This window comes from Mauremys reevesii, linkage group 1 (assembly GCF_016161935.1).
Source record: "Mauremys reevesii isolate NIE-2019 linkage group 1, ASM1616193v1, whole genome shotgun sequence".
In the NCBI taxonomy this organism is placed as follows: domain Eukaryota; kingdom Metazoa; phylum Chordata; order Testudines; family Geoemydidae; genus Mauremys; species Mauremys reevesii.
Window position 1 is genome coordinate 323,787,176 of NC_052623.1, and position 72,089 is coordinate 323,859,264.

At 41.1% G+C, this 72,089-nt stretch overlaps 1 pseudogene; it reads right to left on the bottom strand.

Annotated features, from left to right (window-relative positions):
- Nucleotides 1–18,044: 18,044 nt before the first annotated feature.
- Nucleotides 18,045–19,463, bottom strand: LOC120395177 (annotated as a pseudogene).
- Nucleotides 19,464–72,089: the final 52,626 nt, after the last annotated feature.

Genomic DNA, 72,089 nt, shown 5'->3' on the forward strand with positions numbered 1-72,089 from the left:
TAAGTGTAACTGAATCATTAAAAAGGTCATAACATTGACACCATCCTTAAATACAAATACAACCGCTGCAACCTGTAATAACTAGTTTATATTCTGCCTCTTGAATATCCCATATAGGCGCTTCTATCTTCATAAGGGGACATGTAAAAAGAAAAATCTCACACTATTCCCTTCTGTTTCAAATTTTGTCTTCTGGAACCTCAGTGGAAAATCCTTTCCACCAAACATCAGCCAACTCAGTAGTGAGTGACTACCTCATCAAAACTACACTATACTTAAGATCATTTTTATGTCACTTTTTATCTAAAGAAGCATCAGCTCCTTATATTTACTATAACCTGACTTTAATCTGGGAGACTAAGTGCTTCTTCTACGTTTTCCATTAGCAAAAAGTTCACTGCTGTTTGCAGGTCATAATCATATGTAGTGCTGTAATGGAAAAATTATTCCCAAATCTCAGCACCCTCTTTAAAATGAAGAATCTAGGCCAGCCAATTTGAGTCTGACTTTTGGTCAAATAGCTATCTTTTTTTTTTTTTATGATGATGATGATGAGTGCAACTTAATTGTCTGGGGTAAATCAACTGACTGTTTGCTACCCTTAACTTTTATTATTGTCACTGAAAGCCCTCCAACTAGATTGTGGACCATATATAATAGAATAATAACAATCATCTAATGCATTTACTCAGCACTGATCATTCCAAAGGCTCACAAAGCCCTTTGATTAATTTGCAAAGGCCCTGATCCTACACACACTTATGCAGATGGTTGACTTTAGGCTCACATGCAAAATGAAGGACATGTTTGCAAGACCAGGGCTAGTATATAAACAGTACTATATAAAGATCACTGTTAGGTGAAATGTGTCTAACGGTGCTGAGAAATAGCTTTCTAGGGCAGAAAAGGAAAATGCCCTACCATAGCCAAATGAATACATTGGGGAAATATGGCCAGGCAAAATGTAACTAGTATCTACTCATATATCAATTTGGTCAGGGCATGGTGGTGAATACACCTGTTCTGTTAAAAGTACTGTATGATTTTTAATTACCACAAGTAATCAAAACCTTGGGTTTCTATCTCACTTGAACTCCTTCAGCATTATGATGTCTCCTTATACAATCCTTGGATCTAGGCCCAATACGTATTCAGAAGAGTGCCTAGCATCATCATCACCACTTCCTGCAAACCTGTGTGCTGTCCTTGGAGAGTCCCCAGTCAACTATTGATCCTGCTTAGCTTTTGAGAGCTGAAAGGATCATAGAACAAAAAGGGGATGAACTAGCAGAGCTGGGTCAAGCAACTTTGGAGACCTCTGAAAAGCCACTTTAAAACGCCTCTCATAGCTGTGCAAGGATAACAGTAGTAAAATCTTCATTTAGTCACAAGGAGATCTTTCAGTTGACTTGGGATCAGGGCCTTTCAATAGGCTTGGGATAAATGCCTAAACAGACAGATATGACTGCATACAACAGTGCAATAGAGCTGTCGAATAAGGTTTGATCTACACACAGGATGAGTTCTGATTTATAAATGAATTTAGTTAAATCTGTATAATCCGCCTGGTGTAGACACTCTTATTTTGGGGTAAGAGTGCTCCATTTTGATTTTCCTTATACTCATTTCTTGTCACCTTATGCAAAAATCAAAATAGGATACTCTTTGCCTGAAATAAGTGTCCACAACCAGAGGGTTACACCAATTTAACTCAGTATATTTAAACTGATTTAGTTAAATATGTACTCAAACTGTGTGTAAACAAGGCCTCTGAAGGTGTCATATTAACAGTCACTTTTTTTCTAGCACTAGATCAGACTATATATTCATAACATGATTTTGCATGAGGAATGATTGTGTAAAACTCTAAAATAACTCATTTTACTTTCTATAAAATTTGTGTTGAGAAAGGGGAAAAAATAATATCACTGTGCTATTTGTCTTGTTCTTAGTGTCTGTAAAGATCTTTGCCAATGCATGGAAAACAATCACATCTGAAACACAATGGGTATCTCTGAATTTTGCTAAAAACATAGTATTTTCTGTAAAGCTGGAGGCACTTCAGAAGTGTTGGAGATTCAGTTCAGTTATGCAGTCAAGTCTGAATGTTTTTTCATACTATACTCAAAATACATTGGTCTGTAAAACTGAGCTGTAAACTCACAAGAACAGGTTTCTGGTGGGATTTATGGCACATTCTCTTTCTGATTCTGGCCTGATATAGGATGTACAGAGACTCACTGCCTACAACCAGTCTTTCATTATGTGCAATCACTTCTAAACATTTTTCTTAAACATACCTCAGTCAGCTATTACAGTCACTACCTCAGACTGGTGATATTTAGGGGCATCTCATTTATGTTATTATAACAAACCATTTTTGGTCCACTAAAAATATAGCTTTAGAAATGTTTAATTTTCTTTGGACCTCTCCATTTTCATTAGCATGCTTATTACTGTGCATGTATCCTAGGCCATTCTGAAGAGAAAACAGGAGATAACCTGGTCAGGTTTTCATGACCTCAAAGAAGTGATGCTGCTTGCTGCAATAAGCAAGTGGCACACTCCAAAGCCCCCTCCCTCAGGGAGTCCCTTGGGAAGGCAGATCAGCATTGTATATTGCTAAAGCTGTTGCTAGCATAGCAAAGATTTTTGGGGAGGGTCAAAGGTATGTGAGTGGGGAGTGGAAGTTTCCTTTGCAGGTACGAGAGGCCAAAGCGGGGGAAAGAGAAAGAAGCAAGCAGAGAACGGGTTAATTCAACACTGCAGCTAGCAAGCTCAGTCTGAAGATAAGAAGTGAACTCCAGCCCAAGGCCAGCTGCTACCTGCCAAGACAGAATGGGGGAAGTCCACCCCCCTCCCTCGACCAGCCGTGAGAAAGGAGAGTTGCTGACCAAAATACAGGGTCCGGGAAAAGGAGACAGATGGTGAAGGCCAGCCAGGAATGAACAGAACTGTCTCACGGCCCTGAAACTGAGTGTTTTGGGAAAGCTGAAGAAACCATGGAAAGCTGGTTTGGACTGGCACACAGGGCACCAGGATCAGAGGTCCCCAAACGGAGCACCATCCCCCAACCCCCGCCCTGAGGAGCCAGGACTTAAAACCCTCTGAGAGCTGGAGCAATTTGGAGAGCACAGCAGATTCTTGGATGGCCTAGGCCCAGGACAGCACTCCCATCCACCTTCCCCCACCCCCCTTCTTCTGACGTTACACCCAGACTTGGCCAATATGAAAGTGTGTAAGGGCTTGGAGCATTAACACTTTCTTTCTTTCCCTGAGAGATGTGGGAGCGTTCCCAGCACTCTCTGCTGTTATTTTATTATTTTAGCTTTAAAATTTAGACACGTGGTGTGCTTCGTCATCTCCTCCCCAAAAAAGATCCTCTTGCCCAAGCCTGATCAACTGTGGCCCAGGCAGATTGGTAACGAAAATCTGTCACACAAGCATGGCATTAAAATATCAACAACTCAGCACGATTGTGAGCTGCCCCTGCTGAAATGGAGATGCAAGCAGGAATCTTCCTCTGTCCCATCCTTGGGTGTCTCTTGTCATAGTATTCCTCTCCTCCTTTGCACTAGCCCATAGAATCAGGCCAGTTCCCCAGGGAGAGCGTCATTTCTCTGGTGCTCCTCCTGGGGTGGTGCACCTTTGCTTAAAAGCCACAATCTGGCCTTTAAAGATTAATTCAAAGTGAGATTGTTTAACCCATAAGCCTCCAGCTATACAAAAACACTTAAACCAGCTGTCGGTGGTGAAAAATGTTTGCTTACTTGTAATCCTCATGGCCAGTCTTGTGCACTACAGAATCACCAACCTGGTTGAAATGCTGCAAGTGAAGACTGCAATAAATTTGCAGAAGAAATAGTAATATCTCATAGTTATACAACACTGCTAACAGATCCCTCCATGTTTTACAACTGTATACACTCAGCCTCACTGATATGCAATTATGGATTGAGTGGACAGTTAACCAATCAACACACAGCACAATAGTGAGGGGAAAGGACATTTCAACCAAAGGCTCCAGGGAAAACCTCCGCCTGCATGAAAGTCACCAGGGGATGACTTTGTTTTTTGGGGTTCTGGTGTGAAAGATTGCACTTACAGTATCTTAGAAGGATCAGGGGCTAGCCTGAGTCCAGGATTTGAACCCTAGTAGCAGCAATTCTTGGTGTTTCGAACCTGAGGCACACACTATTAAATCACAACCCAGAATTTGGCAGAGTAGGTTATGCTTATGCCGTTCAATGTTGTCAGGTGCTGAGCACTTTGAGGTTGACAGGACTACTCACATGCTTAAAGTTAAGGATGGGCGTAGTGTGCTGGATCTGAGCCAGACTGTCAGGCACATATCTTGCAAAATCCAGTTCCTACACAGCTTTTCTTGTCACACACAAAAGGATCTCATGAGTGAAGAAGGCTGTGGTGAGAGTTATCACACAGGTGTGTTTTAGGAGTAAAAGTGGATATTCTTGCAGAGGTCCCTGAAGACTTGTACTCTACTAGATAGAGTTTACAACACCTCCTTAGTTGCAAAAGTGCAAGTCTTGTGTACTTTAAGGCGTCTAGAAAGTATGTCTGACACCACAGAAGAGATCCTTCTAGAAGTTGCACCCATGACAAAGCTAAAAACAATAAAATGTTTGTGAAACAAGCCACACAATTAGAAATGAATGAAATTTTACATTTGCAGTTCCATTCTGTGAGCCTAATTTAACACTGTTAAATGCTTGATTTTACTCCACTGATATTAATTAAGCTCATCGTGTGCTCATAGAGCTGACAAATTAAGGTGTTTTTTTTAAAGAGCTCACCCAGCTTTAATTACAGCTTACTGTACATCACACAGAAAATGCTGTGTTCCCAACTATTGCTTTCAAACCTCATCTGATATATTAAAATTAATTGCTGGCTCTAATTTAAAATGATTAATGAAGAAACAGAGATAAGAAATAGGATAACTTAAATGACTGCATGTCCAGCTACTGAGAATGAGATAATCATTGTCTCACAAAACTCAAAGAAGAGAGAGGAAAAAAATGACTACATTCATGTGGCATAAGCGAATTTTGTATTTACACACTATCACAAATGATCCTCTTTGTAAGTCTGACAAAGCCTAATGAGCAAGATCTTGGCCCTGATTTAGGAAAGCATCCCTATTCACAAAGGGCACTTAAGCTCCTGCTTAAGTCTCACAGAGCAGAGCATTTTTCGCCCTTTGGTTTGTACGTCTGGTTCTTTAAGGCCCCGTTTCAAGAAAATGCTTAAGTATGTACTCGAGTTAATCTATTTCAGAAAAGCACTTAAGCATGTGCTTTAGTCCTATTGACTTCAGTGCTTAAAGTTAAGCATACACTTAAGTGCTTTTTTAAAAAAAGTATGCTTTCCTGAATCAGAGCCTAAATGACATTAGCTGAGGTCTCATTCAAATCTTGTACAAAACTAGGAGCTAGAAATGCAGTCTGGGATTCAATTACCTTCCTAGGTGATTTTTAACCAGACAATAACAAAGACTAGAATATCTGAATATATACAAGAAGCTTCATTGTTTCTAAAGTGGCGCAAAGTTAGCTTAGAATAAATGCAGACATCTTCATAAACAACTCAAATCTTTATTTATAGAACAAAGCAAGAACACTCTTTCCCACTGCACTGTGCCTATGAGCATATAACATTTAAGGGTGCGGAGGAAATCAGAGTTGTTAGTAATGGGGGAGCCTGACAATAACACTTAAATGTCTCAAACGCAAAAATCCAATTTAAAAGCAACTAGTAGTGGAGAGACTAATCCTCAGAGGAGACATCTTCATAGTTAGTGGAAAATGAAGGGAGCTTTGTTCTTGTTTCGCTTCTGACCTGGACCTTTGGTGAAGGGAGATCTGTTCTTGCAAGAGAGAAAAAGAAAAAGGTTGATGTTTACTCAACTAAGCAGGAAAAGGAATTAGAAGTGCACATATGCAAAGGGTGGAAAAGATGAGAAATATGTATATATATTACAGCAGAATGGCAGTTCTGCTATAGTTAAGGTTGACAGCTGCTTACTAAATTAAACAATGACTATTCCAGGTGTTCTAAAATCCTCATGCTGACTTGGATTATCTTGAAATTTGCTGTGCCTCAAAGGGTTTCAGGGTAGGTTAGTGGCCAAAATATGAGGTCATTTGAACAAGGAGTTCCCAAGATAAAGAGCCCCATAAAAATCATGTTTGGTACTTATATTATTTTGCCAATCAGACTGTCACTCTGATCCTCCCCAAACTGATATCACCTCTCAGGGTTTATCTCAGCTAGTGTATGGCATCTGCTGTCCCTTTGGAGAAGCAGTAGTGAAAATGTTATTAAGGGTACAGTTTAGAACTCCAGGTTGGGAGAAGCCTGGCTGACTCACCAGAGAGATTGAAGTGTGCAAGTGCAGCAAGATGAGCATGCTGTTCAGTGCCTGGCACAGGCCTCAGATACTGAAACCCCAAGAGGAAGGGATGAGAGCTATTTGATTTCACACTCTCTGCCTGAAACAACAGCTCTGTATTCATCTCCATGGGGTGTTCTCTTTCAGCTGAAAACAGCTCTTTGAGATGAATGGGCTACTTCACACCTCTCTGAGCCTCCTATGCTGCTGATGGATGTGGAGACTAGGCCCAGATCTGAGGTAGGGACTATACATATCCAGTCTCCTCCCCCTTCTTATCTCCCCCTGGTACAGGAAAATTTCAATGCTCCATCACCTTCCCACCGCATCACGAGTCTTCCAAGCTTACCAGAGACATGGAGTGCCAAGGAAGAGGGTGGATCATGTCTGGGTGGGGAGGAGAGGCTCAAAGCAGTAAGTAATGGGGGGCCTTGGAGCAGTACAGGCATGGGGTGGTCATAACTAGAGGGAAGGTTGGAGGAGATGGAACAGTGTCTAGGTAGTGGTGCAGTTGGCTAAGATAATCATTGCTATGGACACAAAGGCAATGGAGGGGGAGAACTGAGCTGTGATATATGGTTAAGGTTACCCAGTGGTGCCTTGGGCCCTTCCAGATCATTTAGCTCAGCTACACTGAAACCTCTGAAAACCAGGAAATGAAAATTAAAAGTACATGCCACCTTAACTCTGCCCTTTTTGAACGATGCTCCAACACATCAATAACACACATACCTATCTTAGGTACTTATATGACATATATTAGCATAGTATCTGAGTGCCTCACAATATTTCATGCATTTATTCTTACAACACACCTGTGAAGTAGTAAAGTGCTATTATCCCCATTTTACAAATGGGGAATTGGAGCAGAGAAGCTAAGGCTATGTCTACACTTAAAAGGCTACAGGGGCATGGCTGCAGTGCTACAGCTGTGCCACTGTAGCACTTCAGTGTAGACACTCACTACAGCAAAGGGAGGGATTCTCCCGTCACTGTAGTTAATCTTTGGGAGGCACTAGCTAGGTTGACAGAATAATTCTGTCAACCTAGCGCGCTCTATACCAAGGGTTAGGATGTTGCATACTGCTGAGACATAGCTATGCTGATATAAGTTTTCAGTATAGACTGCACTAAGTGACCTGTGCTATGTTACATAGGTAGTTGTGGTGGAAAAGGGACTTGAGCCCACGTCTCCCAAGTCCTAACCAAGTGCTTTAGCCATTGGATCTTCCTTCCTAGCACCCTAACCTGTACATGATCTATACTAAAAAGTTAGGTCGACCCAACTACATCACTCAAAGATGTGAAAAATCTACACCCCTGAGTGACATAGTTAAGCCAACCTAATCCCCAGTGTAGGCAGTGCTAGGTCAATGGAAGAATTCTTATATCAACCTGGCTACCAACTCTCAGGAAGGTTGATTATGTATACCAATGGAAGAACCCCCCGCCCCCACCACCCGCCATTGGCGTAGGTAGTGTCTACCCTGATGCGCTGCAGCTCTGCTGCAGTAGCATTTTAAGTGTAGACAAGTCCTTAGAGATGCTACTGAACATTCTGGGGATAGAGCAGTGTAAGACAAAATCTAATGCCTTCGCTTTGCTAAGACAAAACTTATGTTTAGGTCAGGTGTAGTATGCCTGCCACATACTCAACTACCGAGCCTACTCTTCACAAACCACCTCAGTCTTGTAAATGCTATGACACCATCACTCGTCCTGAGGATTTCTTCTGAGATATTGCCTCCACTTACCCCTTACTAAGCCCTGGAGACCACTGTCACATGTATCCTACACATGATTATCAATACATGACGTGCCCCATCTAATGCACTAAATGCTCCAATAACAAAACAATCATTATGATCTAGAATGAACTCACACTGAAAAATGATAAATGACAAAAACACCATATCACCTGTGGGTGAACACTTTTCACAAAGTTATCACTCCATATCTGACTTCTAAGTCCTCATCCTCAAAGCAAATCTGCATCATACCTTCAAAAGACAAGCCTGAGAGCTTAAATTCATAACTTTGCTAGACAGTAAATATCATGGGCTTAATAAAGACACTGGATTTATGGCTTATTATAACAATCTGTAACCCATTAACCCCCTAACCCACCCTTGTCCCTGACTTTTTTGATCCTATGACTACAGAGGTATTAACTGGCCATTTCACCTTGAATGGTCTCTTACAATGTGTGTTAACTACAGTACTTATGCCAAAAAATCTGTTCCATCTTGGATTTAGCTGTGACACTCTGAGGATCTTTCCTGGACCTGAAGAAGAACTCTGTGTAAACTCAAAAGATTGTCTCTCTCACCAACAAAAATTGGTCCAAAGAGATATCAATTCACCCACCTTGTCTTTCTAATCCCCAGAGCATGAAGACCTCTTTGTGCACCGTTTCTGATGCAAAGTATGCCTCACCACTGAAACGAGGCATACTTAATCCTTCAGAGTATACATGCACATATTCATATCACAATCCCAGTTCTGCCAAGCTACTACAACTCATCCCTGCTCCATTCGATACATTTATACCTAGCACAGTGAATACAACTGGAGGTCATGCAGATAAATGCTGGTATTCAAATCTGTGAAACACAACATAAAGCACGTTCTTAGTCCTTCATGTCTACTTATTATGGCACCAGCCTTACTGACCCATTCTCAGTGGTTATTGCCAACTACAGGTGAATATTGATACCATCTTTAATATCATCTACAGGACAGTCAACCAGGGGTTTCCTCTCTCTCTAAGACTACTTAGCTAAAGAGAAAGGGAATAAGGAATATTGTTAAACTGAAAGACTTGCTTAGTATGTCACATTTCAAATGTTTTAACCATTTTTTTTTGGTATCTTTAATAAAAAGTTTGAGAGATTTTTAAATAGTGGTTGTTAGAATGGGAGTTATCCAGGAGCCATCAGGAAGTCAGACTAAGAAGGCTGACTGAAGCCTGACCTCTGAAAAGATAGCAAAGAAATCTACTTCCATTGATCCCTTAAACCTATTAAAGCTTCCAAGAAAGCAAAGCACAACATTGCAGAGGATGGACCCTCCCAAAAAAATCTGATTTTTTAAAACACCTCATTAAGAAGAGTATTAAGCTTGCAGCATGGGAGATCTCTCTGACAGCAAGTTTAAAAATGGCAGCTAAATCAAGCAAGAATGACCGGGCCAAAGAAAATAAATTGGCCACCAAGGTGGACATCAGGGACTTGATCTCTGAGTTTAAGGCCCTGGAGAATGATCTGATATCCAAGATTCTAACAGTAAAGAACGAAGTTACTGACTTGGAAGATCAAATCACTCTGCTAGAAACTGGCCGGGGAAACAAGCGTAAAAGCAGAGAGACTACAAGAGATGGAGAATTTACCCTTCCCTTGGTAGTTTCTAAACCTTTGTTCCACTCTCACTGAACCATTTCCAGTGGCTATTGCCAGCTCTGAGGGGCAGGGTTAAGGTTTTGGTGTGAGGGTAATGCACTTTAACTGTATTCCCTGGTTTTCAGAGGTTTAAGTTTATCCACTCTCAACATTCTGGAAGGGAAAAAGGAATTATAGGACAGCTTACCACTGTTTTAACAAAGTTTTGAGGCACTTTGTGTACATGTGTGTATACACAAACATACACGGCTAGCTGCAAGTAGTTGTCTACTTTCCAAATGCTTTCTTGTCTTCATTCACAAACATTACAGTGTTCATCTAATTTTGTGTGCACATAACCTGTCAATTTGATGCCTAGTGGTGCATCATCTAGGCACATAACATCAAGCAAAGGAGATTGTGTCATTCTGAGATTAAATATTGCTCTCCCAACCACCTCGATCAAGGCACAATGCTCTTGTGTTTTGTTTTGTTTTGTTTTTTTGGCGCAAACCAGTATGTAGCTATTTATAAAACTGGTGTTTTGTTTCCAAAACAAGTGAGAAAAAAGAATGTGAAATAGAGAGATATTATTAACAGGCCTGATTCTCCGCTCACTTTCTCCTCTCATGTATGAGAGGAGAATCAGGCCTATTGTATTGTTTCATTTTTGAGTGCTGCTATGTAACAAAACAAATCTACATTTGTAAATCGCACTTTCATGATAAAGAGATTGCACTACAGTATTTGTATGAGTTGAATTAAAAAATACTATTTCTTTTATCATTTTTACAGTGCAAATATTTGTAATAAAATATGTAGTAAGCGCAGTACACTTTGTATTCTGTGTTGTAATTGAAATTGATATATTTGAAAAATGTAGAAAAACATCCAAAATATTTAATAAATTTCAGTTGGTATTCTGTTGTTTAAAGTGCAATTAATCATGATTAATTTTTTAAATCGCAATTAATTTTTTGAGTTAATCGTGTGAGTTAACTGCAATTAATTGACAGCCCTATGTGTAACTAAAACAATGGAGGTTGAGAGTTTCAGAAGCTTTAGGCAGTCTTACAACTGAAAAAAGAAATGTGTTACTCTTCAGAATAAAATGTTACAGGCCACTAATTCATAATGTGGATTTCTGCCTTTTGGGTATTTTGAGAAAAAGAAGTGTGTTATTTCATTAGAAATATGAGAAAATGCTACTGTCCATGCTCTATAACCTCTTATCATCAAAATGTCGTAATGGATTTCAGTAAAGAGTAAATCGGTGCATGTAGCGCAGCTGTCCAGACATAACAGATCATAGTGGGTACAAGAAACATTGAGCTGTGGACTCAAAAAGTCTTGGATTAGATCTTGGCATAATGACCTTAGTAGCTTCCATTGGGTTAACTATCTATGCACAGTAGTGGTGAGTGCTCAAGTAGACCTTCATTCTGAGAGAATTATAAAGGAATTTGTCATTATTCAGGTCAACCATACAGTTTTCATAGAAACAGAGAAATGTTTCTAGACAACTTTATACTGTCTGTACATTTTATCATTTCTGCAGGTGGCATACATATTTTGACAAGTAAAAGAGCCCATTGTGTTCCACTGAAGCAACTCTCCTGCACTTCCATCAGGGATTTTTCTTTTTCTTCTCAAACAAATAATAAATAAATATATTTTAATTCTATATCGCTCATCAAAGCATAAACAAAACCTACCACTAAAATAAATAAAAAGCAAATGGACAGAGCCTGATTCTCTGGACAGCCAAGTTCACTTTCCACTTAAGCAAGGTGAATGAAAGTGGACAGAAATTACCTCTGAAGAATTCCTCCTGAGTCAGAAGCTACCCTCCCAGCCCAAGGGGAGGCAGGGGAGAGAATGTCAGGGCTGGGAAGAGGTGTGGCCAATTGTTCTTAACCCATTCTGTCATGCAGAGTTTAGGTCATGTATTGTTGTTATATGCTGCCTGTACTACAATATCAACAGATTCCGTTGCAGTAATTTAACTTTTTATTAACTGCTGTTGCTTCCTCATAGGTCTCCTAAGAAGGGGAGTTAAGGATTCACAAAACTGACCCCTTATCCTGAACATTTGGCAAATATATATGTTTAGTAGACTGAGTTAATATCTAAATATCCTATTTTGCTGCATGCTGTAACTACACATAGACTCTTTGCTGAATGGAATAGGAACAGAAGACACCTGTTTAGCATTATTATGCCATTTAAAGAACTGGAAAAACCACAGAAGATTGATTTAGGGAAGTCTGAAGGAACAGATAGTATATTACCTGTCACAGCATGTTAAAAGTGTTTTAAACAAAGCTTCGCCAAAAAAATCAGGAATTTGGTATAGTTTTTTTGCAAGTTTCACATTTTCTTTCTACAGCTTTTTAGACCCAGCGTGATAGGTTGCAAAGTGTGTCTTCATGAAAATAGTATCTTAGCAGTTACCTATTGTATATGGTTTGAGATTACAAAAATGGCACATCTTCCAGTTCAACAGTGTCTGGTCCCACCCTTGAAAAACTTGAGCAATACCACTTTAAAATGCAATAGGGAAACGTCAATGAAAGCAATATATAGTGTTTGCCATAAAAATCACCATTTACCAACAGATACCATACAGTCATTTCATATGCTAAGCACAGGGAAAACTATGCTATCTGATGGCTCTGGCCCTTAAGTCAGTGGAAAGACTCTCAATGATTTTGATGAGTTTTGGATCAGGCTATTAGATATTATTATGTGGTAATTATGAAATGCTGACTTGTTTAGTTAAACAATTGTGCATGCAGTAAAGCTGACTTCCATGTTGTGGACTCTGTAAATGATGAAGGTCCATGTAGCTAACATTTACAGTGATGGCTCCTTGATTTTGGTTCACTCATTGACTACCATCCCCTCAATGATCAGATGGATGTAGACAGCCCAGGCTGCCTTTGAATGATGGGTTCTTTATAAATCCCCTCTTCAGAATGGTAGCATTACATTCTTGTCTTAACAGTGCTAGATTAGTGCAGGGAAAGTAACAGATAGATCATTTTCAATTTACTTATGAATTGCATTCTTCCTGGAAGTCCTCTGTTCAAGACCAAAAATTCCCACGATGATGAGGTAATGGTTTCCTGTTTTGCCTCCAACAAATGTTCTTCATGGGATTTTTTTTTAAACAGTGTCTTTTTTTTGTGTGCTGCTTATGATATTTCTTAAGTGAAGAACTAGCTCATAGTTAAATCTGAGTTTGCTACAGGTGGTTGGCAAAAAACAAAAGCAATTTCTATGGGAATGTTTGGAAATGTTATACTAGATTTTCAAAATTTTAACAAATTTTATAAATGGTCTAAAAATGTCAATCAGCTTTATAGCTGGTCAAAAAAGCCCAAACAATTTTATAAAATAGGGTATTGATTTTTTTTGATGGGGGTTAAAAATAGAATTTTTGATGAAAAGTTTCCTTGAAAAAATACAGAACATTTTGACCAAATTTTGATCTAGATTTAGGCTTGAAGTTGAAAATTGGTTACTTGCTTATTGATTGGAGGAAGTGGGACAGGTAAACTCCAGAGTCCCACTTTGGTAACAAGAAACTCATAGGTCCCTATTTTAGAGGTTAAAATTAATTTCTGCAAATATCTATCTATCCTTCCACTTTTGTCTAGCATTGTCATCACCACTGTTAGAAGGCTGTCCCTGTAATTTCATTTTGAGAAATAAAAACAAATGTGTCTTTTCAGACTTTACATGCAAAATTCCTGCTTTGCTGATTTTCCTATTACTCCAAATATGTCAGAAGAGATGTGACTCCAGCTTTAAAAGCATTAATGTTACTTTGGCGTATACACTTTATCTTTATTTATTTATTTTAAAGAAACATATAATTTGAGTAAATGAAACTATGCACTTGGGAAGGAGAAAAGTGTTCTTTGCCGCTATTGTTTATTACTTGCGTAGGGAGGTAATTTTACATAAGTATTTGCCTCTATTGCCATTTCAAGCTTAACAACATGGGAACTGTGCAGCTATGCTAACAAATCTGATTTTTTTTGTTTTGTTTTTTGATGAATTGTAGACTCCAAAGTTTCTTTGGAGGGAGATAGATTGAAGACTAAGGGCTGATCTACACTGTGGGGAGGGGAGGGTCGATGTAAGATACGCAACTTCAGCTACGGGAATAGCGTAGCTGAAGTCAACTTATCTTATTTCGACTTACCTCCCGTCCTCACGGCGCGGGATCAATGGCCACAGCTCCCCCATCGACTCTGCTTCCACCACTCACCCTGGTGGAGTTCCGGAGTCGACGGGAGCACGTTCGGGGATCAATATATCGCATCTAGACGAGACGCGATATATCGATCCCTGATAGATCGATCGCTATCCACCGATCCGGCAGGTAGTCTGGACATACCCTAAGAAACTAAACACTTGAACAATATTTATTAATTTAAAAACTATATTTTATCTTTGAAACAAACAAAAAAAAAGAGGAAGAGAGGGAGGGAGGAAGATGTATGGCACTAGTTTTAGGGTTTTAGCTGAAATTTAAAGCAGTGTTCTTGTTATGTTTCTTCTGATGAACACATATTGTCACAGAAGAGGTATGTTAAATAGCAACAGTCTTATACCCTGGGTAAAATCAGATTCACATAAGTAAAGCTGAACCTCTGTTACTCAGGATGTAATAGCTCAATGCATATATCTCAACTTCAACTCCTAGATGACTTTGATAAGGTTTCCAAAAGCAACAAACCCTGAAGTGGAAGATTTTACACCACATCTGGTTTGAGATACTACCTCACTGCTTCCAATTCTATGGTATTCCAACTGGCCAGTGGCAGCCAGAGAGCAGATTGACAATTCTCAGCTGATAGACGCTGGAACTTGCCCTGATGTCTCCCTTAGAATGATAGGTCATTCAAACTTGAGACGAGCCAAGCTCATTAGACAGACAGCACAGGACTGCACACAAAACAATAGGAACACGGGCATATGTTAACAGGAAACTAATTGTAGCCCATAGAGCTAGCTTTACCATTTATTTTATTCAGCAGTAGTGTAAGTAATTTACAGGCCTGTATCCTGAAAGACATTAGCTTGAGCAGTTAGAATAAGGCTTGAAGCCTATGAACTTTGGCACAGATAAATGGACTAACTGTTGTCCCTAAGCTTTGGGTAACTGGAAATAGAATGAATAAGGGGGATTTTTGTCCCTAAAGACACCAGCCAACTACAGGAACATGAGCTAACACTGGCTTTTCGATAGAACATCCTCAGATATCTGACCACAAGAGTACCATGACAACAAATTGAAGTATATGATAATAGGTTGAGATCATTAATATTTATATTAACCTATAGGAGAAGGGCACATTAACATTAGTAGGGCAAGGAAATACAAATAAGGAAGAGGGGAGAAACCCCTACTAAATATGCATTAGACATAGTGGCATCAGTGTAACATATTGTAAAAGTTGTATCCCAGCCTGTGGGCAGGATGGGGGAGAGAGAGAGAGATGGATGTAGCCCTTGGGATGTGCCAGGAAATGGCCACTGGTGATGATGAGCAAGGTGATGGTGATGAGGAAGATGATGGCTGACATTTCAGGTTGTTCTGCAAGGGTGGTGTGAGTATATGGATTTCAGATGTACATTCTGTAGTATCTCTATCTACCTTACTGGGTTAGAATATTTGTGACTTTGCTAAATGCATGAATAAACTACTGAAAATACAGAAGGGTTTCTAAAGTGTGAGTGTTGCACCTGTGCACATCAGGGTTCTAAACTATGCAGTAACTTTAACAATACTGGGCCTGATCTTGGGACAAGAACCTATTAAACCTCAGAGTGATTACTGGGAATTCTTAAGTAATCATTATAATTAATACAGAATTTATAGCTCAGGCTACATAAAAATGGTTCTTTCTAGATGTGGGGCTAATAGGCCTCAAAGGAACTTCAAGGCAAGGCTTAAAGGAGTTGGGACATATAGGATTGCAGAGTCAGCCATACAACTGAGGTCTGAGGCAGGTGAGTTGCTGGAAAGCACTGTATTTACATTTTAAACAAGCTGTCTGAGCAATTTTATCACATTTTTATTACAAATTAATGAAATTCCATCACTGGGCAGTGACAGACCCACTGTTTCTTTGTCATCATTTTGACTCCCACTTCAAAGATATTGATGGGGGGGTGCGATCCAGTTGCCTATTTAGTCAACGTCTCAATCCAACTGAGGGCCAGTTGTTCAATCAATATTTAGGCACCTAAATAGAAGTGGCCTCTTTTCAGGTGCTCAGCAACCACATTTTGCATTGATGTCAATTGGAGCTGCAAATGCTCAGTACAACTGAATACCAGATCAGTGTCAAATATTCATCAAAACATTTATTTAAGTGACTAATGCTAGGCACACCAGTTTGAAATTTTTGACCAAAATTGGCGTACTCAGGGCTACACAGTGAGAATCAGGGCCGGAATTAGAACTGAGGAGTTCCTGGCTCCCACACTGCTTAGATCACATTGCCTCCATTACTTTCATTAACCTTTAAGAAGGCAACAAGAAGGCTATACTTCTGTACTACAGTTTGCCATTTACAACTCACAGCTGATGAACTTGATCCAGGTGATCCATCCTCAGCCATTTTCCAGTGTAGCTGAATGATGGTCATGTGAAAGAGTGCTGATGGAGCAAAACAAACCATCATTTCAAATTGTTTGAGGGTTTTGTTTTATTAGCAAAACTAATACTTACCAGTAACTTAAATCTGCTTTTAGCCAGTCTTGAATTGCCAAACATTGGTTTAAACTAAAACCAGTGGCACCAGTTATTGTTAACCAGAATTATACTCCATAGAGTAAATTAACAAATACAAGAGTTTCAGGGAAAGAGCTATTAGATACAAGACTTTAAAAATATGTTAAAAATCAAGAAAATGAAACATGTTAAACAATACAGACATCTGTATTACCAGCCAGCATACAGTAATTCTGCTTTATTTTCCTTGAGGTTTCAAACTTGATACAGTATATTTTATGTGACCCAAATAAAGGGTTTCAGCATTTAACTATTACAATTATTCTTTTGTTTTCTAGAACTAAAGTAAATTACTTTCCTGACATTCATTCAGTGAGGTGTGGCTTTGTAGAACCCCTAACCTCAAATCTAAAAAGTGTCAGAATTAGAAAGAATTATATGTATGTCTCTTTTTTGACATTTTAATATTTTACCCAAAACTCAGTGAAAGGCAAACCTTATGTGAGACGCACAGACAATAAAAGAAGTATACAATGGAAAGCGTACAAAGTATTGATGGGTACATCTGGGCCAAATTCTAGTAGGTCATTGCACATAAGCTAAAGGGACCAACATATTTTCTCAAGTACTCCTTTGAACTGGCATTTGCCCTGAAACACAGCCTTTTTCCAATTATTCTTATTCCTACCAGGAATAATCTGTTTGGGTGACATGTGCGTGGGATAGTCCCTGACCTGAATATTGGCGTAATTCTGCTCTCGCTGAATGGCAATCTTACTGAATATCTAATATGCATTTTAGAAATGAAGAAATATGGGGCAAAGTAAGCAGCAGAGCTGGCTCTGAGGTAATCCTCTAACTTATGTCTGGCCTCAGACTCTGGGGCAAGGTGGAACTCTAGGGAACATATTTCCATAAAGCAAGGAAGAGTGGTGGAGAAGTTCCTGCTCCTCAAGGAAGAGCCTCAGATTCTAGTTAGTCACCCTGGAAATAAACCTTCAAAACTTAGAAGGAAGAATGGGACTGCAATGCTCTGGGACTGCACAACACCCTAAATATTCTCCTCTAAGAAAAGCCCCTATTAGTTGCTTAAGCAATACTAATGCCTTGTAAGTGCTGGAGCTTGTGAACAAACTTCAGCTTCAGGTGAAAGTGGCTTGATGTTGCAGTGGTGGAAGTGCTGCATCCCTCCCAATGGCAGGTTTAGAAAGTCCCACTTGTCAGTCCAACATGATTACTAGCTCCTGAATTTAGCTTCAGGAATCTGCTTCAGTAACCAGGAACTCTCATGTTCTACATCTCATATCTCATTCTGGACTACAGTTTAGTTTTTATTGCAGCAAAACATGAAAAGTAAGCTGCCTGCACAGCATGTACTCAGGATTCAGGACCTGCATCTCTCCTTTAAGAGATCTGCATGCAGAAATCTGTTCTCTGTCTTTATATCCTGTGTCTTCTCTTACTATATCATTGGTTTCTTCTTCCTTTTGTAACTGTAGATTTACTGTTGCAAAGCAGACACCCCATAGGAGTGTCTCCCTGTTGAAATGGTGACCAGGTGATGAGACTGTAACAAAACCACATCAGGTGCTAATTGGAGGGTGCCTGGTGTTGTTTCAGCAAGAACCTTCTCCTCTACTCCAATAATAGACTAAAAGTATCTGGCAGGTGCAGAGACTTCATGCCAAGATGAGGCTGAGAGTTCATGGAGATCAGATTCTTAGTATGCACAGCTGCTTCCTCCAGCAAACTGCTGCCCAGCAGCGACTCCAGTTGCTCTCGCACTCTGCTTCCAGCCGCTCCAATTCTGGAGTGGTGCTTTCTCATATGCACATTCTGGCTACTACTCTGGGAAAATGTCTTCCCACAGATATGGTACTGATGGGGCTTCACTCCTGAGTGGACAACCAGGTGTTTCCGAAGGCTGGAGTATTCAGCAAAGGAATGATCACATCCTTGTGCCTCAGACAGGAAGGGCACAAGGATGTGCGGATTCACCAGTGTGAATCCATAGGTGCTACTTCAGATTCTCAGCCATTTTGAACTGCTTCCCACAGCCCACCTCAGTGCAGACAAATGGTTTCTCACCATGGTGAGTTCGCATGTGCACCTTCAGCCTTTGCAGGACATAGAAGCTTTTCTCACAGCCTTCTGCTGGGTAGGTGAAGGAACAATCATTCCTGTGAGTTTTTAAATGATATTTGAAGTGAGCTGGCCACACAAATGTCCAATCATAGCCCTCAACTGTGCACTTCAACTTCTTCTGTACTTGGGACAGGTGAGGGATGGGGCTGGAATCTTTTGGCTGCCCTTCTCCAGAGCAAAGATGAACATTTTCACTATTATTGCTTCCACTGGCGTTTTTGGTGAGCTGTGCTCAAGTGGCAGCCATCAAATTATCATGGGCCAATTTCTGCACTCATAGAAACCATGGGGTACTGCTGTCTGTGCTGTCATGGGAGATAAAGTCATTCCCAGAATCCTCTGCTTCATCCTGAACGAACACCAGGTACTCTGCTGGACAGCCCAGGCCTCCTCTTGTTAGGTTGAGGAGAATAAAGGAAGTGCTGTCACAGGGCTAGAGGTCTTGCAATAAACTAGAAGACTCTGGACTTGACAGGAGCTCAGGTGGTTTCTGTACAGTTTGTGCTCTTGCCTAAATTGCCATCAGAGCCTAAATTTACCTGAAGGCTCCTCAAGACAGCAGAAAAAGGAACATCTTTGGAGGAGTTAGTGTGACTTGGAGAATCATCTGGCAACATCAGTCTGTTGCACTGTGAGGTCTCAGTAACAGGAAGGAGGAGAGACAGGTGATGTCTTTAGGTTCTGATTCGACCAGCCCTTGCCCCAGTGGAATAGACGTGTTCTGAACAAACTGAACCAGCAGCTCTGGTTTGGATTCTAACTTATCGGATAACATTGATTCAAGTTTCCGATTCCTGCAGCCGTTCTGGGCAAGGAACAAGTTTAGAATTCGGAGTGAACAGTCCCCTCTGATTATTCTCATAGTCTCCTATCCCTAAAGCAGTGCAGTCCTCCTGAAAGATGCTGTGCTAGGCAGATATTCAATTTAACAGGCATCTCAGAACCACATGGATGTGACGCAAGCCCCTTTGATTTAAATAGTGCCTATATGTGCCCATTAGTGCTACTTTTACAACAGACGTGTGTATCTGTTCAGTGGGTATTGACAACATGGGCCCAGAGTTTAGTGTAGTGTTATCCTCAAGTGATATGAGGTCCACACTGAGGGCTGATTGCATAAGACCAAAGAAAGGAACCTTGTGTGAGATTCTGACACAGCACAGAACGTGCAACACAGAGAGGGGAGGCTAAGGTGGCTATAAGTCCCTTGTGTTCACTCCCAATTCTGGGCTACTCAGGAGGCCATAACAGCCCTTTTCATAATTTAGACCATCTCTTCACTACCCTCTTACAGCCCTCCCGGCCCCACAACCCTGGCATTCCCTTTATACTGGGATTTGCAAAGACTGTCCTCCTCAGTTCCTGCACTGGCTGCATCTGGGGCTTTTAGAGCCCTTTATCTCACTTTGAACCTTTTACCCAGCCGACAGGGACTGGCCCAGGGGTGAAAAATCTCATTCCTGGATTGTAACTGTAAACCCCAGGATGGTGATAAATACAGAACATTCCAAACTGTTACGTGAATACCTGTGAGTAAGAAAACAAAAATTGCAAAGTTGCTTAAGCTGTTGCCCCAGCCATGTTAAACACGACAAACCAGTTGTGGCATCTTTGTGCTTGAATTGTACTGTGGTATGCAGCATATTTCCCAGAGAAGTCAGTGTGGAGTGAGACACGCTGTAATTCCATACCCACACCCTTGGACACACCTTAAGTCTTCCCCCTAATGCTTGGAAGCACATTTGTTTTCGGTATTTTACACAGAAATATTAATGTGTGGTGACTGCCAATGCATGATCGATTTTGTAGTGCTTTAAAGCAAGATTAAACAACCTGGATGCATAAAATTAATTGAAACATTATGTTAATTATGTATTGATAAAATACTGTACTCTATTAATAATTTATCGTTATAAAATAACCAGGCTTTAACACCCTTCTTTAAAAAGCTCTCATAAAGCAAAAATAGTAAGTTTTATAGGCTGGTTAGCAGCACTGAATTGCTGATTTGGGGCTTAATCCTCTAGTTCTTGCCTAGTCCTTGCAGAGGCAAAACTCCCATTGTCTTCACCAGAAATTTCAACCGCAGGATTCCATTGTCCGTGAAGAACTTTCAGTGTATTACCCAATAGCTGAGACACATCTGCCTTGTGCACAGTTTAATATTCAAACATTCTTGCTTGCTACAAAATATGCACAGATTTTTGTAACCTCGAAGGATGTTACATGGTGACACCATTCAACTGATCCTATTTAGGAACTGGAAGGTTTTCCTATAAATAAAATATTCTAATAAAATGGAGTCAATACACTAACTATACAGGGCCAAGAGTTGCATGCATGGAACTTATATCAGGATCAGGCCCTTCATATGTAGTCTTAAGTAAGTGCTTAATGTTATTAAACAGCAGACTGATTAAATGAATGCAGTAAAAACTGTAGTCAAAAGATACTGTGTTATCAAGGTGTAATTCTAAGATGCTTGTGTAAAGTTAACTCAAGTCGTTAATTGAAGAGAGGCTACATGCTTTCAGAGAAACGTTCCAATAAACAAGAGTGAGCCTGTTAAATGAGTCATTTATGTACGGAAGGAACAGCATGCCTATACTTAACAAAAATGAGACAGGAATGGAAGCCACACCAACCATTATGTAGGTTGGTATTAATCACAAATTAAGGGCTAAAGAGGCTTTTACATGACATGTACTGGTTTGCCTAATATTAAGACAAAGTACTATTCCTCACTACTTCTTATAGAAAGTTAGGGATCAGAAGGTTATTTACTTGTAACCAGAGTTCTGCAATGTGACTCTGTAGATTCACACTTATGGATGATGCACCAAATGGTGCAGCCCAATGGTAAGCCCTTCTCCAAACAGCACCTGTTAGAATGCACATGTGCCCCTTCCTACCTCTCATCTTATTGTCTGCCAATGTTTTGAGGGTGAAGCTATATAAATGAGTGTTGTGCCCTCTACCACCTTATTTCCTACCAGCTGCTTGCACCAGATGGAAATGAACTACTCTGGTCCGTCAGACCTGCTGCTTCTTATGGAATATTAGAAATTTTTCATTTCACAGGGGTTGGATAAGACGTGAGAGTATTGTGAGAGTGGGCTCTAATGCTTGTCTTCATTTATATTCCCCAGGCAGGATCAAGGAAACTTTGCTAGTTTGCACTTGCGGAATTTCTTCATCATTGTCCTACTGCAGATAAACTTTGCAACTTCCCTCTCAAGTGACAGGGGTGTGGCCTCCTTAACCTTTTTTCTTTTTAGGCCTGGTTTTCCAGAGCTCTGATTCTATACATTGGTTCTGCACCATCATTCCCTGCAGACCCTGATCCACAGCAGAACTGCCTCAAGTGCTGTGCTTTGAGAGAATTTCCTCATGGGTCCTTAAGTCCTCCACAGATGTGTTCCAAACATGGAGGGGAAAGCTACGCAAGTCAATACTGACACCTTTAACACACTAGGAGGGGTTAGCTAAGAACAAAAACTAAAAGCACTATATGAAATTGGGTCTTCAGTAGGAGCAATTTGATCCGCTATCTATGGACCGGATACAATTTGAATGCTGAAGTGGTTGAATCAGGCTCTCTGCAATATATATTAAAACAATCACTTGTTTTAATTAGAGGCACACAAAATGCATTAACCATGTATTTAGAGCCATTAAATGATTTTACCATGGAGAGTTAAATTTATTACTGTCAAACGAAAGTAGTGTTGTTGGAAAAATAAAGTACTATCAGTCATCAAGCAGATGTTGGACAACATGTGTGGAAGAAAAATTATAGATAGCTACAATTCTGCACAGTATTTACAGTAAAATATTTCAACTTGGCCTGATAATAGGAAAATGGAATAGGTTTGGCATATGCACAGTTTCTAAGCAGACACCAGAAATGGTGACTTCTTGGGAAAAGCCCAGTTGAGAGAAATACAAAAAGGTTATTCCAGTTCATAGACAGTTTAGTTTTATGCTGTTGTGTAGGTTGAATTGAATCGTGGTGTCAGATTAAGGTGGCTGCTTTGTATCTGCCATACAAAGTGATATTAATTCAGTTAAACTGACAATGGAGTGTGGTACATTTGTATTAAGTTAACGTCTGTGCAGCAAAAGAGTCAACGTTCCATTCAGCCCTTTGGACTCAGAGCAGTTGCTAAGAAGCATAATCTTTCTTCTCAAGAACCAATATCTTAGTTTTTTACTTGTGCAGTGTAGATATTTGCCTCTGTACACAATTATGGATCATGACACTACTGAATGGTCATAAGGAGAAGAAGAAATCTCCCTTTTCCCCTCTTTACAATATTCTGCTCCAAAGCAGTAACTCAGAAAAAGATTGAGGCGGGGAGATCAGGGTAGATAATCACCTTAACATGAGGTCCTGGTGCAATGCTGAGGACAAAAGGGCTAATGCAATCATTAGATGTATAAACAGGAGAATCTTGCATAGAAGGAGGTTATATCACCTCTGTGTTTGGCACTGGTGCAATTGCTACTGGAATACCATGTCAAGTTCTTCCACAATTCAAGAAGAATGTTGACAAACTGAAGAGGGTTCAGAGAAGAGACATAAAAATGATTCAAGTATAGAAAACAAGCCTGTGAAAAGGGTACAGCTGCCCAGCAGCACTCCTTGCTGGCCAAGGGTGCCCTGCCTCAATGTCCCCTTCTGCTTGGGATCCATTAAAAATTACACACACTCCAGATATTCAAAACATTCTCCTTCTTGGGTCCAATTTATTAAATCTTGCACAGAGTCTTTCAAAATAGAACTCACACCTACAAAGTCTTCTCCCCATTTCCCACTGGGCCTAGCTCCTCCTTGCTGTGTGTCTGTCCTCTCTGTAGAGTTCCTTTATTTTTTCCTGTCCCAAGCTGGGCACAGCCTCTCTTAATCTCAGTGTTCAAGCATTCTTCTGCTCCTGTTCTAAGGGGTCTGTTTTCCTGCTCTTTTTGCCTGGAATTTGGTGTTCTCCACAGGCTTTCTCCGCTGGTGTCTTCCTGCTGCTAACTCAGGGCCCAGCAGAGCCTTCCCACTCCTTGCAGCATCTATATCTGTCAGCACCCACCTGTAGCCCCATCTCTCTCTAAGTTTCTTCCTCATCTACTGTACGGCTTATTGGGTCACCTGACCCGCTGGTCACATGATCTTCATTCTTCCCTCCTGGGGAGGAGAGTTACACTTGTCATAGGTGAACTGAAGCCCATCTCTCCTTAAGTGACCACACTGTGACAATGCCTTATATTGATAGATTCCAGGAGCTCAATCTGTTTAGCTTAACCACATTTTTAACAGGGTGGGCAATTAACCATTGAAACAACTAACTCAAGGTTGTGATGGATTCTCCTTTACTGGCAAAAATCAAGACTGGATGTTTTTCTAAAAGGCATAACTCTAATTCACACTGGAATTAATTCAGGAAGGTCTTATGTTCTGTGTTACACAGGAGGCCAGACTAGATGATCACAGTGATTCCCTTCTAATCTCTGAATAATCTATGAAAGTCAAAAAAAACTGTGCTTACCAGAATGCAGCTTCGCATGAGCATTCTATTTTCTCCACACACACAGAGTATCCCCAATTATTTGTTCAATATAGCTATCCATTTAGATGTGTAGATTATACAGTAAATGCTGAACATGTGGTAACTCTAAGATATGAGATATGGTCTCTGGATATTATCTTCTGAGGGGGAAAAAGACATGCCCTCCCCTCCCCCAATGCCTGCATACATTGAAGATACGTCACAAAGATGTGTCACTAAGGGAAATAATGCAAATTCACTAGAAAAAAGCTCTGAGATTCTGAGTGGTAGCAATGTTTCTGTCATTTGTCTATGATGGAAAATATAGTGGATTTCCGTATAGCTGCTCTTTATGGGGCATTAGCATATTTACTATACTTTTAATGCATCTGAATTATGCAAATGTATATGTGAAGTATGTTCAAATTATGCTAAGTCTCCTGAAGATATGCAATTTTTTCAGAAGGGCCTAGCATTTGCTAATAGGCATTTCCAAATTCTGGTTACTGATTGTGACAACCCCTGTCAATCCACTTCAATCTTAGCAAATCAATCTGGTTTACATTCATTTCTATTTTTCCCAATCAAGAAAGAAGTGGCAATAAGGATCTTAGGCAGGTTTAACTGGTAGAGCATTTCAACTTTTTGATATTGGGCAAAAGGAAAACACCAGGAAAGGGAAGAGAGAACGGTTGTGCGTCATCAGCCACATACTAATCTGATGATCACATCTCATTCTAATTAACCTGTTTAGTTTTTAGCTGCTCCCTAGTTCATTGTTTGCCACCATGACTTTCCCTTGGTACCAAATCCCTCTGATGAACAGTTATAATATACAATGCATTTGTACTGAACATTTTTCCTATTGGTGCAATCATTTACAGAACATTACAAGAAGCAGTAGCCAAATTCTTACTTATCTGTATTTCAGCACCAGCCACAATGTCACAGGTGCTGCCCCCCATACACCAGGAAAACTGAATTCCTGTTTTAAAGAGCCTAGATTTCAACAGGACAAGTAGCAATCAAAGGTGGTGGGGGAGGGGAGTGAATGGGAATTTTTGTCAGAATAGGGAATGAGTAAAAAACTAAGGGTCTGGCTGCAGCCGACCCATCCAGCGGCACACAGAGAGAGTGTGTAAGACTCTCTTCCTCCCAGAACTCTTTTTAGAGGTCAGCCTCACTATGGCTGGAGAGCACAGAACATGCTTCCTCTTAGTACCCTAACTGGCACTAGCTCCCTGAAAGTCATCCAGACAGCTGATTGGGTGCCATCACCCTGGGGTGTCCTGCCCTATCAGCATTCAGCCTGAGTCAGCTGAGGACTCTAACTTCCATGTGTCCCCTCCCCATATGCTACCTGCATGCCTGAGGGCACCAGGGCACAACCTACCCTAAGTAAGATCTTGAAGAGTGGGTCTCAAAGAAGAGAAACAAAAATACATATGGTGCCCAATAATAAAAATTAAGCATATTTTATTAGCGAGGCTGAGTGTTCCTGTGCACCACATGTTGTTTTTCTTTCAGGAAAGAAGCGTTTCCTAGGAGATAGAGCACTGAACTGGGACTCAGGAGATGTAGTTCTATTCCCAGCTCTACTACTGGCCTTCTGGGAGACCTTAATGAAACTGACCTCCATTGTAAAGTGCTTTGAGATCTATGGGTGAGAAGTGCTACTTGAGAGTTAGGTATTATTATTTCCTTATTTTAAGATGCTCCTCCTGTTTTGTTTTTTCCCTGTGTTTCAGATGTATATTCCAGATGGTTTATAATTTTCCTGATTTGTTTTCCAGGTTACATTCTGTAAAACTTTTTCCATATGTGAATATTTGTCATATATGTAATTCACCCTTTCTGTTGGCCCTTAACTTTCTTTCCAACGTCTCCAATATTAATGAGTTTAGCTATAAGTAGGTTGAATTTGGTCCATTTGGTACTTTATGTGACTTTATATTCTTACGGCTGGTGTTATTCTGCTATTATGTGTAACATAATACACTTCACAGGCACGTAGAGCCAGATTGTGACAGATCTTTTTACAGGTGCTAAAGCTGGGGGAGAAGAGGAAGGAGGATGGAAAGAAACTTTCCTCTCTCCCCCTCCCCTCCAGACATGTATGGTCCACAGAAGGGCCTGTCACAGTTGTAACTGTGAAAGCAAAGGCACCATAAAGATACCATATCCACAGATAAGTGATGCCTATTTCTAGAATGTGTCCAAAGACAGTAGTTAAGAGAGGCTTGGATGTTAATTTCAAGATTTGCCCAATTGCTATTGTTAAATTTAGAATTGATTCAAAGGCAGAGTTTATGGTGATTTAAAAAAAAAAACGTAAGGGGATGAGTCCTAGCCTTAAATTAGAATAGCCCAAATAAACTGCCTAGGTCAAGTCAAAGTCTGCTAGCTATGAAGTCAGGAATATATTTGACACTTTCACCATTCAGAATATGACTTCCTAGACTGAACTACAACCACTGAGATGAGCTATATAAAACACACAGAAGTTGGGAAAGCATTTAGCAACAATGGCCTGCTTAAAGAAGAACTAGTATGGATAACATGGAAAGAGGGGACCACAACCTATGCACCGTGAGGTTGCCAAACCTGATTCTTCCCAGAGTGAAGGAAGATCTGAACATTATGAGGAAGGAAGCTGTGAATCATTATCTTGAATTTAATAAGACATGGGAAAATCTCCCCTAATAAATAGTCAAATAAAATGTGACCTAGAGGAGATAACTTAGTTGGTTGCTTTTTCAATTCTAAGAAAACATTATCCACAGAATTTTAAGATCAGGCAGGCCAAATTTGAAACCATATGCTATTTTCAGAATTATAGATATTTTAGGACACTCACTGACTACGTGACATTTGTCTTTTTGTAGCTCCTTAAATTCATTGCTGTTTATACTCAAATAATTTGCTCATTAGTGTATTCCATATTAATCTTGTTCTTTTTTTTTCCTGTTGAAAATAGTTACTTGTCTTTTCATCCAACATGGGAGATTCCACTATTTAAACTTTTAAAATTACATTTGTAGGAGGAAAAAACTGCAGATGCATACAGATGTGGCACAACTGTAACTTAAACAGAAATTACATTTCTGTTCTGTAACATATTTTCTGCTTGGCAGTTTATCAGAAACTCTCTCTAAAAAAAGAATCTGTCTGTTAGTGATTCTGGAATAATCTTGTATTTAAAACCAAAAGGTGTGACCCGGCTGTTGGCATTATTCATATGAAATATTTTACCAGCATAATCGAAAAAGACTTTAACATCTCGTTTCAAGTAGTGTCAAATGCAAACACTGCAGCCCAATCTCTTTCATTTGATATAAATGAGCAGTTGCAAGAACAATAAAAACAGTTGAGGCATTTATGCTAAGACATGAAAAGCGGGATGCCAAGGCGGGTTTCTAAACCACATTCCAAGCATTTTAAGTCCTTTTGATCCTTACCACAAATCTACTGGTTGTTGTGAGAAGGGTATGTGTCATCAAGCCACAGGAGAGGCCCTGAATGCAGCTGGCTCAAGCAACATGCTATTGGTGTTTAAACATGGCATAGCCACAGTTATGCAGCAGTCAATCCCGACCTCACCATCACCATCCTTCTATAGTAGTTAAGACTGTTGGTCTTGTAACTGTATAAGTTAATTTAGAAATAGTATGACAGAAATCAGGATGTATTCACGTCCTATATATAAAATGGAGTTCTCTCTACATGTGAATACATATATTTAAAGTGACTCTGCACTGTGATGTTTCCATTCTCCCATCACCCAGCACAGTCTATCTGTGCCATATTTCGTTCCTCTTAGGCTGTAAGTTGCTCTAGGACAGGGCCATTTCCTCCTCCAGGACAGCACAGAGCATACTGTGTGGCTGTGTTTTCATAAGGCATCATTGTGTGGAAGTACAAGTACAAAAGCAGGGTCACCAAAGTAGTTTAACCAAGTAAGACTCCACAACCTACTGCTGCAACTGTCAGTGCTCCTCAACACAGCAACAAAAGATGAAGATAATATGTATGATTGATGATGTTCTCATAGGATATTTCATGCCTCCTTTGCCAATCACAAAACTGAACTAGGAGAGGAGTGGGGGGAAGGGAGCAGCTGCTTCAGTAATAAGAATAAATTACATACTATACAAATAACCATAATAATGGGCCCCACTTTCAAATATGAGTGCATAAGGTTTGGCATCTAAATCAGGATTTAGGATGCTAAATACCTGTTGTGCATGTGGAGAACAATGCCTCTGTGATGTGCGTATTATTTTCTCCTATCGTATGGGTATTATCTTCATTTTACAGAGGGACACTGACTTGCCCAAGGTTACATAGCAAGTCTGTGGCAGAGACAGGAATAGATCTCAGCCACCCTGCCTCCCACTCCTGTACTTTGGGCTATCAGATGATCAAGTGTGGATAATCAGCAGAGCCAGAATGCTTACCTATTCCTCTTTGGTCTAGACAATTTTCTTGTGAGCTACCTAGTGCTTCTTCCTTGGTCGGGATGGGTAGAAAATACTGTGACTATTCTCTCTCAAAGTAGTTTGATGCTGGCACACTAAAAAACTGAAAAGAAGTTATTGGACTGTGACGTCATCGAGAGGTGTCGCTGCCGAAATGCCGCAGAAATTCGGTGGCATTTTGGCGGATGCTCCACTGCCGGCCAGGATGCAGGCGCATTTAGATGCCCCCATGGGCGCCAGGGCGCCTGCGAGCACCACATTGGGGACTCCTGGTTTAAACATTCAAAAGGCATCAAAAATGTCACTAAACAAAATTTCCACAGAATTATATATGTGCCCAGGTAAGAGGACACTCTCAGCCACTGAACAGAAAGCAGCAGCAATGCTGGCCACTCGCTCTCTGACTGGACAGTCTTGGCAACTGAGTTTATTTTGTTAGCATGGACTGGCTCTGTTGGTGTCTGGCTGTCCTGGTTACACAGGGCAGGGCTGGGGCCCCCACGACTTTTTAACCTGCCATTTGGCTGCCCTGGCCCTTCAGGGCTATGCTACCTGGAGGTGCGGCCCAGATTCCCTTAGCCCCTGCGCGGATGAGTTGACCCGGGCAGAGCAAACCTGCCTCCCCTGAAGCAGATGTTGCCTTAAGAAAAGGCCCCTGTGGAACTCATTCTGCCCAAGAGGGGCGGTTTGGCCTCTCCAGCCATAGAAAATATTGCTCTGTATGTGATCAAATCCCACCTGCTCCAGTGGAGGAAGCTTTAGAAAACTGGGTAGGTGTCTAAATATGGACTTATAAGCCTAACTGGTAGAGGTGCAGTTGTTCTGACTCTTCTGGAACTTAACCTGCTTATACAAGGTCTGGATCTGATCCATTGCACCACCACTGGTATATCTATTTTCTTACGTTATTTGACAGAAATAGGAGTTGAGATCAAATATACCATTCCATATTATAGAAATATTCTCAGAAACCAACCATTTCTGGAGTTGTTTTCGGTACCAGAAAAAACTGTATAGTAGATTTTATGGAGCTCGATTTAGCTTGCACCGGAACACTTAGAAATAGATCCAGAAAAGTGTAGGTGTTACCTATGTGTATGATCTTAATTCCTGTTGCAGGGAGTTTTTAGCTTGAAGCAGGTAAAAGTTGCTATTGAAGGCTGACATACACAAGCAATCAATAATCCGAGAAGCATGCAATAAAAATTGTAAGTGGATTTCTATTCCAATCTGTGTGAATGTTATCCATGTGATAGCAGGTGGACAAATGAAGACTATCTGAGTCCTAAGGGAATGTTAGCACCAGAAAAGAAAGGGGAAACTATATGGTGGATAAGGACTGCACTAAGCATTTTTTCAAGTTTTATTATAGACAGTGCTGGTAGCACTGACACAGGTAGTTGTGCCTGGTGCTTCACATTATAATAGCCTATTTTCAGTTGCTTATAACGTTACCAAACTTTAACCATTTGGGCTGAAGTTTTCCAGGATGGCTGTGTGCCTCAGGATGAATTTGTCAGGTAAATTTCAGTCAAAACGGTCAAAGCATTTCCAAGGCTAGGGAAAAACGCAATATTTGCCCATGTTGAAAAATTATGGTGAGAGTCTTTTTTTGAGAAACTCTAGTGTCCTTATGCTTTGGAACAGCCACTTGAAATTTGCCAGAAGGATGACCTTTTCTGTTAGGGATGTGCCTTTTGCCATTCCCATGAAAACCCACCCAAATTTTGCCAAGTTATAAACCTTGGAGGAGGAGGGGGGAGAGAGAATCACAGGTTGTACATACTCAGTAGAGACTTCAATTTTAATATTTCCAAACATTCCATCCTGAGCACGTTGGAGCTTCTCACAGCTCTTGCATGGACCATCACCACAGAGCAACTGAGCATGCTCGAGTGCCGAGCTACAGGGGTAAAGCTGGATTGTCCCTGTAATGAGTGGTCTAGGCCAGGGTTGGGCCAGGCGATGAGACTGAGAATAGGGAACCTGTCTCTCTCGCTCTCTCAGTAAGCTCCTGCTGGGTACCCAGGAAGCCATCTGATTTGAATGCAGAGGCAACCTTTGTCCTAGAGCAACAAGTCATAGAATCATATAATATCAGGGCTGGAAGGGACCTCAGGAGGTCATCTAGTCCAACCCCCTGCTCAAAGCAGGACCAATCCCCAACTAAATCATCCCAGCCAGGGCTTTGTCAAGCCTGACCTTAAAAACCTCTAAGGATGGAGATTCCACCACCTCCCTAGGTAACCCATTCCAGTGCTTCACCACCCTCCTAGTGAAAAAGGTTTTCCTAATATCCGACCTAAACCTCCCCCACTGCAACTTGAGACCATTACTCCTTGTTCTGTCATCAGGTACCACTGAGAACAGTTTAGATCCATCCTCTTTGGAACCCCCTTTCAGGTAGTTGAAAGCAGCTATCAAATCCACCCCCTCCCCATTCTTCTCTTCTGCAGACTAAACAATCCCAGTTCCCTGTGAAACTGGTTATCTGTGAAACCAACTGATAAAGTGTGTCTCATCCCCCTCTATTGCAGAGAGGGGATGACAACCTACTATTGCTACTGTACTTCAGTTACTTTGTTAGCTAAAATTGCAGGAGTCTGTGTGGTAGATTTACATTTTCCAATACTACTAATGATCCACGTGTCTGTCAATATAATGCCACGTGATTTAATTTCTGCTTTTCCAGTTTGCTTTTTTAAAAACCTAGGAAATTAAACATGTTAAAGAACATTATTCAGTTGAAAAGTTAAGCACTCAAAAGGTAAGAATTGTGAGAATTAAGATTTCCCATGCAATGTTATTTTGGCACCCCTGAGCATATGCATTATGATAGTCTTTATTCACATTATCATGTAATATTTTTTCCACAGGACCCCTGCCTCTTTCAGTGCACAAGATGGACCTGTTCTGGGGGGTGAATCAGGGTTTTGTCGTAAAGGAGGCTGCCTCATTTGTTTCAGAAGTTGGAAAGTGGGTAGTGAATGAGGCAGGGGGTTGCAGAAAGAGAAAAGATGGTCTCATGTTTAAGGCAGCTGAATTCTTCCTTGGAGAACTGCATTTTATTCTTGCCTCTGCCACAGAGTTCCTATGTGCTGCAGGGCAAATCACATAAACCAAGGTGCATCATTAATTATGTCCCTCATTTTCCAAGCACCCACTAATTTTTTTCTGCACTGGAGCACCCACAGAGTCAGCATGGATAGCACAGGAGGCCACATTAAGATTGCACAGGCAACCTTAATTCAGGCATTTCCTCACTTTTGAGTATTTGTCTCTGTAACCTTAATGTTCTATTATTGTAATCCTTCTGTGTGTGATTTTACATAGTGGTCAAAGAAATATATACAGCATGACAACTTTTAAATGTAAATTTCTGTCCTTGTCAAACAGATTTTTCTATTCCCTGCTTTACAACTAGCATTAGCACAAATAGTTATGTTAAAATGACTTGCCAATATGCTTTCCTGCTTGTTCACACTAAGAGATTATTATAATCTTGTATTTGTGACATCCAAATCACTCACATTGCATAAGACTGCAAAGTCCTTAGAGGATTATGGCTTCTTAGTAAGAATGAGTAGCAGAAGAAAAGTGGAGGAGGAAGAGCAAGATGAGTTATTAGCCAGACAGCTCCTATTCACAAAACAACTATCAGCAATTTGCCATTTAAGGAACCCTTTAGCAGAGAAAAGGTTGCATGCAATACTTCCACATCTGGCTAAGTGATTCATTAAGGACTTGATGGGGCCTCAGGAAACAAGATCAGTGGATCTCTCCTAGAGAAAAGATCAAGGATTGTAGGGCTTCTTTTTATAGAAACCTTTCCCCTGTGCCCTCAGTTATTCTGGGGCAAAATCAGATTCTTGGCAGTGCACAGACTCACAAGTTTGAAAAGTAAACACAGCCCAAAGCCTGCATAATTAGTTTCAGAGGTTTTACAATGCCAACAGCCAAGTACCTAATAACCCTGCCTGGGAAAGGGACCCATAGACGTTCACTGAATGAGCATTCTCTAAATTAGCAATGTAAAATGGGTTCACAGCATACAAATATGAAACAGTGGTGAACACCAGAAATGCAGTCACCACTTCAGCATCATTAATACATTTTAACAGCTGGAATGTGGAGTGGATTTAAATCTTTCTGAAGAAGGTCAGCATCAGAATAAGTACTGGGTCAGGCACATGCATGTAAGCCACCTATCCCTCAGCCACATCGTACACTCCTCATAAGCCCTTCAGAAAATATCTACAAGATTACTAGGATGGAAGATCAATAGATGGGATTCCTACTGGTGATGCAAATACAGCAAGCAAACTGCTGCATTCATGTTTGAGCAGTTGTAACCCCTTTGGGGGGGAGGGGGTTAGAGAGCATGGCTCTTTAAATCTTTTGTCCTGAGGGGAGGAAGTGCTGATTATTCCAGGAAGAGGAAGGGCTGTTTTGGTGTGGGCAGGGAGTGTGGGAGAGCAAGAGGGTGTGTGTGTGTGTGTCTGGAACTCCAGAAGAGTGAAGCAGCCAAGAACCAGCCTGAAGCCTAGGAGAAACAGAGTGGCCAACCAGGGCCACCCCAGGACAGGAGCCAGGAGGAGCACTGTGCCGGGGAAGAATCGCCCAAGAAGTACAAACTGGAGCTGGACCCAGTATCATGGCTGCTCAGAGCTGCATGGGGCCATGAGTACTGGGGCTTGTGACTTTGCATTGGGAATAAGGAGAGAGGTTGTAGCCAGTTTAGTGAGGAGGTTGTCTGTCTGTGTGGGTTTTCAGAGAACGGCAGAAGAGGGCACTGGAGGGGTTTGTTGGGGAAAGTTTACTGGCACTGAAGATGACCAGGAGCCCCCAGACTCACTGCTGGACTGGAACTCTGCCCAGGACTTCTGAACTCTGTGTGCAGATGCACTGCTGGGTGTCTGACCTTTCAGACTATGGTACCACTGGGACTGTGGGCCCTTGTGTTGAATGTAAACGTTTCACTGCTCCACCTATCTTTCTCCCTGTTTTCTCCATTCATCCCTCTGTGAATAAATATTTCCCTTTACTATATTCTCTATACTATTCCAGTGTGTGTGTGTGTGTGTGTTCGTTCACTCTGGAGGGGTTGGAACAAATGCCCTAGGGTGCAAGGGACTTTCCCTGCTGTGTTCCTGCACATGCCTTTTCTTGTCTGGAGCTGCCTGCAGAGCAGATTGCATCTTGACCATGAGGGCACTAAAGTTACACTTGGTGGCCTAAATGGTATGTAGGACACAGTGTCTGCAGCTGGTATAGCTATGGACCCACAGAAGGTGAAGGCAGTAAACACCTTTCCAACGCCCACAACCCTTAAGGGATTACAGTTATGGCTACTACCGTAGGTTCTGAATGAATTTTTCCCACATTGTGCATGTACTTATATTGCTCACCAAGGGATACCCCTCTACACACACACACTCTCAAAGAAGAAGGGAAATCAATACTTTAGCGTCGGCACACCTTTTGGAAAGTGGTGGATTGCTGAGTGTGAAGAAGATTTCCGTAAAATCATTCAATGGCTCACTCAAGTGCCTGTTTTGGTGTATGTCGATCCCACCCAGACATATGAGCTCTATGCCAATATAAACTATACCAGGTTAGGAGGCATCCTTTATCAACAGCACAAGGACAAACTCTGACCAGTAGTTGTACAAGTCAAGGCCTCATGCCCCCTGAGAAAAATTACCCTGCTCATCAAGTGAAGTTCCTGGCATTAGAATAGACCATGACAGAGAGGTTACATGACTACCTCTGTGGGGCCAAGTTCATCATAAATACTGACATATTTTGATGTATGTCATACAACAGCAAAATTATCCGTAGTGGGACACTGGTGGTTAGCAGCTCTCTATGCCTATGATTTCACCCTGCAGTACCGACCCAGCCAAACAAACATAGATGTGGATGCCTTGTCTCATTGGCCTCATACTAAGAACTTGATCTGATGAATGTGAGGACCCCTGAATTGAGAGGTTTATGCCAACAGGTACCCACTGTGGAGGAAAAATCCACAACCAATGGAGAGTGAGCAACTGATTGTCTGGGGCAGCACCAGATGCCATTCTCATAGTCTACTCAAGTTGTACTAGAATACAGGACCATCAGCTGCCCAGACTAAAGGATTGAGAGGTGGGTGTCTTTTACACATTAGAAAGGGGAAAGGACCCCAAGGCTATCCAGCTGAGTCACCCAGAGGAGGCCCTTTTGCTAAAGGAATGGGACTGCATATTAGTTCAGGATGGATGACTTTATCATGGGCAGAAGCATTCCCAGAGGCCTCACCCAAAGCAGTTAGTGCTACTGCAGAAGTCCGGTGAAGCATGTTGGAGGCCTGCCATGATTGAATAGGGCATCTGGGAATAGAGCGGTTGGAGACCCTAGTTAAGGTCAGATTCGATTGGCCCTGGATGTGGGGTGACATCGCCTACCGTGTTCACACCTGCACCGGGTGGATCTGATGAAAGACGCTGCCTAAGCAGGCAGCTCCTCTTGTCAGCATTACAAGTTTGGCACCCATGGAGCTTGTTTTTATGGACTTTCTGTCATTAGAGCCTGACCACTGGGGCACTGCAAATAGCTTGGCGGTGACTGATGATTTTACTTGTTATGCCCAGGCTTATCCCACCAAAGATCAGAAAGCTTCCACAGTTGCTAACATCCTGTGGGAAGAAGTTCTTCATTCACTACAGACTGCCTGCAAGACTACACTCAGACCAGAGATGGGATTTTGAGAGTTGATTAATAAAAGAACTTTGCAAGATCATGGGAATAAAAAAAAAATTACACACCACCCCTTATCCAACAGGGGATCTGCTGCCAGAACGATTCAACTGCATGCTACTCAACATGCTGGGAACCTTGGAGCTTCAGCAGAAGAAATACTGGAGCCAGTATATGGAGCACCTGGTAGATGCCTATAATTGCAATTGACATGATGCAACTGGGTACTTACTATTCATGCTAATGTTCAGTTGCGAAGCCAGGTTGTCAGTCTCTGTTTTGGAGTGTCTACAGATGGGGCATTCCCAGAAACATATCTGGGGTATGTGACTCACCTAAGGGATCAACTGAAGGAGGCATATTAGATAGTGACTCAAGCTTCAGGTCACCAGAGTCAAAAGAACAAAACCCAATATGATTGGCAAGTGAGGCAACAGGAGCTTCAGACTGGCAATCAATTTTTGACTCAAAATCTCAGATTACAGGAAAAAACACAAAATTGCAGATTGTTGGGAGTCATACCAGTACTTTATAGAGGAGAAACTGAGGGAACGACCAGGATATCGGATATGTCCAGAGGGCAGTCCCGGCCCCACCAAATTACTCCATTACAATCAACTCTTACCTGTGGGACAAGTATTGTTGATCCATGAGGATGTTTCCACTGATTCTGAGCCTCCGGGCTCTCCGAGTCAGACATGGTCCCAGCAATGGAGATATACTGGGTCTGTGCAAATGCCCAGTTCCTCGGAGAGTGAGGTATGGCAAACATCCTGTTTGGGAGGCCCCTCCCATAATGGAGCCTCTTGTCGTTACACAAAGAAATGGTGAAAGGGAAGACCCTGAGGCCCCACTGGCCAAAGCTGTGGGGAACCCCCAAGAGCCAGATGAGGAAGGTACAGTGCGGGAAGAGAATCGTGTACCCCAAATAGCCACCTTAAACCCAGGCACCCTTGATTTCATGCCTCAAAGACCCATCCTCTTGCCTCCATGTTCAGTGGTGTCACCTCAGCCAATGCCCGACAGCCAGCCTAGACATTCCTCCAGGGACAGGAAGTCCAGGTGTGTGCTTACATCGTTTGGGGGAACCCAGTGACTTACAGATCTCTAAGGTACCACGGGGGGGGGGGGCAAGTTGCCTCATGGGAAATTTGTTCCACTCCCCGGGGTCCAATGAGTTGGATGATAGGGATACTCCTGACCAATGGGGGCCCTGGGTTCCCTGCTGGGGATTCATGACCTAGACGTGCTCACCTTGCTGGTGACATCAAGGATTATTTCTTTTGCAGGGGAAAGAGTATAACCCCCTTGGGGTTTAGAGAGCATGGCCCCTTTAAGTCTTTTTTCCTGAGGAGAGGAAGTGCTAATTGTTCCAGGAAAAGGAAGTGCTGTTTGTTTGGGTGTTTTGGAAGAGAGGGGGACGGAGCGTGGAGACAAGGGGAGTGAGAGGATGTATGTTTGGAGTTCCAGACAGAAGGTCTGCGGTAAGCAGGCCATGACAGAGTGAAGGAGCCAAGAACCTGCCCAAAGCCTGGGAGGGACAGAGCGGTTGACTGGGGCTGCCCCAGGACAGGAGACAGGAGGAGCACTGTGCAAGGGAGGAATCACCCGAGAAGGACAAACCAGAGTTGTACCTAGTATCACTGCTGCCAAGAGCTGTCTGGGGCCATGAGTACTGGGGTTTGTGACTTTGAATTGGGAATAATGAGGGTGGCTGTAGCTAGTTAAGCGGGGAGGTTGTCGCTCTGTACATGTTTGCAGAGAGCAGCAGAAGAGGGCACCAGAGGGCTTTGTTGTTGAAAGTTCACTGGTGCAGAAGATGACCAGGAGCACCCAAGACTCACCAGTGGACTGGAACGTTGCCCAGGACTCCTGAACTTTGCCCAGGACTCCGGAGCTGCCTGCAGAGCAGACTCCATCTTGGTCACAAGGGTGCTAAAGTTACACAGCAATGAATTTTCATGCTGAATTGCCATTTGTGCTCCACAGGCTCAATTCTGTAAACTCTTACTCACACCAATCACTGAGCTACAGATAGAATCTGAATAAAACTGGATAGTAAGCAGCCCTTACGTACATATGTAGCTGGATCAGGTGCCAGTTTTACACATTTGTGATTCTAATGACCACTCAAGACCAGAGTATTGTGCACACGACACTATATTTACCTCCGCCATTTACAGCATGCGGGTCATGTAACAGTTTTACAGTTCTAACAGAGAAGGAAATGCTTCCAGCAGAAAACACTTTTATAGCTGGTCTCTAGGCAAAACAATGCAGAATCTGGAACATTTCCACCTTGGAATAATGCAGATTAATCCCTCTGAAGATACTTGTAACAGTTGCAGTGACTATCCTAAAAACATCATGACAATTTGATAATGAAAAATATGAGGAAAAGCAGTTAACCAAGCAATTCAAAGTCAAAGGTTTACATCAGAGATACTCAGACCTCAGTGATTCAGGAGCCAAATCAGCATCAACATTACCTAAAAGAGCCACACACACAATTATTTATTTATTTATTTATTTATTTCTCGGTTATTCAGACCAAATATTTTTTCAACTACAGTTGGTTAATAACATAATAAAAGCATCCAGATTGGTTAATAACAGACTGGTTAATAATTAAATCACTGTGTTTTAATATCATGTGCTGCAAGGAGCTGCAGGAAACACATTAAAGAGCCACAGCCTGAGTATCACTGGTTTAGATTTTACCATATTCTGGAAATGGGGGGAAGTTTGAAGCAATGATTGATTTGTAATGAAAGAGGTACCAGGCTCAAGTGATTTTTTTTCACTTTCATACTGATGCGGCAAGACAAGAGGTGCTGAGGCTATGAACAGCCAAGCCCAGAAGTGCTGCGGCTATGAACTGCCAAGCCTCGAGGCTCAGCCCTGGCACAAATTAAGCACCAGTTTGAAGAGTACAGTTAATAATTCTAAACCTGTTGGATCTTCTCCAATTGTGGCTATACTGCCCAGGAGAGCCTGAGGCCTTGGCTACACTGGAGAGTTGCAGCGCTGGTAGTGGCTTTACAGTGCTGCAACTTACTCCCCGTCCACACTGGCAAGGCACATATAGCGCTGTATCTCCCTGGCTACAGCGCTGGTTGTACTCCACATGGACGAGAGGAATAAAGAGAACAGCGCTGGTGCTGCAGCGCTGGGGTGCCAGTGTAAACAGTGATTAATCTTACTATGCTGTAACTGACCTCCGGAATTTTCCCATAATGCTTTTAACTAAAGAACTCTCTTTGTTTTGTTATGATGCCTCTCTTTGTTTTGTTGTGAACTCGGGGCTCCGGGAGCTGTTTATCTGAAAAACAAACACAGCTACTGTTTGCTCGAGCAGAGGCAGGCAGGGAATGTCCACAGCTAGTGTTTGCTTGAGGAGAGAAACAGCACGGCGGGGGGGAGGGGGTCAAGGGAGTCCGTCGGAGCAGCTGCTTATCTGGTCTGAAGGCTATTTGCATTTAAGAATGAATGAGAGAGGGGTGGGGGAAATGGTCGGAATTTGCAAGGCAGGGAGCTGACACAATGTTGGCTCCAAAAATCCACTCTCTCTCTCCCCCACGCTCCCTGTCACACTCCACCCCACCCCCCTCTTTTGAAAAGCACATTGCAGCCACTTGAACACTGGGATATCTGCCCATAATGCACCACTCCCAAAACCGCTGCAAATACTGCAAATGTGGCCACACTGCAGCGCTGGTAGCTGTCAGTGTGGCCACACTGCAGCACTTTCCCTACACAGCTGTATGAAGACAGCTTTAACTCCCAGCGCTGTACAGCTGCAAGTGTAGCCAAACTCTGAGACTAAAAGGACACACCTTCGAGTATATACTGCAGAAGCAAATTGGTCCAATAGTGGGAAAACTCACACTGAATTCAATATGAGCAGGATTGTGCTTTATGTACCTGCTTATTGGTATCAATTTATTTTTCTGACAATAGAGTTGTAGCAGGAGAAACTGTATTCTAAATTAGACTGTAAACTCTTTGGGATAGGCTCAGTGCCTATCTGTATAGTGCCTAGTACAACAAATCAGTAAACCTGATTGGGAATTATAGGCACTAATAATGATGATATAATAATAGTCTCCCTCATGCATCACCTATATTTTCTGCTAACTTCTAGTTCCAAAATCTTTCTTGATAATGTTCAATGCAAAAAACCAAAACCATAGATTTTCTGGTACTATACCTGGCTGAGCTTACAGCATTTATAATAATTGAAAATGAGGAATGTATATGAAAGTTCATGAGGTAGACTAGAATAACTATAGAATGACAGGGATCACTTGTTGGATAATTTAAAGAGAAATCACTAAGTTTTGACCAACTATATTTTATTTTAATATAGACTTTCAAAAAAATTCCATGGAGTGCATTATAGTCTCCAATAAACTAACAAAAGCTTCAATGATATCAGTGAATGGCACTGAAAATCCAGTACTTATGAACAATATTCTAATACTAAACATGTTGCTGAAGAACCCTGAGGTCATTCAGGGAAAAAAGTTTCAGTTTCGAGCTCCAGAGAATCATTACAAACACAATAGTACAAAAGATATGTTGACAGTACCATTTAAATACTCCATAATTCCAGTGATTTTTCATCATGCAAATTTTGTTTTTGTAACAGGATTCTTCACGACTGTTGCAACAATACAATTACTTACACCCTAAAGTTGTGGTTATTAGTCATCCGTCTCTATCTTCGCTCTGTGTGTGTGTGTGTGTGTGTGTGTGTGTGTGTGTGTGTAGATATTATAACAATCATACATATCAGTGATGTTCCTGAAGGGAAGGTTTGAATGATTTCTGTCTCTCTGCTGGAGTTCACACTATTCCTGGATACTGTTAACCTATCCACACACATACAAAAACTGTAGCGGAGTTTAGTTTTTGCCTTCAGAAAGCATCAAACTGTGCCATGTAGAAGAGTGTTGTTGTAGTCATATTGGTCCCAGAATATTACAAATACAAGGTGATGAGGTAGTCTCTCTTAGTGGATCAACTTCTGTTGGTGTGAGAACCTGAAGAAGAGCTCCATGTGAGCTCAAAAGCTTGTTTCTCATTAACATAATTTTGTCCAATCAAAGATATTACCTCACCCACATTGTCTCTCCCATGTATAAGATATTTTTAAACAATTCATTAGGAAGGGGAAATATACCCACAATTCTACAAGGCCTTCATATAGTCTTCTCCTGACTCCATTCCCAATGGCATATGTTGGAAATAATTCTATATTATTTCTATATAAATGGATGGGATCCATCTGTGGAGACCTTAAGGCTGTGCAGAGTTGCACAGATGTCATAGAATTGGAAGGGACCTCGAGAGGTCATCTAGTCCAGTCTCCTGCGCTCAAGGCAGGACTAAGTATTATCTAGACCATCCCTGACAGGTGTTTGTCCAACCTGCTCTTAACTCATGTAGACTGGTGAAAACCGAAACAAAGACTCATTAAGCACAGCTGTGAGGCTCTGAATAGATAAATCTCTTCACTGGAAGAGGGTCATTCTCAGTGTACTTGCCAGGAACAAAGTAATAAAGTTTTCTGGAGATGAGACGTAACAGAAGTATATTTGCCGAGTGATGTTGCCTCCCTCTTTAGGTTATGGTTATGAGGAAGTGTTTTTGTTTAAATGTGAAAATAAATAAATTGATAAACCAGTCCCTCACCCTTCTGCAAACACAAGAAAAATCTTCCCTGATATAAAGGGAGTTATCAGAAGCTAAAAGAACAGATGATGTTTGCAGGAGTCCCTCATTGAAGAAAACAGTTGTATCTAGGGCTGAGTGAACAATGGGGAGGAAATTTCATTAATATTCACTCAAACTTGAAAGTGAAATTTGATCTGACCATGTTCACCCCATTTTGTTTTAGCTTTCCAGAAGCATTAGCACATGCTTAATATTTACTAACAGAGAAACTCGGAAACAGTATAATATCTAAGCATTTGAGGTTAACTGAAAACAAATGCTGAACTGTATATTTAATTGTAAACTTTGAAATTTGCAACTCACTCTGTTTTGATTAGTCACACAAGGTACCCAGTCAGGGAACAGAAACAATAGAATATGACTTATGTAACTAATCAATATAGTATATGTTGCAATTTTTGAATATTCACAAATGAGCAGCAGCCTGGTAATTATTTCCTAAAAACGTATGCAAATAATTCCAAATAATGAATACATTTGAGAATTTCACAGTCTGGTTGCAAATCATTGTTTTATTCAGCAAATTATTTGTTGATAACCATTTGTTCTGTTCTACTTATAGCCAAACCCACATTCCAGTAGAAGCCATTGATTTTATGTTTATCCTATCTCTATTCCTGTAGCAAAGCAATGACCCACCGGTGTGGCACCTCCTGCTGGTCATCCTGGGAATTAGCTCTTTTCCAGCCCAGAGCGCCTTCTGCAGGCCAGTGTCTTGCCTGCTGCTGGCCCTGTGTCCCTCCCAGACCCTGGTGCCCTTTACCTCAGGGTTCTGCCCCAGGAGTACTCCCACATTCCGGGTCTCCCCTCCCAGAGGAACCCCCATCTCTCTAAACCCACCTCGCCTCAGTGGCTACTGCCAGTCATCATCTAGGCCCCACTCACTGGGGCAGACTGCAGTCTGCAAAGGCCGCTCATCATTGGCAAGGGAATCAGACCAGCTGCCTCTGCCTAAGCCCGGGCTGCACCTCTGCAACCCCTGTACCAGTTTTGGCCTTTAGCAAGGCCTGCAGCCTGGGGATTTCCCAGGCTGAAACTCCCCAGCTTCCTTTGCCCTTCCCCAGCACTGCTCCACCTCAGGTACCTTGTTCTGGGGCACCTAGACCTTCCCACTCCAGAGCTAGAGTGAGACTCCTCCAGCTTCTGGCCCCACAGCCCTCTTATAAGGGCAAGCTGGGCCTTGACTGAGCTGACCACAGCTGTGGCTGCTTCCCCAATCAGTCTAGCTTAGCTGTTTTAACTCCTTTTCCCCAGCTGCAGCCCTCTCTAGGGCTGCTTTAACTCCTTCAGGGCCGGAGTGGGGTGACAACAATTACCTATATCCATACTTTCATATAGAAGTATGTATACACAAAATATGTTGATGAATACTTTCTAGGCTATTTTTATATAATGATTATTAACAACTAATGTTTTAGAGTTTTATGTGGTATTTTTAAGACTGTACCAAATAACAGTATTGCATAATAATGTTTATATAATAAACAGAGTATTAAACTACATTGGCCACTGATTATAATCTATTATTATCTATGTCCAGTTAGTCTTATGTAATGAGGCCTCCATTAATGAGCAAATAGAACTCCCACCAACCCGGTTCTGAGTAATTCCACAGGGAACAAAATTTGCATGCTGAAAGGCATTGAGGTGAAGCACTGCGGAAAGTAAAAATTGCAAATTCGTTCAGCAGAAGTAATTTGCATACATCTGTCTTGTGAAAGCATGGGGATTTTTTGGAAGGTAGGAGATGTTCCTTGTTAAAACAAATAGGAAGTGTTAGCAAAAGGAAACACCTCCACATTTGTGGAAAATTTTACCGCCTTGTCCCAACTTGATGGGAATAAATAAAAGTGAAGTGGTAATTGAATTCAAAATATTTTTATTTTAGAATTACTTTTTAAGAGCAATAAATCTTAGCAATTATAGTGGATAAGCAGCCAACTAATGTGCAACTTGTCATGTTATAATAAATTAATTTTAATTTTTGATGATATAAAATGACTATAATTACCTGTACTTTTTCCTGAACCACCACATAAACTCTCTAAGTTAAAATATTCTCTGCTTTCAGCTTTTCTGAGAACTTGGAGCATACAACATTTTTCTTGCTTCTCTAGTTGTTACTCAGCCTGACAGGGATGCAGCAGCTGTCCCCAGCAACCACATCAAACTCCCCTCCCTACATCATTTTCTCCTGAGGTGGAGTTCACCCATGAAATAAAGCCCCCGACACAGTGCTTTTACTACACGGAAGAGGCTAGCTGACTAGAAGAGACACAAAGCTCTACTCTTTTGCATGCAGTGCCTGTTGTTGCACTGAGGGAGGAGGAGGGAGGCTGATTTGCTTTTGAGTCAAAAATTAAATTATTCAGTGTCCATGTCACTGAAACCCTGTGAATCCTATCTAATCACATAAGGGACAGAGGTTTCATAGATTCCAAGGCCAAAACTTTCTGCATAACACAGGCCACAGAACTTGCCCAAAAATAATTCCTCGAGCATATCTTTTAGAAAAATATCCAATCTTGATTTAAACATTGTTAGTGAGATGCTCTGCATCCTACCCATGGCTCAGTTTGTAGTTTGCATGAGTGAGTAGCAGGGCAAATTTTACTCCAGTGCATCTAGGAGAACCATTTTCCTGTATATTTCAAGGGCAGACAGGCAGTGTTGCTAACTCTTGCAATTATATTGTGAGTCTAGCAGTTTTGGGGTGTTTTTTCAACACGTCTCATGATGAAAGCATCAGTTCACAAATTTTCCCTTATTCAAAATGGCCACAATCTTCTATTGCTGTCAATGGGGCTGAAGCCAGCCAGATGGCTGCCATTTCCCTACAAACTATCTGCGTGTGGAGTGAGGCTGTCCTTAATAAAGTTGACTACCATCCACACTGTTTTCAATGAGATTGAAGCAAGGCCCACAAGCAAAATTGCTGCCACTTGTATGGTCCAGGGGGCTAGTCAGGTCATAGGGACTATTAGGAGCAGCCAAGACACTGTGACAAGTGGATGAGGAGAATAAGGGGAAGCAAGAGGCAGATTTAGGGGTTGCAGAGGAATGGGGAGCAAGGAGAGGTGTGGGGCAGGAGGGAGGTTGAGGAAGGTGAAATGGACAGTGATGGGGGTGGGAAACGGAAGGGATAGAATCGCAGCTCTCCCAGCCTTAGGGTAGCACTGGCAAAGGAGTTCCCTCCGAATAACCAGGGGAAGGCAGTACTCCCCGGGCAGTGTTGCCAACTCACATGAACTGATCAGAGGTAACAGTTCCTGCAGGAGGAGCTGTTGTGATGACGTGAGCAGCTGCTCCAATCTCATGATTTTCATGGTGGGCAGAGCTGTGCGAGATCCTCTGTGGACATAGACCTACCCTAACTCTGAGCCCTGCCTTGATTATACGGTCCCCTAGCAGTGAGAGGATCATGGGGCAGTGGGAAGCAAAGGAATGGGAGTCGTGGGAAAGGGAAGAAGCCCCTGGGGCAGTGAGGCAGGGGAGAGAGCCAAGGCAGTAATAGGAAATGGGTGACAGTTCCCCTATCTCAAGGATTAGGAGAGGGTAAGCAGAGTCTCCAGCTGAGTCAGGGAGAGGCATACATTTTATGTGCATTTAAAAGGTGACTTTTCAAACTGAAATGATCACACACATAGCCAGAAGAGTAGAGAGAAGTAAAAAGACAGACTAAAAAACATGGTTTGAATCTCATGATTTAAATTTCATGATTTGTGGGGCCAATCTCACAATTTTGGGGGATTTGACTCATGATTTTTGATATCTTGAGAGGGTCCAACTCATGATTTTTTATCTTGAGAATGGCAATACTGCATACTATACTACTGGACATTCCAACAGGACCCTAACTTTATCTGTAAGCTATATCATTTATTAAAGAAAGAAAAGAATTATATATGGTATCACTGAAATAATATTTCTTACGGGAAAATTTTCAAACTGACTTCAGCACCTAGGTTTCTTTATACCAGGAACCTAGAAAATGTCAAATTGCTGAAATGTAAGATGAACACATATATATTGATGTAGGCTGAGTCATCCCATGCCATGCTCCTATCCTCCTCTCACTGTCCACTCCAAAATCTTCAGGTCCAGTGATGTAATGGAAGGACTTCTGTGAAGTCACAGGCCTGATCTACACCGGACTGAAAAATTGTGTACCCTGAGCACCATAGTTTAGTCAAACTAACCCCCGGTGCAGACGCAGCTAAGAATCCTTCCGTCAGTCAGAGAGAGGCATTACCTACATTGACAGAAAAAACCCTTTCATCAATGTACATCATCTACACTATATGGCTGCAGTGCTGCAGCTGTGCCACTGTAGACATGCCCTCAGGAAAGTGGGAAGGAGACAATGTCATGCAAGATGTATTTTCCCTTTTATGCCTCTACCCACTAGACTAGCATGCATCACCCAGATGCACTGAGTGGACCTATGACAATTTACACCACCTGAGGAACCGCCCTCTCTTCAGTCTGATGGTGTTGACCTGGATTTTGTTACTCTGATACTATGGATATTTTGCAAATTCCTCAGTGTATATTTTGAAGCTAATTGACTTTCTGGGCTTTTTAAAACACTGAACAACAGACTGAAAAAAATGACAGTCTGTGTAGCAAGAAACAACATAGTGCAGGAAGTAAGTTTCTCACCAGTGTGTGGAATGGAAAGGCCAGCAGAGGAAATCTGGATTTATGAAATTTTTTGATTGTTCAGCCTTATAAAAAGATGCTTTTACATTGTGAAAATATATTCCTGCAGACTACTTTTCACCCTTCAGAGGACTACATGAGAAAAGAGAGGGTTGGAGATATTTCAAATGGACTGAATTTTTCAGGAAGAGACAAGCCCAAACCATAATACTGGATACAAGTACTTCTTGGCTCTGGCCCCATCTTTTCCTCTTATTTTTTTCTTCAGGGTAACTTTCCGTTCTTCTGTCTTTTGGTAATATTACTCTCTCTCTCTCTCTCTCTCTCTCTCTCTCTCTCTCTCTCACACACACACACACACACACACACACACACACACACACACACACACTGTATTTCTCTTTTCTTCCCTTGGATGCCACTTCTCTTGTTAGGCCTCAATCATGCAATTGATAAATGTGGGCAAGTTGCTGTGCCACTCAAAGCCCCAGTGACTTCCATGGGGCTCCATGTGTGTGAAGCTGTCTGCCCATGTACTTCAATTGCAGGGTTGAGGCCTGATATTGTGAACGCTGTGGGACAGGAATGGATGCAATTGTTTGTACATAACAAAACAACTATGAACCTAACTTAAACTTTTATTAGGTTCCATGTGTTCAGATGTGTTTGAACAAGTGCCTATCACAATGGGGCCAGGACCTGACTGGAGTAAGAGCACTAATATAATTTATTTCTCTTTTTTTGGGGGGAGGGGGAGGTTGTGCTGCTATAGGTATAGCATTTAACACACAACTAGTTACTAATAATTTAAAATTACTTAGAGGCTTGATGCAGGAATTGCTGGGTGTAATTCTATGCAGGAGTTCAGATTTGATGACAATGGTCCCTTCTGGGGTTTAAATCTATGGATGAGATCCTCATCTCTGCTCTGGCTCCTTTATGCCAGGCAAAAGGCCAAAAGCTATGGAAAGTAGCCCTAAAAGCCTTGGAAACAACATGGGAAGGATGCCCCAGCCAGGAGTCATGAAGCTATCTTCCAAAGACCCATTTTCAAGACTTGGCTACACGAACATAAGAATGGCCATACTGGGTCAGACCAAAGGTCCACCCAGCCCAGTATCCTGTCTACCGACAGTGGCCAATGCCAGATGCCCCGGAGGGAGTGAACCTAACAGGTAATGATCAAGTGATCTCTCTCCTGCCATCCATCTCCACCCTCTGACAAACAGAGGCTAGGGACACCATTCCTTACCCCTCCTGGCTAATAGCCATTAATGGACTTAACCTCCATGAATTTATCTAGTTCTCTTTTAAACCCTGTTATAGTCCTAGCCTTCACAACCTCCTCAGGCAAGGAGTTCCACAGGGCACAGTACTTAGTGCTGTGGAGATTGCAGGCAGTCTTGCAGGCCATAGGTATGCTGGAGAAGCTGCCTTACCTTATACAGGCCCTCAGGACTGTCTAAGGCCTGGTCTACAGTTAATATTAGTAGTGATGCTGACCTAACCCTCGGTGTAGATGCAGCTGCATTGAAGAATGCTTCAGTTGACCTAGCTATAATTACTCAGGGAGATGGTATTCCTACCATGATGGAAAAATCTCTTCCAGCGATGTAGGCTGTGTCTATCCTATTGAGTCTGGCATAGTCGTGGTGCCATAGCTTTGCCACTATAGTCCCTATAGCATAGACTAGACCTAAGGCTATGCCACACCGCTGACCGACATAGCTATTCTGCCATAGCCACAAGTGTAGACTCATCCATTTTGATGGAAAAGTGCTTCTGTCAATATAGCTATTGTTCAGGGAGGTGGTGTTTCTGCAGGGACAGAAGAATTCCTTCCACTGGTGTGCGCTGTGTCTACACTAGGGGCTATGCTGGCATAGGCTCTATAGTATAGACATAGCCCATAGTCTACACTACAGCAGCTACAGTAGCACAGATATGGTGCTGCAGCTATGCCACCATATAATGCTGCAGTGCAGACACTTCCTACATTGATAGAAGGGATTTTTCCACTGATGTAAATAACCCACCTTTCCGAGAGGTGATGGAAGAATTAATCTGTCAACCTAGCTGTGTCTACAGTGGGGGGTTTACGTTGACCTAATTATGTCGCACTGGATGTGAAATTCATCACAGCCCTGAAAATAATAAAATGTAAATTAATTGGGGTAACAGCTAATGTATAGTCAATGGAAAAAAGCAGAGTGAGAGCAATTTTCACACATACATAACAATACAAAGATGAGCATAACTAAGTAAAGAGGATGAAATTCAATAAGGAGAAATGCAACGTACTCCACTGAGGAAGGAACAATCAGTTGCACACATACAAAATGGGAAATGGCTGCCTAGGAAGGAGTACTGCAGAAAGGGATCGGGGGGTCATAGTAGATCACAAGCTAAATATGAGTCAATAGTGTAACGCTGTTGCAAAAAAAAAAAAGTAAACATCATTCTGGGATTATTAGCAGGAGTATTGTTAGCAAGAAACAAGAAGTAATTCTTCTGTTCTACTCCACGCTGATTAGGCCTCAACTGGACTATTGTGTCCAGTTCCGGGCACCACATTTCAGGAAAGATGCAGACAAATTGGAGAAAGTCCAGAGATGAGCAAAAAAAAAATGATTAAAGGTTTAGAAAACATGACCTATGAGGGAAGATTGAAAAAATGGGGATTGTTTAGAAGGGGAGACTGAGAGGAGATATGATAACCATTTTCAAGTACTGTACATAAAAGGTATTGTTACAAGGGGGAGGGAGAAAAATTGTTCTCCTTAACCTCTGAGGATAGGACAAGAAGTAATGGGCTTAAATTGCAGCAAGGGCAGTTTAGGCTGGATATTAGGAAAAACTTCCTGTCAGGGTGGTTAAGCACTGGAATACATTTTGGAGATTTTTAAGAGCAGATTGAACAAACACCTGTCAGGAATGGTCCAGATAATACTTAGTTGTGCCAGGAGTGCAGGGGATTGGACTAGATGACCTCTCAAGGTCCCTTCCAGTCCTACAATTCTATGATAATATCCTGTTCTCTGAACAGGATAAACATGCTGTACACAGATACTTTTCAAGAAAGAGGGAGTACACATTAGCATACAGAGAACTACTCCTTGAAGTTGTGAATGAAGAATTACAGTTCAAAAGTTGCAGTGTTCAAAGTTATATATAAGTAATTCATCTAAAAATAAATGATACCTGGTTCTCATACAGCACTTTTTTAGTAGCTCTAAAGTGCTTTATAAGGGATCCAATGATCATTATCCCTCTTTTATAACGGGGAGAAACTGAGGCCCACAAACACGAAATTACTTGCCTAGCAGCAGAGTCAGGAAGAGAACCCCAAACGCCTAAGGCCAAGGCCCAAGCTTTATCCACAAGACCATTTAGCCTCATGTGACAGAATTTTTTAGCAATAGATCCAAACACTTCAGTAAAACCACTGTAAACTATGGGATTACTAATTGTTACTGTAGAATATCTGCAGTGGTTTTATAAAGGATTTTCCACAGGAAATAATTAATATTATAGACTATCAGTATAATAGCCTTAACCCTGAAAAGGCCAGCTGGATCTTATTGCTATACTCCTGGTTCACATACATGACTCTCAGCTGGGGTCAAAGCGGCATCAAAATGTACAATCTAAGGCAAGGGTGATCTTGGAAACATTTAAGCATGTGCTAATTTCATGTATGTGGGTAGACCCATTGAATTTAATGAGACTATTCAATGGCCTGATAGAAATCCCATTAAAATCAATGAAACGACCCCCATTGATGTCAATGCATTTTAGATCAGGCCTCATTCATCTCTGTGTTTGCAGGGGTCAAGGCCTACATTTACATACATACCAATTGTGAATCCTTTTTGTGAGCAAATGGGCACTTGTGAATGTAAATGCAGCAATCAGACATCTCACTTCCCAATTAGTATGTGCAAACCCTGCACACACAGGCATGGAATTTAAAAAAATCTAAATTTTGAATATGAGTGAATAAAATCCTTTCTTGTATTTTAACTATTTTAATCATTTTCACTCATTTGTTATGTTGATAAATATTTGGAATTGTTGAATACCCAGATTATAAATAATATCACATGGGCTTCCGGGAGTACATTTTGAATTACAAAATTATTTAGAATAAGCAAGTGACCTGACAAGACATTAATTCTTGGGTGATCTGAAGAATCTTTTTGGGAGAAGGTTCTTTTAAATGTCCTTATTGCAACATTCAAAATGCATGCCGAACTTGAATTTTAATAACAAAGAGAAAATCATCAACATTATTGCCTCGTTGTTTCTTTGTGCTCCCACATTTGTCTGTATTGACCTGCTGTCTTTTGATTTACACTTGGTTGTAAACTCTCTGGGACAGGGACAGCCTGTTTGTACCGTGCCTAGCACAAAGAGGGTCTGGATCCATGCCTAAAGCTCATAGGTGCTACTCCACTGCAAACAAATACATAATAGTAAAAATAAATACATACATACTAATGCACTGGTAGACCCTTCTACATTATTATTGAAGCGCTCTCTATCTCCTCTCAACATACTAAAGAAAGGAGGAAGGAGGGAATAAGCAGATGAAAATAAGGAAGTTTTCTCTCTTCAAGTTTTCATTTTCATGCTTAAAAGGCTCATTATTAAGAACTCCAAAGCAAACAATCAAGGTTATTTTCTTGCACCTGCAATGATCCTAAAGTGGAGCCACCTTTCTTTTCTTTTTGGCCCAGCTCCATCATCCATCATGCTCCTTGCCCCATGCAGGCTATTTAAAATTCCATTTTTTACTACAAAGATCTATCACAAATCAAGAGTACTCCTTATTCCAAATAAAGGGGCTAGACTGAGGCTATGTTGTCATTCCAAAAGGTGTGTTTTACATCAAGACACCTATCTTGATGTAAAATCTCTTGATGTAAAATCCTAGTAGACACAAGGCCCAGGTTATTTTTAACCTCAGTGAGTACGTCCATGCAGCAGCTGGGAATGTGCTTCTCAGCATGGGTAGGCAGACAGGTGCTAGCTCTGCTTGAGCTAGTATGTGTTTGTCCACCTGCACTGGGAAGCACACTCCCAGTTGTTGTGTAGTCATATCCAATGTAGTTAGTTGAGATCAACCCTAGAGGTGCATGTGGGGTGGTTATAGAGTTGACCTCCACTAGCGACAATGAGATAAAAACTATTTGTGCCTTGTCTCCACTAGGACACTGAGATCTATAGCTATCTTGAGGTAAAACCCCACCATCACCATCTTTTTGCAGAGAAGACAAAGCCTGTGACTTAATCTGGGCAGAGTAAGGGGCAGTAGCTGTGCTGCCACCTGAAAACCAGGGAATGAATTGTTTCCTCTGACAGTCATATTTCCATTCTTGGATCCCTTGCGCCGGACAGGCGGGGAATGTAATCTGCTACTGGTTTACACCGAGAGCAGATTATTTCCCCTTCCATACAGACTCAGCTGTACTGGGTGGAGCATTGTGGAGGAGTGAAGGGTCACGGCTCTGATCACTCGCCACCTACTTGCACAGGATGGCAGGTGGCAGCCCTCTGAGCCTTGGACTGCACAGTCCATGCAGGGGAGTGAAGGAATGCCTTGCACATCTTTGTATGTTTTGTGGCATGTAAAGCTAGTGATGATCTTGCCCATAGTGGTGGCCTTAAAAAAAGGAAGGGCCGTAGGCTAGCATGATACGGACATAAACTAGTGTTGTGTCATTGTACCAGTGCTATTCTGACATTAGATGAGAGAAAGACGATCATCTTTCCTTCTTTCTTTGCTTCTTCCCTTACTTCTTTCTCGTCTACTCTGTCTCCTCTTGCTTCACTACTACCTCCCTTTTCCTTCATTAATTTTCCTACTACAAGCTTATTAGTTGCATTCCCACAAGATTCTTAAAATCTGATTTTTATTACAGTCTAAAGCTTTGATCTGGAGCACTAGGTGACGTGCATCTGCAGAGAAATATATTTCAAATGACACCTGTCTTATTCAGACTGAATCAGAACTGTAGAGACCACACTGGACAGGCAGGCTATAAAATATTATCACAGCATGTAGAATTTATTTGTTATGTACAATAACACTGAATAATGATGATGGACATATTTTGGGGAAATACTGATCTTCAACCAAAAAATGATCTAAACTGTACAAACGTTAACTTGCTACAAATTAATTTGCAATGGAGATGAATGTAAAAATTACTCTGTATTATAAATCCTCAGTTGGCTCATATACTGACAGGAAAGATGGTCAATCTCTTTGACTGAGATTTGGGAAATATGGTTTTGACCTTGATTGCCACAGAGTTCCTGTGTGACTTTGGACACAATGCCATAGTCAGATGGGATAATGTCTATTTCCTTCACACAGGTTGTAAGGATTAACACCCTGAGATCCTGCATTGTGCCAGGTGCACTAATGTGCCATGCAGAGCCCCACTGACTTCTGTATAGATCAGACATTCAATCTAGGAATTCCATGGGGCTCTGTGAGTGGAGCAACCTGCCCTCACGCTACACCAGGGGTAGGCAACCTATGGTACATGTGCCAAAGGCGGCACACTAGCTGATTTTCAGTGGCACTCACACTGCCCGGGTCATGGCCACTGGTCCGGAGGGTGGGGGGGGGGAAGGGCTCTGCATTTTAATTTAATTTTAAATGAAGCTTCTTAAACATTTTTAAAACTTTATTTACTTTACATACAACAATAGTTTAGTTATATATTATAGACTTATAGAAAGAGACCTTCTAAAAACGTTAAAATGTATTACTGGCACGCAAAACCTTAGAGTGAATAAATGGAGGCTCGGCACACCACTTCCGAAAGGTTGCCAACCCCTGCGCTACACAATACATGATCAGGTCCTAATTCATTAACATCTGCAAAATCAGACAGCACAACGATGAGTGACTTAGAAAAATCCTATAAAGTAAACTGCTGGTGTGACTCCTTTGACTACAATGGATTTACACCAGCAAAAATATTTGACCCTCTCTTTTCAAATCATGTAGGATCAAGAATTCTGTATCAACTGGCCATAAAAGGTATATGCTGCTTAGTTTGTATCACAAGGAAGGAAATCCTGAAATAATTGTGCTTCCAGTAATTCCTCCAAAAACGCTTTGACAGGAGCACCGTTTCTCCATGATATGGTTCACTTTACCAACTGCTTCCAGTGTGAGAGTTGTTTTGCCCATTATTAAGAAGAGTCAACTCAAAAGGGTCAAATAGCTGAAAGCAGACCACTCTTTATCAAAATTGCTGGTGTTAACTGGTTCATGATGGAACTTTTTTAATGGACAGAGCTTTTAAACAGTCATTGTATCCACCTTATTGATTTCCCACCCTCACTTAGAATAAATTATAAAAGCCCATAGTTTGCTTCCAATGCTGTGAAATTTTGCTAGTGCAACACTTGCTTTCATCTAAATACTTTAAGGAAAAGCTTGCAGCACTTAGTCTTGACATAATTTTCTCCATCCCTTGCATAAACTGCTCATAAATAAATTGCATTGAGTTAGGGCCACTTGTTTTAATTAACAGATGAGTAAAAGTGAATATTTCCATGCAGCCCCCTGGAGAGAGCTAATTTTTTTCTCTCTCTTTCTGTATATAGGAATATGTGCCACATCATCACTGGCTGGAAGTCAAACAGGTATTTGAGGCTGTGGCTGCTTGGTTCGGTTCCAGTGCGCCCTCATTGGCTGTATGTACTTCATTGGATGCAGGAGCTTTCTCAGACCCTGTATTTGCATTTCTCAGCAGTTTCTAAGGCACTTCATAGGAGACAGTAAATATTAATTAATGGTCTTGGAATCTGTCCAACAAATTGCCAACGAGATATCTCTGTATAGCTCAGAGCATTCCCATAACATTTAGAGAATAGACTATGTAACATTTTGAATTCACGATCATGCTTTCTAGGAAAGAAAGGAAAGATTTATTTTTCAAAACCCAAAGCTATTTTTCAGCACATTAAACAGGAGCTAGCGGGATGTTTCTTCCTATTTCTTTCAAATGTTAATCCTTTTTTATATAAAATGTATAAACAATTTTTATTTGCATTTTTATGGCTGTTTGTATTTCACATATTTACCTGAAAAACTACAGCTTACAGACAACTTTTAATTAAACCATATTACCAGAAGACGATGTTGTCACCGATAAAGAAATATCACATTATGGCTACCTCTTAAAACCTGACTTAATAAAGGCCAGAGGCCTCAGGTGAAAATATAGTGCAATATGAAAAACTGACAAATCACAATGCCACATGGCTTGCCCTAAGAGATTAAGGCAGAGGGCACCCCAGGGCTCTCTGTTTCTCTGACACTCCAGAGTTGTTCTTCTGTTCTCACAGACAGTCCAGCCTGCAGGTTCTCTATACTGGAGTAGCAGCAATCTGCTGATTCACACATAGGCCTTTGGAAGGCCAAACGGATAAATTTGGAGGTCCCATCTAGCATAGACTCAAATCTTGGAGCTTAAAATGTATTGTCTTAAAAATTATCATTGTAGAGGTCACCAGATACATATTTTGAATGGCGATGCATCTTTAAAACAGATTTAGCAATACATTTTAAAAACTGACAGACCATATCTTTTTTTCAGAAGAAATAATCAGCATCACTATTAGTGCTTGATACGTGCCCACAGTTTGTTTTAAAGGTGCTGATGCCCCGTGCTGCAGCCACCATCCTTCTTGCTTAGGAGGACTGGACAGATTTCACTTCAGAGTCTCTGTTTTGAGTAGTTAACAGTTAAACCTCTACTACTTATAGCATATTATGCCAATGAGCTTGAATCCTACTGAAACTCAGTTTCTTCCTGAAGTGGTGTCAAAACTTGTGCAAGCATTGCAGAGTCAATGCCCATTTTCCCAAACATCTTTTCTAGTTTAGAATGATTCTGCATTGCCTCATCTCAACAATTTGCCATATTTATAGGGTACTCATATCATTAGGTGATGGAATGTGATTAAAATACTGTACTTCAGTAGCTCTGATGTCTGGGTCTATATTTATCTTGGGTAAAAACCCACTTCTCCAGAAGAAGTGGGTTTTTACCCACAAAATATTATGCCCAAATAAATCTGTTAGTCTTTAAGGTGACACCGGACTCCTCATTGTTTTTGTGGATACAGACAAAATGGCTACCTCTCTGATATATTTATCTTGACCCTCTTTTTCCTGGATCTCTGGCATGGCATGTAGATTTGCATCATGATCTTCCATGATAGCTGCAGACACCAAACAGGTGAGATCCTGATCCCACTGAAGTCAATGGGAGTAGTGTCATTATATTTCACACATTAATACAGACTTCTTTAAATTTGCAAAGAAGAGTACTCCACCGCTCAACTGTGACTAAACAGGACTACATAGCTGTATCCCATATGTGTGGCCCAATGGTTTAGTAGAATTGTTTTCTATACTGAAGAGCTGACAAAAACGGTAATGATTTTTCACAGACTTTTTAAAAAAATAATTAAAAAAAACCAAAACAACAATAAAAATCCAGGAATTTTTTTTCAGTTTTCCATTGAATAACCAAAACCAGAAACCAAGAGTTTTCACTTTTGAAAGATCACTTCTTCATAGAAAAAGAATGAAAATGAAACCTTAGGGCCAGCTGTATCACTATGTAACTGTATATTTCAACAAGCAGCAAAGAGTCCTGTGGCACCTTATAGACTAACAGACATATTGGATCATGAGCTTTCATGGGCGAATACATGCATCCGACGAAGTGGGTATTCACCCACGAAAGCTCATGCTCCAATATGTCTGTTAGGACTCTTTGCTGCTTTTACAGATCCAAAGTAATACAGCTACCCCTCTGATACTATATATTTCAACAACCATGAAAATCAGCTAAGAAAAACACTGGAAACACAATAAACTATAACTTCATGTTCCCGGGGCTGATGATTTGAAAAGGAAGGTGTTAATCTTAAGGATAGAAAAAAAACCACACACAGGGCTGAAGGGTGGAATGTGATCAAGTTAAAAAGAGTTGAATAAAGGAGAAAAGCACCTGAAATCACTAAGGGTATGTCTTCACTGCACAGTGGAGGTGTGATTGTAGCATGGGTACACATATGATCGGTCCCAGGATACCCAGGCTCCTGGGCAGGCTTGTCCTCGGGTTGCTAGCCTATGCTGAAACCTGTGCCACCACAACTTCATTACTATTGTCACCCATGCGAGCTAGATTAAAGTTAGCCTGGGGATGCTTACCTGTGCTGCAATCACACCTACACTTTACAGTTTACACACTCTACACTTTACACATGCTACGGAGCATGAAAACAAACCTTGCTTTAAATTGTATGTTTCCTTTAGAATATGTTTAAGGTTTACATGCTGGTAGCATATCATACTGTTATCATATGGGGACTGTAGATGTTTCTGATTAAATAGTGAGGACCAGAGGCAATACATCTATGGTTAGCAGAGAACTTCAAGTTTTGGTATAAAAAGAAAGATATCTTGGGGGAAATCTCAGAATATGTAAGATCAAAGTCTCAAAGTTTTAAAATATTCCTTAGATTTTTCTAATCAGCATTGACAGACCTTGTCAAACAAGTCAGAAAAGTGGTCAGACACCATGCAGTAAAATACCAACCCTGGGCTAAAAAAACAGCAACTACTCAGTCCCAGTCCTCTGATTTTCCTGAGCATGGTTCACTGGTTGTTTTCAGAATGATCTTGCTGTTTATATGTTACCTACTTATAAAATAAAGACATAAGTCCACAGCTTCTAATTCTAAATTGCAATTAACTCAGACTCCTCAAATGCAGTAAGCAAAGTGACCTTCCACAATGAGATTTGAAAAGCAAAAATGGTAAGACTGTCTTAAGAGAGACAGTGTGGTCTGGTGATTAGATCTAATGATTTAGAATCTGGAGTCCTATTTTAAGATCTGCCACAGAATCTCTGTGTGACCTAGGGTATGTTACTAAGGTCAATATTTGTAAAAGTGGATTTTTTTCCCCGGAACCTTAGGTTCTGGTTGTCTATCTGCAACACCTGGGGCCTGATTTCAGAATGCTGAGCATCTGCCTTTTCTATAGATTTCATGCCGCGGAGATGGATAATTTTATTAATATTCTGTAAACCATTCTATTCTCCTTCCTACTATATTTGGACACACACACACATATATATAAACACACATACATACACATACATACACATACAGGACACATATTTCTTTTCTTTCTTTCTTTCTTTCACCAGACAGGTTTAATTGCTATTAGGGCCAAAAATAACAATAATGAAGTCAATGGGAGTTGTAGGTGGTCTGTACCTCTGAAAATCTGGCCCTCTGTGGGGAATCAAAATTGGGGACCCGGGAAAATGTTGACTTTGCCTTTCCATGCCTCAGTTTAAACCACCATAAAATAAGCATTGGGTCAAATCCTCAGATGCTGCAAATTAGCATAGCTTTATTAACCTCAGTATATTCTGAGAATCTGTCCATTACATTTACTTTCCTCATATCACTATTGTGAGGCTGAATTCAGTACAGTAATTGAATCTGTAAAGCACTTTGAAATATTCGGGTGGAAGGTATCTTATTAATGAGGTTATGCTAAATCTAGAGTAGCTTTTCATGAGGATTTATCATAGATGAATAAAGAATAAATGAAACAATCATATTTTGCAATTCAAAATGTTGATCATCTCCCACATCCCAAAGAAAGGAAGAAATCTGTGTGCATTTATATCTATTAAATAAATATCCACACATATATAAATCTAGTAAGTAGCATCTCCTTTCCTCATTAACACTTATGTGTTTTGGCAGCCACTACAAAACAAACAGGTGGTCTGTGCTGAACTGATAGCCTTGTCAAAGTCTAAAAAGCTGAGGGGAAAAAGTCATGGCTTGCATTCAGCCAAACTTAGCATAATTGTTATTGGCACTTATTGCAATGAAACCTGTCAGGGAGGGAGAAAAAGATGTATCACTGTCTGGCCAAACAAGGAGGGGAGAGAATAGAACTTTGTGTAATTCACTTGTATTTAAAGGTTTTGTCTTTCTCTCTCTCTCAGGAGAAAGCCCACCTAATTGTCTTCCTCTACTGGTTTAGCAGGAATTCCCACTTTATGGATTTTAATATAAAGTAGCTAGATATGGCTCAATAATATGCCAACTTCTGGACCGAAAAGTTGTTTGCTAATCATAATATATAACTGGCTGGAATAGACCAGTGGTCCAGCTAGTTCTGTATCCTGTTTCTTGTAGCACTCAAGGCCAGATGCTTCAAGAAGGATATAAATTTCCCATAGATGCATCTAACTGTACTGTACCATAACCACATGGAAGAAATTAGTTGCAGCTCTGATTATACCCTGAAGCATGTGGTTAATAGTCTTTATAGTACTGCAACTGCAGATTCTATTCTTATTCCTTTCAGCATGATACATTTAAATGCTTTTTTGGTGAAGAATTTAAGTCATTCTGGGGAAGTAAGTATGCTATTTGACTCCATAATATCTTGCCACAGTGAGCATCCTATGTTAATTGAATATTGAGTAAAATATTGCTTCCCTTTATCCATTTAAAGGGTGTTACCTTTTTATTTCTGCGATCACACATAAGTTAGTCAGTTATAGGAGCCTGATTCTCTGTAAGATGTTATATATTATTCCTCTTTGGGCCAAACTGTGGCTCCGATAGTGGAGCAAATCCCTTATACTGCTGTGCTAGCTACTCAGACCATAGGCAGCAGTGCCTGAGGGACACAGGCTCCTCAGATCCACTCTGTCCCCTGCTCATGCAGATGGGCAAGAAGGGACAGAATGGAGTGGGTATTGGATGGCACCTTTGCACCGACCTCTCAACATGGCAAGCAGTGTAGTTACATCAACACACTGGGGAACACCAGGTATAGTCTGGGTGACATTCACTCCCTTCCCGGCACAACAATGTGCTTCACTTTACACAAGGCAGATTGTATAGTCAGGGTGTAGCCCTTTATTTGCTGTCCTTAGAAAGGACCATCAAGGGAACATGCTCTTTTCAGTGATGTACATAGAATGCATGTTCCATTAAAGAGGCTTCTATCTTTCGAGCTCAACCTAGCACTGGATGTTCTGAGATTGGTACATTCTTTGTCCCTCTCTGAGGACCAATATTTGTTCTCTCTGATATTTGTTCACACTTCGGGCAAGAGAGAGTTTCAAGATCACTCTTGAAGCTGGACTTTCCTCAAAGTACTGAACAAAGATATACCAGGAAATTAAGGGCTGGACTCCAAAGTGCAATTTTCAAACATATGCCTATGTTCAACATTGCTGGTCATACCCACCATCAGCATCCAAACCTGCATGAGTGCAAACTATATGACCGTGTGCAACTCATATACATATTTAAGTGGAAAAGCTCTCCCCTTCCCCTGTCACTTCTGTGTCTCTCTCATTAGAGTAGCTGAGAGTTAGGAGGGGTGCTGATTAGATGGCAGAAGGGGAAAAGAAGTGGGAATCTCAGCCACCAGTCCTGCCCCATCTGGCACGCACTATCGAGCCACTGCTAGCACCTCAGTAATATAGAAAAAAACCTTACATTTACAAATAACATTTCCTATACAATTTCTAACTCAAACAAAATATTAAACTATTGAGCATGTCTAACACTGGACATTTGATTAAGCTTTCATTGGGTCAGACTTTGCAAGTGATTTTCAAACAGATGTTTTCTCATGCCTAGAATAATAAATTCAATTTAAATAAATGCAGCTCATTCAATTATTTTACCCTGAAATTAATACAAACCATTTTAATATAGTACTGGCCCATTACTATACTTTAAGTGTGAAAAATCACAAATTTATTTTTCCTCAAAAGATTATAAACATATGGTAATTGCATCACTAAACATTTCACTCTTAACCCTGGTTTTTTTGTGGTTGGTGGTGGTGCTTTGGTTTTTTTTACACTAAACAAAGAACCAATTACAGTGACATATACAAAAACTGCATTATAAACATGAGATGGGTTTTTATTATAGTAGTGGCACTATCAGAATAAAAAACGTTAGAATGTGGGAGCTCACATGTAGATTGGAAAGTTCAGACTGAGCCTGCCTATATTGGTGCTGCAAAATGCCTGAAACTGCATAACATTTGCATATATAAAATTTACATTTGGGGGAATTTTAAAGACATATCTTTGGTGACACTATCTTATGGTATAGAAGAGCCCTCATCTACACCAGATCTGTCAAACCAATAGTTTTTGACCAGACGCACCAATATCCTGCTTCCACCTCCTGCTCCTTGCTGGTTTCTCTGGATGGTGGTTGAGACTCACATCACTTTTCCCCTTCTGCCATCTAATCAGCATCCCTCTCAGCTCCTCTAATGAGAGAGGCACAGAAGAAGCTGGGGGAAGGCAGAAGCCTTGCATGCAGCTGGGTGTGATGAAGAGGCCAAGTTGTGGGGATCTCGGCTGGGGATCCCATTCACCTGCACCATGGACTGGACTGTAATTTGCACAGTAGTTTTGGCCTTTAGGAGCAAAAGCACTAATACTGCTATCATTAAAGTCATTGTGAGTTTTGCCACTGGCTGTCGTGGCAGCAGAACAGGGCTCTGAGTTAGAAAAGGACTAAACAATTTAGTACAGGCTTTCTTTCAGCAGTTCTGCTCTGCTTCCACAGATATTCTGAAAGACAGAACCCCCACTGTCCTCCTGAGCTACACTGGAGACAGAAATGTCAGTGTTCACACATACAGTAGCTGGTTTATGAAATGCTCCTTGTAGAACAGTAAACGTAAAAACTTGTTTTAACATAAGGAATATAAACAATGCACCAGTCTTGAACGCAGGATTAGGAGATGAAATGTGAAGAATGATTAAAAATATAATATGTCCAGGCAAAAATCATATACATGTAATTCAAAGGCAAGATTAATGAGTTCATTCAAGGAACAGTAAATTCTGTTTTTTATTAATGGAGGGTTAAAATGTACTCCCTATATTCATAGAGCCATACGCATGCTCTCTGTTAAACAGATACCAATTGTTCAGGGGCACTCAGGGGAAAAGGAATTTGTGTCATATTGAGAAGAAATTGGTAAATCTGCTGCAGAATTAAAGATGGGCAAAATTTACAACAAAACCACTGGACTATTATTACAAATTTAACTAATCATGTATAAAACAAATTGTTTTTCTACAGCCATTTACAGAAAGGAAAGAACAATGCAAACCTCATGGACAATCATTTTTCTTCTTAAGTAGTTATTTACTAGACTCATGTCTTATCCATTAGATGCTGGTGCCCCACACAGATTGGTTTCTCTTTCTACACCACACTCAGCTCCGGTATATAATTCAATTGACTTCAATGGCACTACATCAAGGTAAAGAATGAAGAAGATTATTAATCATGTAGGGCCCGATTCTGCCATCTTTACTCATATTAAGTCATACCTTTCTTTGCAACTATTCCCATTGTAATCCCAGTTGAAATCAGTGGGAACTCTTATAGAATAAGGTGCTATTTCTGAATAAAGGTAGCAGAATTTGGCCTTTAATTTTTAAGTGAAACTCTAAGTGAAACTCTAAGTCAGAACAAGGCTGCACCTACTTACGAGCAAAATTTTATCTTAAATGTACTAGGAGTACTCAAGTCCAGGAGAACTCACTGATGCTGAGCTATCACATTGCAGTGGCTGAGAGCAATGCTTTCTGCCATCTCAGGTTGCCTAGGAAATTCCATCCCATCCTGGTGGATAAAGACCTGGATCCAGTTATTCCTGCCTTTTTGTCACCCCTCAGCTGGACGACTGCAATGTGATACACCTGGGCACAAAGCCTTCAGCCCTTCGGAAACTCAGACTACTACAAATGCTGCAGTACATCTCATCAGCAACACAGGTTATTGTAAGCACATCACACTTGCCTTCCACTCAGTACGCTGGGCTTCCCATAGAATTTCTAATCAAGGTCAAGGTCTTGGGCCTTATCTTCACAGCACTCAATGGTCTGGGTCCAAGATGCCTAGAAGACTGTCTAAAGCTCTGGGATGAAGACTGTGGTTGACAACTTTGCTCCTCTGGCACAGTGGAATGATCAACAAAAAAATAAAGCTCATCTGTGTGGGACTCAGAACTTTATGTGGGGGCCTATATGAGACTGTGAAATGAACTCCCCAAGGAACTAAGGTCCGTCACAAACTCCCAAACTTTCTGCTCCAAGTGCAAGGTGCATTTCTTTGACCTTGCCTTCTCTAGTATAAACACATAGCAAACCCTGTCAAAACAAGACACCCCACTGCACATGCTTCTGCATCTGGGGAGAGAATGAGAGAACAAACACACAACTGATGTGTAGTCACTTTGCTTAATGCACTGCTGCAAGGCATGGTGGTAAGCGTGGCATAAGAGCCTATATAGAATAAAATAGACACCTGTTGAAGTAACTGCTGCATACCTTTATCCATGGACAATACATAAAATAATTATTAATTGGGTTCTATTTTCATCTAATCTGTTTACTTGCTAGGTGACCTTAGACAATTACACTTCATGTCTATGTGCCTCAGTTTCCCCTATTGTTTGATTTATCTTCTTTAGATGAGCTCCCACTCAGGGTTTGTACACCATCTTTAACAATAGGGCCTTGGCCTCTGGTAGAGTATCTAGGCACTATTGTAATAACAACAACAACAACGAGGTCTGAATTTAATTATTGGCCCGGCCATGGATTTCTTCTGTGAACTTGGACAAATCACTTAATCTCTCTCTACCACAATCTCATAATTATAAAATGGGGATAATGGTACTTACCTCCCTCACGGGGGTGTTATGAGGATAAATCCTTAAATATAGGGAAGGCCCTCATACAATATGATAATAGAGGCCATATAAGTATTTATAACTTGTTTTTACTATTTGATGTTCTCTCACCTTCTGTACAATGTGGGAGCGGAGCAGGTATTTGACTGAGGTGAGTTTGTGGGCATCCCATGAAAAGTGAAAAGATGGTGGAATGGGAGTGCCCGGGAAGTGGGATTTCAGCAACATGTAGAAAGAAAAGAAACGGCGTGAGAAAAGATCCCTTCTTCACCTTTCTCTCTATTTTCCCCTCTATGAAATGGGGATAAAGATACATAGACTCTTGCTTTGAGTATATTAAAATGTTAAAAAATATTAAGAAGAAAAGAATAAAGGGGGCTGCAAAGGTAATGCACCTAACAGTTTAAAAAACATATGGGTTTGTCTACATTTGAAAGTTATTCTGGATTAAGGCCAGATGTGAATTTAAAGAGAAATAGCTATTCCGGAATAACTGACTGCGTAGACAAACCCTTAATCTTGTTTTGTCAAGGAAGTAAGCAGATATGATTCTGAATTCACATAAGGAGCCAATATGATGGCTACCAAGATGCCCATTGCATACTCCTGCTTTTTAAGACTATGTTTGCACTACGCACCTTTTAGCAACACAGCTGTGCCGCTACAGCCGTGCTGATAAAAGGTGTGCAGTGTAGCTGCTCTTTGTCAGCTGGAGAGCGCTTTCCCGCCAACAAAATTAACCCACCCCCAAACAAGAGGCAGTAGCTTTTCGTTGATAAAACTTTTGTTGTTCGGGGAGGAGGGGTTTCACACCCCTGAACGACAAAAGCTTTACTGACAAAAGTGCACTGTAAACAAAGCCTAACTAAAACACACTTAAAACAATTCAGGTTAGATAACCTGTACTGAATGACCTGACAAATGCTACTTATTCTAGGAGAGTCAGGAAGAGAAAATTCACTTAGCCTGCTATCCTGTACACTGAGGACCTTGATTTACGTTGTAAAATATGGTAAAACACAATCATCTACTTTCCAATGACAAATTTAGAAGGGCATTTTTAGTTGTCACTGCTCTAAGGTCAATCTTTAAGACCTGCTAGTGAAGGAAAAACATGACAATTTTAGAAAGTATTAATTCCAAAAGGAACAGTCAGAAAGTAAAAAAAAAAAGAAACTGTGTATGGAAAGACTTTGAGCTATTCTAAATCACGCTTAAACCTGAGCCTAGCCACATTTTGGAAGTGTTGTAAAAGTAATCTCTTTGTCCAGGCTTTTTACCAATCTGCAGCTTCTCATTTAACCCATTCCACCCTACATTTTCTAAATCTCTTCTCTATATTTTAAACTCATGGCACAGTGTAGAGGAATCATGGTTACATTTACTCTTTATACTTGGAAAATGTTGTTTGTCAGCATGACCTTGCACCTTTGAAAATCAAGGGGTACTTTGCCATTGACTTGAGCAACAGCAGCATTAAGCCCTATCTAAACATTCTAGCCTGATCTCAGAGGCTACAGAGAGGGGCACTGAAAATGTTTGCAAAGAAACATTAAAGGGTTAATGGAAGACTGTTTACTGAGATATATCTACAGTAAAATGACTGACAGGCCCTGTCTGTACAACTCTTTTTTTTCCTCTGTCCCAACAATCCAAAGGTTCAAAACCCATGAGTCAGGCCCCCCAAAATAATGAGATTTAAAATATATATTTGCTATTTTTATTTGTATTTGGGTCACGTTTCCAAGCTTTTCTTCACAATCACGATGGCTAGAAACTTTTTAAAAAAATAAAATTTGAGATTCTCATGTAATTACATTGTTCCAGGACCTGAGGCCTTAAGAAAAACACCAAATTTTATGAGACCTATGATAAAATCACAAGAGTTGGCAGCCCTGCATTCTGTACATGTGAAAGACAAATTAAATCATAGGCAAAGATTAAAAGAGTGCCTAAAGTTAGGCTGCTAAATCAGGGCTAGTAAAGGATACACATTACAGGTATCCAGGACCCCAAATCCTGGAGTCTCCTGTTGACATTAGAATTTCAGAATTTATTTTTTTAAAAAGCTATTGTTTCTAGCACTCATACATGCAAAGAAAAATTTGGAAATGTGAACTGAGATTAACATGAATCTTTTTTGAGTATGCAGAGAGCCTGAAACAATAGCTCCAAGAAATATGAACTGTCCTGTTCATTTTCACTCAGAAACTTGCAGCTACCCCCAAAAGGGGAGGGCCATGTGGGTTGTGCCTAACATCCTGGATTGCCTTACTTCAGTTTTGTCCTAAATCTGTATTTAGGGAAACCAAATAAATGGTCTGATTTTCAAAAATGCTGAGCACTCAGGAGGTCCCCCTTTGATTTTAAATGGTAGCTGCTGCTTCTGAAAATTGGGCTACTATTTAGGTGCATATATATGACTTTGGAAGCTTTAGTTTAGGCATTCAGGTTTGAAAATCTTGGCCATAATGCATTGCAGACCTAAGCTATTTGTTGTTTTGTCACAGTGCAGTATGCTTTGTAGAAGATGACAAGTGATCCAGTTCAAGAGTCAAAAAGTCAAAAGACCAACATGAGCTTATGCTTTTTGCTGCTTGCCTACTATGTAATAGCTTAAGAGTTCCACTGAAAGGTGTAAAACAGTCAAGTTTTGTTTGAATTCAAGCCCATTGTCACACAGACTCCCCTCAAAAAAATTGACTGCATTTAGCAGTGGAAAGGAGGAATTGTTACCTGGCAAAAGTGACCATAGAAATCCAGCTTAATCCACAAACTAGCTTTGATGTGACTCTCTGGAAGAGCTCTAGCAGATTGTGTTCCACTGGGCAGGGACTAGGATAGCTTTCCATTAATGCATTTCTCAATATTCATGTGTCAGTTTCTCTACCGACAGGCTTCTGAGCATTAACCACTTTGATATAGATTCTCCTCCTGCGGTGCGGAGTAGCCCTAAAGCCAGCATAGCCCACTCACAGGATGATCACCCCAGTGCAAGGCAATCAATCCTCTACTGTCCCAGAGATGACAGCAGTTCCTAACCTCCGCCCCTCTCCATACAGCCAGTGCAGGGGAAAATTGGAGGCCAGATTTCAATCTCAATCTGGAAAACCAGCTTTCACTGGCCCAATGTACATTTACAGCGACCATGTTTATTTGCCTTACTACATTGTGGACACAACCGTCGGAAATCAGTAATACAGAGGCTTAAAGGCAAGTCCCAAATCAAATTATTACTGCAACTTCTGCTGCTGACTCCTGCTCTGGGCTGTTTTGGTCTTTTTAAAAAAATGCTGTACACTTGAGGCTGTATGAATCCCGATGTCTCATTTTTTTAAGGGGGATACACAACAGTAATGTCAGTCCTACAGAAACCCAAACAAAAAACAAGCAGCAAAGTCTGGAGTGCCTTCAACCAAGCTATAAATTTACATTGTTGCAAAGAGCCAAACCACAGTCACTGCTGATTTAAAGGAACTCTTGTACTTAGTGATCATCTGCAAGAAGCAGAATGCATGGAAAACAAACATTAAGGTTTATAAACAGAAAGTAAATAAGTGGTGCCTAAGGTTGGTCTCCACCACTTCATTTATAGACTACACCATTCAAACTGTCTGCCCTTTTTTTTTTAAACATGCACTGAAGCCCTTTGAAACTAACTTTTATATTACAGAGTATGAAAATATCCCAACTGAACTGTAATTCAGTTCCACTGTTTTCATTTGTTGTGTTTTATTGCTGACACACATTATTGCAGAGCTTAGCTGTACTGATTTCTGCAAACTTTGGTTTGCCCCTTAACACTGGGTATCTGGAGGCCTACGATAGATGGAGCAGTTTGTTGCATGCATGCTGTTATTGCAGAGTGAAATTGAGGGCCAGTGCAAGACCTGTGAAGTGCTGGAATCCCATTTAAGCCCTCAAAACTAGAGCTTAAATTGAGTAAAGCATAAGCCTTGTGCCAGGCCTCTGCATAGGAACATATTTCATTCTAACCGTGCTGGATACTTTGTATTTTTTAAATGATTCCCTGAAGAATTGGACATAAAATACTAAATATGATAACCATATCCAACTTCATTGCTCAGAGTGATGACGGCTCTGGTAAAAGCAGGATTATTGGGGGTACCATTTGGTAACGTATCTTTGGCAGCTCATCTACCACTAATTTTGTGGTTTGTTCTTAAGTATGTGTAGGTGCATAATTCTACAGTGAAAGGTTTACCGCTTTCACTCAGCCTGGATATGTATCATAGTATATTGGTTCAATGTTTTCTACTGTTGTTTCATCTGACAATAAGAAAGGATTACTGTAAAAAGATTATATCAGCAAATAAGTATGCTGAATCTCTGACTCTGCTCCAATATACTGTAACATGCCTGCACTGACAAATTAGATCAAAAGACTCCATTGATTTCTGTGGGATTTGGGTTAGGCTCAAATTCCTAACAAAGCTGTTTGAATTATAAATTCATTACAAATTAATTATCTGACACATTTTGCTATGCTTCATAACCTTTATTTTGGGTTTCCTCTCCTCCCCCCAACTCAATGGATAGTCAAATAATATTCAGCAAATGATTCATTCAACCAATTTCCTCCTCACCAATTGAAATGTACTTGTGATTATTTTCCCCTCCATTATTTCACCAGTTCAAATGTCAATATAAGATCTTAGACCCTTTCCTCTCTCCTTGTTTTATGTTTACATGCAAAGCAAGGGGTGTATGGACAGGTATGGAGCAAAAATATAGTTGCATGCTAAAAATAAAATGGACCTATAGGTACACCCCACCCATTTCAAAGGTACATGCATTTGAAAGGGGAGCCCACCTGCTTTCTCTCTCGTTCATGGGACTTCAGTGGGAGCAGAATTTGTTATTTATGACATGCAGCGTAATTGTTATTTTGGTTAATAACTCAAGAATACAGCAGGGCAATTCAAAACTTCTGTGGGCAACCCTGAGCTTGGTCTGCCCCTCCTAGATGAAAATTAATGGGATAAGGAACTATAAGAGATTCCCTTTGTGGACTTTCCCCCACATTGTTCCATCAGGTGGGGGGTGGATGAGATTTGTTTCCCCACCCCCAACGGTGTAGCCCCTAAACTCCATAGATTCCCTACTGTCAACAGGACTTCTGAGGGAGCTCCTGAAAGCTGGAGCTGTACACAAAGAGGCTCTGTGCCTCCACACTAGGTCTGGAACCTAGTGACTCTCTCTCCACTTCTCTTCAGGGCAGGGTTACATCCTGGGATTAAAGGGGGAGGTGGGGCACCACAGAGAGTTCCTTTGAGAAGGGACTACAACCTAGGGAGGTTAGCGACCATTCACATCTATGGGAGCAGGAACAAGCGTACCAACAACAGTGAGATCAATATTATTGTCCTCAATTAATGTCCATCAACTGGGGAAACAACAGACTGATAACTGCAGCAGAAAGTTTTGCTTGACTGTAGATTAAGATTTGCATTGACTCTTTTCTATGGTCCCATCTCAGTCTGATGTTCTTTAAGGTATCTGTATAAGGAACAGAATCCCTCATTCAGCTGCACATTGATCCAATCTGGGACTAGAAACACACTATATAATTTGTCCAGTATCTCTCCAAATTCAAATAGTAAATATTCCCAACGAACTGCTCAGTCCCAATCTACAGACTAAGAATTATTCTCTATTCTCTAAATATTTATTTAGCAAGTAATTTAGTATGATGAATGAATCAGTCTCACAGACTGCTTGTGGACAATTACAAAGAGCAAAAGAGGATAAATTTGTTTAAATAAATTATTTGTTACTAATTATTTGCCAAGTTTTAGTTACCATATTATGACTTTAGAAAAGGAAGACCTTTTAATTGCTTCAATCTTCACCTTAAATAGCTTTGGCTTATGTCATGACTAAATTAGGGTGCAGAAAAAGTTTTTAAAAATCCATTGTAGACCTTAAACTAAAGATTAAATATCTGTAATAATTAAACATGCAAAACACAGAAGCATTTCTGAGAATGATTGTCTTATTAAATGTACCCACAGAAAATTTGCTGTCTGTCTGGTAAACAGCATGGCAAAACTTCAACAGGTTAAAAATGTCATGGAAGGAGCTAAGCTCACAGAAATGCTGTTCTATAATATTCCCCACTGAGCAGCTCTGGGTAACTAAATAACAACATACAGAGAAAACATCTATTTCTGTTTTCAGCTGAACATTCCAAAGACAGTGTGGACTCAGCTCTGACGTATTGAATGTTTTCTCCCATAGAAAGATGTGGCATTGCAGAAAGAATACTAGAAATGCCAGGGAACAAATTGGACAGACTGTTATGAAAACATAATTTTACATTTTGAAAATAGAATTCCAATGCAGGATGTCACCAGCTTGTAAAAAAATCACAAGAATTCACTTCAAGAGGAAAAACATGTTTTATTTCATTAATTTAAAAAAGTATAATCAGCTCATTCTCTTCACTTCTACAAACAGTGAGGGCTCATAAAATACATTGAAATCTGTGGAAAGACTCCTATGGACTTCACTGGGCTTTGGATCAGGTGCTTAGTTCTGATTGATCAGTATGCGTGTGACCCATTGACCCTTGGACACCAACTGGCAGAGTCATAGGGGTGAATAGGGTTTTACAGTGATCCCCTGGGTTGATATCTGAATAATAGTTCATTGAATGGTGGCATGTGAGGTCTATATGGAGAGAGAGTAGCCCACTGGTTATCACAATCATTGTGAAATGTATGTACATGTAACCCTTCTGCCAGGTGAAGCCAGCAGCAACAGCCAGGTTCAGTAGGGGTTCCTTTTCAACAATACAACACAAAACCGGCTCGACCTGGGACACCCCCTGCACACCTCTAAGAGGCAATACTTCCCCTCTCGCAAGCACAGAGTCTGAGTGTAGCAAAAACTTTTAATAAAAAGGAGGGAAGTAACTCAGCATTAATTTGGGAAAACACCACATCTAGTGTTCATAAACATAAACCAGGAGCAAAAGACCCACCCCCAAGTAAGTTGGGCAGTGTGTCCTTTTCCCCTCAGATTCTTAAGTACAGCAATGCAAAAGTCCCTTTAACGTGCCTGTCCCGTCTCTGTACCCCACTCACAGTTACTGTCCTTGGCCAGTGCAGCCCCAGAGTTCAGAGGTTCATCCGCAGAGTTCACCTCCCACCCTGTGTGGAGAGGGGATAAGTAGGCATGTTACCCGCTCCACTGCTCGGGCACTCACTTGTTGCCCCAACGGCCGATTGCCGTACCTCTCTGCAGAGCTCTTCTCTGACCCTCTCCGCCAGCTGCCTTGCAGACCATGTCTCTCCACCAGCCTCCCTGTTGGCTACTTGCCACGCCTCTCTGTCAGCCACCCTGCTGGCCACTCACCAAGATGTCTTCAGGGCTCCCTACTTAACACAGCTCTCAGTGATTTCAGGTCTGCAGCATGTAACAAGACTCTCAATTGAAACTAAATAAGCTCTTTTATTATACCATGGAGAGAGGACGGGTCAAATGGTGTCTAGGACCCTTAAACAGGGCCCACACTTACAAGTATCTGTCCACACCCTCTCTCAACTCACTGGGCTTCGGAACCCATGCCCTTGCCTAGTGAGTGCTGGCTGCTTCCCGGGAGCTGCGCAGAGCAGGGCAGGGAGCCTGCCTCCCCTGCGCTACCACCAACCAGACTTTTAACAGCCTGGTCAGCGGTGCCAGCCGGAGCCACCAAGGTCCCTTTTTGACCAGGTGTGCCGGTTGAAAACCAGACACCTGGCAACCATACCTTACCTCCATGGATTTCAGGGAATCACAGGTTTAGAGTACTGAAGACCCTGTTCATTTGATGAGACAAGGCAAATGTTGCCCCCTGGTTACTCAGTGCAATGAAAACTTGCACTCTCTTCTTTCAGCAGCTTTTTCCTACTTATGGGAGCCAATCTGGCCCCTGACTTCAACTCAGTGAATTGCAAACTAGAGAAACTTGGCCACAGACATGCCCAGAAACAGAGTGTGTATACAAAGTAGTTATCCATCATTGTAAAAGCCAGATCAAGAAACACTATTGCTGCTACAGTAGCTCTGTAAGTTTTTGTATTTTTCTATCATGAATCTAACCCTAATCAGACCTATATTTAGATTGTAAACTCTTCAGGACAGGGACCATTTTTACTCTTTTTTTGTACAGTGCTTGAGGGGCTTAATGAGGCCCTAAATTGGGACCATCACTCGTGATCATAATATAGACCCCAACACATAATAATAATGAAACCAGACATTTGCAAACCGCAATCCTATGCATACACTCTTAGGTTTGAGGGTCTGTGTTTGAAAACCTCGGTCTATGTTTCTGAAAAGTTCAAAAGTGGGTTGAGGTTGTTTGTACAGATAGACCCAATGAACCTTTCCTACTCCACCAGCCACCTTTCCCCATCCCATGAACCCAAGTGACCCCATCCTGTGGAATGTGAACACTGGACATTTGAGTTCATTGAACTTGAAATGCCAAGCAAAGCTGCAGGGATTGGTTCCCTTCCAAAGGCAGATTCAGGCTGCTGGATTCTGCTTGTAAAGTTACCACACCCGGTTTGCACAGCTCTACATACTGCTGCTCTGTCTAGTGCCACCGGGGCAATGTCCATCCAAAGGGCACCTTCCTGAGAAGAAGATATTGCTGAGTTAGAGACGGATCAAATCTGAACTGAACAGAACCTTTGCCCAAATTTCAAACCGAACCAGGCCCAACCCTTTTTGTTTTAAAGCGAGGTGAAAATGCACAGTGAACTTTTGTTACATAGCCCAACTTGCAGCAGCAGGATTCTTTTATTGCCTCAGCCTGCTAGCACACGTTGGAACACTGCCAGGAGCTGTCAGTTACTCAGTGAAGGCAGGTGTGGTGCATTAGACTTCACCCTAACTATAAAAGAGGTGGGAGTAATACTGTTAACGAGGAAGCCTGGGACAGAGTCTATGAGTAGAATCAGTCAAGCCTATGGAGACAACTTAAGAGTAGAGGCTATGTAATCATATTTTTGAATGATGCTTTTTGTTAATAAAGCCAATCCCCAGGAGGGTGTGACTTACTGTATCATAGTAATGTATGTAGTTTGGAGTTTGAAGGATGGAGACTGCACCTACTGCACACTGCTCTTGTGGGAGTGGAAGACTCTATCTTTGCAGTATTTCCAATGCAGACGGATCCAGGAAATGCTGGTTGTTTCACAAGAAAGCCAGTTTGCATGAAGTCGCCAGCATGATTTCCATAACTTTGGCTGTGCTTATTTGGATGCTTCTCCAAATCAAGCCTGCACGCCTTTTGGGAAACGCCAATCAAATGATAAATCTGATTTGAATGCAACATCCAACCCTTTAATATTCATTGCTAGTCTGCAGCAATTGTGTGTGAATCAAAGGAAATCATTAGACATAGGACA